This window comes from Humulus lupulus, chromosome X (genome assembly GCF_963169125.1).
Source record: "Humulus lupulus chromosome X, drHumLupu1.1, whole genome shotgun sequence".
In the NCBI taxonomy this organism is placed as follows: Eukaryota; Viridiplantae; Streptophyta; class Magnoliopsida; order Rosales; family Cannabaceae; genus Humulus; species Humulus lupulus.
The window spans coordinates 159909691-159981779 of record NC_084802.1 but is presented as its reverse complement, the minus strand read 5'-3'; the positions used below and the strand labels follow the sequence as shown (position 1 = coordinate 159981779).

At 39.2% G+C, this 72089-nt stretch overlaps 1 protein-coding gene and 1 long non-coding RNA gene across 6 annotated transcripts; one reads left to right on the top strand and one right to left on the bottom strand.

Moving 5' to 3' along the window:
- The first annotated feature begins 48549 nt into the window (after positions 1 to 48549).
- On the top strand, positions 48550 to 54736 carry LOC133805098 (uncharacterized). Of its 5 annotated transcripts, none has more exons than XR_009878837.1 (4): positions 48550 to 48789; positions 49120 to 49226; positions 49851 to 49963; positions 54321 to 54736. It is a non-coding gene; the product is annotated as an uncharacterized LOC133805098 (long non-coding RNA). The 5 variants fall into 5 exon arrangements; XR_009878835.1 differs by having other exon boundaries at positions 49900 to 49963; positions 54321 to 54734; XR_009878836.1 differs by lacking the exon at positions 54321 to 54736 and adding an exon at positions 50087 to 50483 and having other exon boundaries at positions 49900 to 49963.
- Positions 54737 to 65049: 10313 nt separating this feature from the next.
- LOC133806405 (uncharacterized) lies at positions 65050 to 68783 on the bottom strand. Its single transcript, XM_062244512.1, has 7 exons — positions 68469 to 68783; positions 67843 to 68302; positions 67345 to 67727; positions 66653 to 66903; positions 66452 to 66592; positions 65457 to 66195; positions 65050 to 65142 (listed from the first exon to the last, which is right to left on the bottom strand). The coding sequence occupies exons 1-7, from the start codon at positions 68781 to 68783 to the stop codon at positions 65050 to 65052; spliced, it is 2382 nt and encodes a 793-aa protein (XP_062100496.1).
- Positions 68784 to 72089: the final 3306 nt, after the last annotated feature.

Below are 72089 nucleotides of genomic sequence, written 5' to 3'. Positions count from 1 at the left end.
CAAAAAACAAGATATTCTTAGGGATTGGCACTCCCACTACTCTAACACATCCTATCCCCCGAAACCCCATTACAACTCATGCGTGCCAGTCACTGTCAATGAACAAAGGACACTTGGAGCATCCAACTAGACTTGATCCGGCCCAATGGGCTTTAGATTTAACATATTGGAATAGTATTTTATACCTGTATCAAGCTCCATTAGAGGGTTAATTGTAATTACTTCCCTATTGGGCCCGGATTAGTCCAACCCAAAGTACGCAGAAGGGATCTTAATTTTCCATGCATGCAAACACGCTAGTGAACTTGTTACTCAAACTCTCCATTGTTGAAACTTAAAATTTTAATAAAGCTGACTCGTGGACTAAGGCTCATTAACGCCCCTACAACATGAAAATCCTTGTCTCAGTAGTTTATTTCCTTTCTTGCTAGTTCTAATTCTTAATATATTTGTAGTTTCCCTAAAACTTGGTAAACATTTTGGTGGTTTTATTGAGAGCTAGAAGAAAGTTTGAACCACACATTGTCATCTACAAAGATGGTGAATACTAGAATTACTATTTTTGATCCCGCTTAGCAATAGTGGCAACAAGACAATGGAGAACCATTGCAAAACCCACAACTCTCTTCGGATCGACGGGACCCGACTCTTGAGGACCTATCTTATGACTAGCCCCTACTTGATGACCCCCTGAACTTCAAAGAGGGTGGCCACTATGAAGAGGAGTACTACGAAGAAGACAAAGAGGGATATGAGGATCGCAAGGCCAAAAATCCCATAGACCTTGATATAAATGATGGGGAAGATGATTGAGTGTCTCTGGAAGTAGTTCATCTGAGACAATAGGTGCCCGATCACGGAGAAAGATGGCGAAACAACAAGAAACCACTCGACAAATGCAAGAGACGCTTTTGGCTCTTCAAGCATGCATTGCCGCTCAGGGTTTCACCATTGTTCCCACAACAGTCCCTCCTGCGAGAGCCCATCCGGCTGTCCCACCTCTGAGGAACAATGCTCAAAACCATCCTGGAGCTGGCCATTCAAACCCTATTCAAGAGAAAGGGAAAAACAAAGCGGTCAATGATACGAACCACACCAACATTGTGATGAAACCCGACACCAAATATGGAACAGCCACCAAGAACATACGAGATTGGAATGGAACCGCGACCCAATGCTTAGCCAAGCACGAACCTTGGTATGAGGAAGACGCCACAAACGGGAATGGAATCCGTTTGATAAGTCAGGATGAACGCCACAAGGAATCTCCTTGATAAGTTCAAAAAGTTTCTTCAAGAACTCAAGAAGAAATAAACTCACAATTTCATTCAACATAATCTGATTTTTCCAAATGTTTTCAAGGCCTTATATATAGCCGAAAATTACATCAAGACAAGCCCCTTTGTCTTCCTAATAAAACCGAAAAATTAAGGACAGCCCCTTTGTCTTCCTAATGAAAACTGAAATTAAAGACAAGCCTTTTGTCTTCCTCATGAAAACCGAAATTAAAGACAAGCTTTTTGTCTTCCTAATGAAAACCGAAAATTAAAGACAAAAGGACTATTGGACTCACACAAGTCAAATGTTTGACTTATCACAAAATAAACAAAGACTAAATAAAAAACGTGATTAAAAATAAAAAGACTCATTACAGGAAGCTAAATATTGATCAAGCTCCTAAACTGGTGTCCTCATCATTCCTCCCCTCTTGACTTGGATCAACTGGAACTTGACTTGGATTTTTAGTCTTGGTGTCCTCATCAGTCAATCCCATAAATAAAACAAACCCGAAGAAGAATTTTCCTACGTCTCCTCTCGCTCCAAAGACCACGGTGGACCCAAAATGTTTCCCTAGGAAAGACTGGGTGAGTACTTGATGAGGACACCAAGACTAAAGATCCAAGTATAGTTCCAGTTGGTCCGGTGACGAGGGCGCGAGCCAAAAGACTCAGTTTAGGAGCTTGATCAATATTTAGCCTCTTGTAATGAGTCTTATTGTATTTTGTCATCTTGTCTTTTTATTTTTAATCACGTTTTTTATTTAGTCTTTGTTTATTTTGTGAAAAGTCAAACATTTGACTTGTGTGAGTCCAATAGTCCTTTTGTCTTTAATTTTCGGTTTTCATTAGGAAGACAAAGGGCTGTCTTTAATTTTCGGTTTTCATTAGGAAGACAAAGGGGTTGTCTTTAATTTTTGGTTTTCATTAGGAAGACAAAGGGGCTTGTTTGATGTAATTTTTCGGCTATATTAGGCCTTGTAAACATTTGGGGAATGGCAGATTATGATGAAATGAAATTTGTGAGTGTTTACAGAGTTTTTCGGAAACGAATACAAACAGAATAATAAAAAAGATAAGAACTGTAGAAGTGCTGAAATGTAACTAAACAAACAGTGTTTTTACGTGGTTCAGGCGTTAACAAGCCCTAGTCCACGAGTCGATGTTATTATACTTGGAAAGGACTACAGTAAGATGGCTGGTGTACAAGAACTTCACACACTCACAGTATTTCTCTCGGGTTCTCTTGAAGAAGATGAAGCTAGAGAGAGATTTTTATAGAGTTTTTGCTATGTGATCTGTTGGCCGTCCCCCTTCTTGTAAAATGAAGGGGTCTTTATAGCTAGGGTTTTGGATTAGGGTTTTTCTCTACGTACACGAGTCTTAATTACACCAGCCATAAATAGGGGATACAATTACTGTAGTAGAATGGCTACAAGACTCTATGTGGGTATATTTACATGAAAGTATGGGGAACACACAAAGTCAGCCGTCTTTTCCAAGTTGTCAGCGGAACAGTAGGCGAAAAGGTACCCTTAGGCGTGCTGGGATGTGTGCGGCTTTGACCTGTCGGGCGTGTCAGGCGGGATCCTGTGTCAGGTGGATATCATTCCAAATATGCCTCCTCCATGACTCGACCGTTTGGTTTTGTTCTGTGCAAGGCACGGAACTGTTTCCGCGAAGACTACTTGAAGAGCTTCTCCTGGAAGGAGCTTCCCCGAAGAATACCTCTTCGGGAGTCCGAGAGGGTTGATGAGCCTCCGCGTCGCGTTTGCTTGGAAGAGTAATCCGGACACTAAACGGGAGAGGCGAAGCCTTTCTGTCCATCCGCGAGCTCTGGTCACCTACCGTGAACGACATTGGTAATTCTGCTTCCCCGAGGGTATCAATCTAAACGCTATCCGGAAATCTGGATAACAGTGAGTTTTTCTTCTTGAGTTCTTGAAGAAACTATTAGAACTTATCTAGGGGTTCCTTATGGCGTTCAACCTGACTTATCAAACGGATTCCCATCCCCGTTTGTGGCGTCTTCCTCATACCAAGGTTCGTGCTTGGCTAAGCATTGGGTCGCGGTTCTTCATTCCCATTTCGTGTGTTCTTGGTGGCTGCCATATTTGGTGTCGGGTTTCACCACAATCGTTGGTGTGGTTCGTATCAGTTGGTATCAGAGCTTAGGATCATCCGGTTTGGCCTATCCTTTACTTTGTGTTTTTCTTTCAATTCGTGTTTCTATATTAGGGTTTCTGAAATAAATAAAAAAAAATCAATTCGTGTTCCAATTGTACAATCCGGTTTGGCATTGAGTTTTTCTCTTGTTCTTATTGTACAATCCGAATTTGGCCTTGAGTCTCTATTGTTCTTATTGTGAAATCTGATTTGACATCGAGTTTCTCTTGTTTTATTGTGAAATCTGAATTGACAGTGAGTTTCTCTTGTTTTTCATTGTGAAAATCCGAATTTGCATTGAGAGTCTCTTGCTCTTTTGTGAAATCCGAGTTGTTTTGTTTTCGAATCCAAGTCTGATTTTTTTTTCTTGTGTCTTGTACCTGCGTTTGAGGATCAAGAGGAAAGAAACGACAGAAAAGAAAGGAAAAGAAAAATCAAGAGGATCCGAACCAAAAAATAAAAAAAAGTCTGGAAACCTCTCTTAAAAAATTTTGTTCTAATCTTGTTCCTTATGGTCTAGAGGCCTTTTGGCCAAAACCCCACACAAGTGATCCAAAAATCATCATTTTTTCGTCATTTTTCATCAGTTTTTCTAGGTTCGTTTGGTTTGTTCTGGTTTGATTTGCTACTTGAATCCTCCATGATATTGTGTGATTAGTTTTGAAAGAACTTAAAGAAGAATACGAGTGGAAAAAGGCAGAGGTGTGAGCCTTTTTGAGGGTAAAAGCCATTGAAATTGAGTGAAACACGAGGGGATTTGAGTGAAAATATTGTTCGAGCGAAACACGTGAGGGAGTGTGGTGAGGTCTTTTCTCCATATTATTCTAACCCTATTTTGCAGATTTCCATCATGGCACAAAATCCAGAGAAAGATGCAAGCAATGATATTCCGCCACCTGAGGTTCTGAATCTACAAATGCAAGCATTAATTGGGGAGATGCGAAGGATGATGAGGGCGGAGTGTGAGCAGATACATGAGAGGTTGGATAGGGTAGAAGAGGGAACGCAATGGAGGGCACGGAGGAACAGGGTGCAACAACGGGATGTTGAGGGTGAAAGAGAGATTGATGGGGGCGATTTAGAGGAAGAATATGATAGGATGTCAGAGGGTAACCGTAGGAGGTATGGCCGAGATAGAGAAGCTAGGAACTGGGTAGAAATAATTTGGGGAATATCAAGATGAGAATCCCCGCATTTCAGGGGAAGAGTGATCCTGAAGCATACCTTGAGTGGGAGAAGAAGATGGAGTTGGTTTTTGATTGTCAATAATACTACTCTGAAATGAAGAAGGTAAAACTTGCTGCCATTGAATTTACTGATTATGCTATTGTTTGGTGGGATCAGTTGTGCATCAACAGGAGGCGAAATGGAGATCGTCCTATTGAGACTTGGGATGGTATAAAGAGGATGATGAGGCGACGTTTTGTACCAGCTCATTACTATAGGGATCTATACCTTAAGTTGCAGGGTCTTCGTCAAGGTTCCAAGAGTGTTGATGAGTATTACAAAGAGATGGAGATGGCTATGATTAGAGCCAATGTGGAAGAAGATCGAGAGGCGACAATGGCAAGGTTTTTGAATGGATTGAACCGAGAGATTGCTAATCCAATTGAGCTACACCATTATGTGGAGTTGGAAGATTTGGTGCATATGGCAATCAAAGTTGAGAGGCAGCTCAAGAGGGGTAGTACAAGTTCAAATCCGAGACAAATCCCACAAAATTCAAGTGCAACACCTTGGCGGTCGAACTATCCAAAGAAGGAAGAAAACCCTTTCACGCCCATGCCTAAAACTGAGCCAAAACCAGCCACCACAACCACAGCCCCTACTTCATCCCATTCTAGTGAGATAAAGTGTTTCAAATGTCAGGGGCGAGGACACATAGCTAGCCAATGTCCAAACAAGCGAGTTATGGTAATTCGGGATAATGGGGAGATAGTTTCCGAAGAGGAAGACGATCTTGATGACATGCCACCATTGGAGGACGCTTCTATGGGTGGTGAGGAGTTTGGGGCAGAATCTGGTGAGATGCTTGCACTAGTCACACGACGAGCCTTAAATTTGCAAGCAAAAGAAGAGGAAGAAGAGGTGCAGCGGGAGAACATCTTTCACACTCGTTGTCATGTGAAAGACAAGGTATGCAGTGTTATTATTGATGGTGGTAGTTGCACTAACGTTGCTAGTTCTTCCATGGTTGAAAAGCTAGGGCTCCCAACGCTTAAACATCCTTGTCCATACAAGTTGCAGTGGTTGAATGATAGTGGTGAAGTGAGGGTTACAAAACAAGTTCTGGTATCATTTCGAATTGGCAAGTATGAGGATGAGGTATTGTGCGATGTGGTTCCAATGCAAGCTGGACACCTCCTTCTGGGAAGGCCTTGGCTATTTGATCGACGAGTCCATCATGATGGCTTCACCAACAAGTACTCATTCACGTTCCATCAACGAACAATCACTCTAGCTCCATTGACGCCAAAACAAGTATATGAAGACCAAGTGAGGTTGCAAAAATTGAGAGATCAAAAAATATTGAGTGAGCAAAAGAAGGAGAGAGAAAAGACGAATGAGAGTGAGAAAAAAGAGAGACAAAGAGAGAAAAGGGTCGAATCAAGTGAGAGAGAAAAGAAAGAGAAGAGTTCGATCAATGAGGGAAGATTAGAGAGAAAACAAAATAATTTTTATGCAAAAAAAAGTGAGGTTAAGGAGGCTCTTTTAAACACTAACCAACTTGATGCTCACAAAGGTCGTCACAAGCAGGTTTTTGACCCCGGTGATTGGGTATGGGTACACATGAGGAAAGAGCGATTCCCAGCACAAAGACGTTCCAAATTGCTACCTCGAGGAGATGGTCTGTTTCAAGTGCTAGAAAGGATCAATGACAATGCCTACAGACTCGATTTACCAGGTGAGTATACTGTTAGTGCTACTTTTAATGTTTCTGATTTGAGTCCTTTTGATGCAGGTGAAGATTTGAGGACAAATCCTTCTCAAGAGGGGGGGAATGATGAGGACACCAAGACTGATCCAAGTCAAGTTCCAGTTGGTCTGGTGACGAGGGCGCGAGTCAAAGTTGACTGAGTTTAGGAGCTTCATGAGTCTTATTGTATTTGTCATTTTAATTTATTTACGTTATTGTTGTTATACTTGTGTGAGCTGAAGAGTTGTGTGAGCCGAAAGGTCTTGTTTATGGTGCTTTCATTAGGAAGACCAAGGGTCTTGTTTTCATGTAATTTTCGTCCTTATAAGGACTGCCAAAACAATGTGAAAGGGCAGATTATATTGAATGAAATTGTGAGTATATTTCTTCTTGAGTTCTTGAAGAAACTTTTGAACTTATCAAGGAGATTCCTTGTGGCGTTCATCCTGACTTATCAAACGGATTCCATCCCCGTTTGTGGCGTCTTCCTCATACCAAGGTTCGTGCTTGGCTAAGCATTGGGTCGCGGTTCCATTCCAACCTCGTATGTTCTTGGTGGCTGTTCCATATTTGGTGTCGGGTTTCATCACAATGTTGGTGTGGTTCGTATCAGAGTCCTTGAGAACAATGTCATTCCTAGGATTAATTCTTTTTCAAACACGATTTCTCGGTCTGGCGGAATTCCTAGAAGGTCTTCGGGAAATTTACACACCACTGGTACATCCATCTGTTGGATTTTCATTTCTCTTTCCTTACCAATGATTCTTGCTAAATATACCCGACACATTCATCATTCAACATTTTTCTTGCCTTCATTCCCGAGATCATTGGCCATTTCTTCTCTCTCGATGTGCCCTTCAACTAGAAAGGTTCCTTACCTGCTGCGCTAAGAACCACTTTTCTATGCTTGCATCTTATAACAACCCCATACTTAGTTAACCAATGCATGTTGAAAATAACATCATATTCCTGTAAATCGAAAAGCAACAGATCGATTGTCCATTCACAACCATCTATCCTAGCTGGTACGACTCTAGCCCAAAATCATACCACCTTATCCTCCCTCATACCCCACAGATGTTACACATAGGTTCGTGCATTCTATTTAACTTATCAACAAAAGAAGTAGCTATGAAAGAATATGATGCTCTACTATCCATTAATGCATATGTCGAGTTTAGCTCGAAAGGTTCCTCACCTGCTGCGCTGAGAACCACTTTTCTACGCTTGCAGCTTATGACAACTCCTGATACGAACCACACCAACATTGTGATGAAACCCGACACCAAATATGGAACAGCCACCAAGAACACACGAGATTGGAATGGAACCGCGACCCAATGCTTAGCCAAGCACGAACCTTGGTATGAGGAAGACGCCACAAACGGGGATGGAATCCGTTTGATAAGTCAGGATGAACGCCACAAGGAATCTCCTTGATAAGTTCAAAAGTTTCTTCAAGTACTCAAGAAGAAATAAACTCACAATTTCATTCAACATAATCTGATTTTTTCCAAATGTTTTCAAGGCCTTATATAGCCGAAAAATACATCAAGACAAGCCCCTTTGTCTTCCTAAAAACCGAAAAAAATAAAGACAACCTTTTGTCTTCCTCATGAAAACCGACAAATAAAGACAACCCTTTGTCTTCCTAATGAAAACTGAAATTTAAAGACAACCCTTTGTCTTCCTAATGAAAACCGAATATTAAGGACAAAAGGACTCTTGGACTCACACAAGTCAAGTGTTTGACTTTTACAAAATAAAGAAAGACCAAAAAACAAATAATGTAAATAAATTAAAATGGCAAATACAATAAGACTCATGAAGCTCCTAAACTCAGTCAACTTTGATGAGTAAGACAAGTCTTTGTTCTCCTTCAATGTTGACCACGGTCTCCTCTTGTTTTAGGACTTTGTGGACTAGGCTGTTAAGTTCTTCCTTGAATCTCTTGGCTCGTGCCCTCGTCACTGGACCAACAGGAACTTTACTGGATACTTGGGTCTTGGTGTCCTCATCATTCCCCCCCTCTTTAGAAGGATTTGACCTCAAATCGTCACCTGCATCAAAAGGACTCAAATCAGAAACATTAAAAGTAGCACTAACATTATACTCACCTGGTAAATCGAGTCTGTAGGCATTGTCATTGATCCTTTCAAGTACTTGAAATGGACCATCTCCTCGAGGTAGCAATTTTGAACGCCTTTGTGTTGGGAATCGCTCTTTCCTCATGTGTAACCATACCCAATCACCGGGCTCAAAAACCTGCTTATGACGACCCTTGTTAGCTTGCTTAATGTATTGTTCAGTCCTTCTCTCTATGTTGAGTCGCGCCCTCTCATGGATTTTCTTCACAAATTCTGCCTTCTTCTCGCCATCTAAATTCAAATGCTCAGAAACAGGTAAAGGTGATAAATCCAAAGGAGTTAGAGGATTAAAACCATAAACAATTTCAAATAGTGAAAATTCAGTAGCAGAATGCATTGAACGATTATAAGCAAACTCAACATGTGGCAAACAATCTTCCCAAGTCTTAATATTTTTACTTATGATAGCCCTCAACAAGGTGGATAGGGTCCTATTAACTACTTCTGTTTGACCATCGGTTTGAGGGTGACAAGTAGTAGAAAATAATAGTTTTGTCCCAAGTTTTCCCCACAATGTTTTCCAAAAATAGCTTAAGAACTTAGCATCCCTATCTGATACAATGGTTCTAGGCATACCATGTAATCTCACAATCTCCCTAAAGAACAAATCTGCAACGTTAGAGGCATCATCAGTTTTATGACAAGGAATAAAATGAGCCATCTTAGAAAATCTGTCTACAACCACAAAGATTGAATCCCTCCCACGCTTACTTCTAGGTAAACCCAACACAAAATCCATTGAAATGTCAACCCATGGTGAACTAGGGATAGGTAGGGGTGTGTAAAGGCCATTTGGCTGAACTCTTGATTTAGCTTGCCTACAAGTGACACACCTACCACAAATTCGCTCAACATCTCGTTTCATGTGGGGCCAAAAGAAGTGCTCTTGCAACATAGCTAGGGTCTTAGCAACTCCAAAATGTCCCATCAACCCTCCCCCGTGGGACTCTCTAACTAGCAAATCTCTCACAGAACAATTAGGTACACACAACCTATGCTCCCTAAACAAGAAACCCTCATGCCTATAAAATTTTCCGTCAGCAGACTTTTCACAAATAGCATAAGTTTCCCCAAAATCATGGTCAGCAGAATACAACTCCTTTATGTGTTCAAACCCAAGAAATTTAGCATCAAGAGTAGAGATTAGGGCATACCTGCGAGAAAGGGCATCAGCAACCACATTCTCCTTACCTTGTTTATAGCGAATGACATAAGGAAATGTCTCAATGAACTCAACCCATCTTGCATGTCTCTTGTTGAGCTTGTGTTGGCCTTTCAAATGTTTCAAGGATTCATGATCTGTGCGAATCACAAACTCCTTTGGCCACAAATAGTGCTGCCATGTTTCTAAAGCACGCACTAGTGCATACAATTCTTTGTCATAGGTGGGGTAATTGAGGGCAGCCCCACTTAGCTTTTCGCTAAAGTATGCAAGCGGTCTCCCATCCTGCATAAGAACAGCGCCAATACCTATTCCAGAAGCATCACATTCAACTTCAAAAGTGTTAGAAAAGTTAGGCAAAGCAAGTAAAGGAGCATGAGTAAGCTTGTATTTCAGTAGCTGAAATGCCTCCTCTTGAGCTTCACCCCATTTAAATATCACATTCTTTTTTATAACTTCTGTAAGTGGTGCGGCGATGGTGCTAAAATTTTTCACAAACCTCCTGTAGAAGCTAGCAAGTCCGTGAAAACTTCTAACATTACCTATAGTTGTAGGGGTCGGCCACTCTTGGATGGCTTTGACCTTTTCTTCATCCACCTGAATACCTGTAGCACTTACAACAAAGCCTAGGAAAACAAGCTTATCGGTGCAGAAAGTACACTTACTGAGGTTAGCATATAAACTCTGTTTCCTAAGAACATCCAAAACAGAATGCAAATGCAAAACATGGTCATGCAAATTCTTACTATAAATAAGAATATCATCAAAATACACAACCACAAATTTTCCAATGAAAGCACGCAATACATGATTCATTAAGCGCATGAAAGTGCTAGGTGCATTAGTTAGTCCAAAAGGCATGACTAACCACTCATACAATCCATGTTTAGTTTTAAAAGCAGTTTTCCACTCATCCCCTTCTTTCATACGTATCTGATGATACCCACTTTTAAGATCAATTTTGGAAAACACACAAGAACCATGCAATTCATCTAACATGTCATCTAAACGAGGAATGGGATGTCGATATTTTACCGTTATATTGTTGATGGCTCGACAGTCAACACACATCCTCCATGTTCCATCCTTCTTGGGAACTAGAATCACTGGAACAGCACAAGGGCTCATGCTTTCTCTCACATGCCCTTTCTCCATCAATTCTTCAATTTGCCTTTGTAATTCCTTTGTTTCATTAGGATTACTTCTGTAGGCTGGTCGGTTTGGGATGGAAGCACCTGGAACAAAATCAATTTGATGTTCTATTCCTCGAACAGGTGGCAAACCATGTGGTACTTTCTCAGGAAACACATCCTCAAATTCCTGCAAAATAGACACAACAACACTTGGCAGCGAAGAATCAAGTTGGTTAGTATTTAAAAGAGCCTCCTTATACATGAGTAAAATCATGGGCTGTTTGTACACAATGCTCTCTTAACCTCACTTTTTTTTGCATAAAAATTATTTTTTTTTCTCTCACTTGATTCCACACTTTTCTCTCTTTGTCTCTCTTTTTCCTCACTCTCATTCATCTTTTCACTCTCTTTTTGCTCACTCATTTTCTTTTTGTCACTCAATTTTTGCAACCTCACTTGATCTTCATATACTTGCTTTGGTGTCAAAGGCGCTAGAGTGATTGTTCGTTGACGGAATGTGAATGAATACTTGTTGGTGAAGCCGTCATGCTGCACCCGCCGATCAAATTGCCAAGGCCTTCCTAGAAGGAGGTGTCCAGCTTGCATGGGAACCACATCACACAACACCTCATCTTCATACTTGCCAATTCGAAATGAGACTAGCACCTGTTTTGTAACCCTCACTTCACCACTATCATTCAGCCATTGCAATTTGATGAGGACACCAAGACCCAAGTATCAAGTCAAGTTCCAGTTGGTCCAGTGACGAGGGCACGAGCCAAGAGATTCAAGGAAGAACTTAACAGCCTAGTCCACAAAGTCCTAAAACAAGAGGAGACCGTGGTCAACATTGAAGGAGAACAAAGACTTGTCTTACTCATCAAAGTTGACTGAGTTTAGGAGCTTAATGAGTCTTTTTATTTTTAGTCACGTTTTTTAGTCTTTGTTTATTTTGTGATAAGTCAAACATTTGACTTGTGTGAGTCCAATAGTCCTCTTGTCTTTAATTTTCGGTTTTTATTAGGAAGACAAAGGGTTGTCTTTAAATTTCGGTTTTCATTAGGAAGACAAAGGGTTGTCTTTATTTTTCGGTTTCATTAGGAAGACCAAGGGTCTTGTTTTCATGTAATTTTCGTCCTTATAAGGACTGCCAAAACAATGTGAAAAATCAGATTATGTTGAATGAAATTGTGAGTTTATTTCTTCTTGAGTTCTTGAAGAAACTTTTGAACTTATCAAGGAGATTCCTTGTGGCGTTCATCCTGACTTATCAAACGGATTCCATCCCCGTTTGTGGCGTCTTCCTCATACCAAGGTTCGTGCTTGGCTAAGCATTGGGTCGCGGTTCCATTCCAATCTCGTGTGCTCTTGGTGGCTGTTCCTTATTTGGTGTCGGGTTTCGTCACACTTGTTGGCGTGGTTCGTATCACCAAGTCTTAATATTTTTACTTATGATAGCCCTCAACAAGGTGGATAGGGTCCTATTAACTACTTCTGTTTGACCATCGGTTTGAGGGTGACAAGTAGTAGAAAATAATAGTTTTGTCCCAAGTTTTCCCCACAATGTTTTCCAAAAATAGCTTAAGAACTTGGCATCCCTATCTGATACAATTGTTCTAGGCATACCATGTAATCTCACAATCTCCCTAAAGAACAAATCTGCAACGTTAGAGGCATCATCAGTTTTATGACAAGGAATAAAATGAGCCATCTTAGAAAATCTGTCTACAACCACAAAGATTGAATCCCTCCCACGCTTACTTCTAGGTAAACCCAACACAAAATCCATTGAAATGTCAACCCATGGTGAACTAGGGATAGGTAGGGGTGTGTAAAGGCCATTTGGCTGAACTCTTGATTTAGCTTGCCTACAAGTGACACACCTACCACAAATTCGCTCAACATCTCGTTTCATGTGGGGCCAAAAGAAGTGCTCTTGCAACATAGCTAGGGTCTTAGCAACTCCAAAATGTCCCATCAACCCTCCCCCGTGGGACTCTCTAACTAGCAAATCTCTCACAGAACAATTAGGTACACACAACCTATGCTCCCTAAACAAGAAACCCTCATGCCTATAAAATTTTCCGTCAGCAGACTTTTCACAAACAGCATAAGTTTCCCCAAAATCATGGTGAGCAGAATACAACTCCTTTATGTGTTCAAACCCAAGAAATTTAGCATCAAGAGTAGAGATTAGGGCATACCTGCGAGAAAGGGCATCAGCAACCACATTCTCCTTACCTTGTTTATAGCGAATGACATAAGGAAATGTCTCAATGAACTCAACCCATCTTGCATGTCTCTTGTTGAGCTTGTGTTGGCCTTTCAAATGTTTCAAGGATTCATGATCTGTGCGAATCACAAACTCCTTTGGCCACAAATAGTGCTGCCATGTTTCTAAAGCACGCACTAGTGCATACAATTCTTTGTCATAGGTGGGGTAATTGAGGGCAGCCCCACTTAGCTTTTCGCTAAAGTATGCAAGTGGTCTCCCATCCTGCATAAGAACAGCGCCAATACCTATTCTAGAAGCATCACATTCAACTTCAAAAGTGTTAGAAAAGTTAGGCAAAGCAAGTAAAGGAGCATGAGTAAGCTTGTATTTCAGTAGCTGAAATGCCTCCTCTTGAGCTTCACCCCATTTAAATATCACATTCTTTTTGATAACTTCTGTAAGTGGTGAGGCGATGGTGCTAAAATTTTTCACAAACCTCCTGTAGAAGCTAGCAAGTCCATGAAAACTTCTAACATTACCTATAGTTGTAGGGGTCGGCCACTCTTGGATGGCTTTGATCTTTTCTTCATCCACCTGAATACCTGTAGCACTTACAACAAAGCCTAGGAAAACAAGCTTATCGGTGCAGAAAGTACACTTACTGAGGTTAGCATATAAACTCTGTTTCCTAAGAACATCCAAAACAGAATGCAAATGCAATACATGGTCATGCAAATTCTTACTATAAATAAGAATATCATCAAAATACACAACCACAAATTTTCCAATGAAAGCACGCAATACATGATTCATTAAGCGCATGAAAGTGCTAGGTGCATTAGTTAGTCCAAAAGGCATGACTAACCACTCATACAATCCATGTTTAGTTTTAAAAGCAGTTTTCCACTCATCCCCTTCTTTCATACGTATCTGATGATACCCACTTTTAAGATCAATTTTGGAAAACACACAAGAACCATGCAATTCATCTAACATGTCATCTAAACAAGGAATGGGATGTCGATATTTTACCGTTATATTGTTGATGGCTCGACAATCAACACACATCCTCCATGTTCCATCCTTCTTGGGAACTAGAATCACTGGAACAGCACAAGGGCTCATGCTTTCTCTCACATGCCCTTTCTCCATCAATTCTTCAATTTGCCTTTGCAATTCCTTTGTTTCATCAGGATTACTTCTGTAGGCTGGTCGGTTTGGGATGGAAGCACCTGGAACAAAATCAATTTGATGTTCTATTCCTCGAACAGGTGGCAATCCATGTGGTACTTTCTCAGGAAACACATCCTAAAATTCCTGCAAAATAGACACAACAACACTTGGCAGCGAAGAATCAAGTTGGTTAGTATTTAAAAGAGCCTCCTTATACATGAGTAAAATCATGGGCTGTTTTGTACACAAAGCTCTCTTATCCTCACTTTTTTTTGCATAAAAATTATTTTGTTTTCTCTCACTTGATTCCACACTTTTCTCTCTTTGTCTCTCTTTTTCCTCACTCTCATTCATCTTTTCACTCTCTTTTTGCGCACTCATTTTCTTTTTGTCACTCAATTTTTGCAACCTCACTTGATCTTCATACACTTGCTTTGGTGTCAAAGGCGCTAGAGTGATTGTTCGTTGACGGAATGTGAATGAATACTTGTTGGTGAAGCCGTCATGCTGCACCCGCCGATCAAATTGCCAAGGCCTTCCTAGAAGGAGGTGTCCAGCTTGCATGGGAACCACATCACACAACACCTCATCTTCATACTTGCCAATTCGAAATGAGACTAGCACCTATTTTGTAACCCTCACTTCACCACTATCATTCAGCCATTGCAATTTGTATGGACAAGGATGCCTAAGCATTGTAAGCCCCAGCTTGGCAACCATGGAAGCACTAGCAACATTAGTACAACTACCTCCATCAATAATGACACTACATACCTTGTCTCTCACATGACAACGAGTGTGAAAGATGTTCTCTCGCTGCACCTCTTCTTCCTCTTCTTTTGCTTGCAAATTCAGGACTCGCCTTGTGACTAGTGCAAGCATCTCACCAGATTCTGGTCCATACTCATTGTTAGAAGCATCTTCCAATGGTGGCATGTCAGCAAGATCATCTTCATCTTCAGAATCTATCTCTCCACTTTCTCGAATCACCATGACTCTCTTGTTTGGACACTGGCTAGCTATGTGTCCTCGCCCCTGACATTTGAAACACCTTATCTCACTAGAATGAGACTTAGTAGGAGTTGTTTTACCTTGAGGTGGTGTGGCTGTGGTGGCTGGTTTTGGTGTAGATGATGAAGTGGGTTGGTCTTCTTTCTTTGGATAGTTCGACCTCCAAGGTGTTGTACTGGGATTGTGTGGGCTCGGTCTTGACCTCGAACTTGAACTACCCTTCTTGAGCTGCCTCTCAACTTTGATTGCCATATGAACCAAATCCTCCAATTCCACATAATGGTGTAGCTCGATTGGGTCAGCAATCTCTCGGTTCAACCCATTCAAAAACCTTGCCATGGTTGCCTCCCGATCCTCTTCAACATTGGCTCTAATCATAGCCATCTCCATCTCCTTGTAATACTCATCAACACTTCTGTAGCCCTGACGAAGACCCTGCAACTTAAGGTAGAGATCTCGATAATAATGAGGTGGTACAAACCGTCGCCTCATCACCCTCTTCATGGCCTCCCATGTGTCAATAGGACGATCTCCACTCCGCCTCCTGTTGATGCACAACTGATCCCACCAAACAATAGCATAATCAGTAAACTCAATGGCAGCAAGTTTTACCTTCTTCATGTCGGAGTAGTTGTGACAATCAAAAACTAGCTCCATTTTCTTCTCCCACTCAAGGTATGCTTCAGGATCTCTCTTCCCCTGAAATGCTGGGATTCTCATTTTGATATTCCCCAAATAATTATCTACCTGGTTCCTATCTTCTCTATTCCCACCATACCTCCTATGGTTACCCGCCGACATCCTATCAAACTCATCATCAGAAACTACCCCTTCTAAATCCCCCTCATTCTCATCCTCCCTTTGGTGTACCCTACCCCTCCTTGGTCTCCGTTGTGCCCCCTCTTCTACCCTATCCAACCGCTCATGTATTTGCTCACACTCCTCCCTCAACATCCTCCTCATCTCCCCCATTAAAGCTTCAATTTGTAGATTTGGAACTGTAGGTGGTGGAGCGTCATTGTCTGCATTTCTTTCTGTATTTTGTGACATGATGGAGAATCTGCAAAACAATAAGGTTAGACAATTATAGAAAGGACCTCACTGCACTCTCTCACGTGTTTCACTCAAAGAAAATGGTCACTCAAGTACACTCGTGTTTGCACTCAATGATGGCTTTTACCCTCAAATAAGCTCACACCTCTGCCTTTTTCCACTCTATTTTCTTCTTTAAGCTCTTTGAAAACTAATGAAACGGTGATATGGAGTATTCAAGCAGCAAATCCAACCAAACAAATCAAACGAAAACCGATGAAAAAGTGGCGAAAAATGGTGATTTTTGGAACGCTTGTGTGGGGTTTTGGTAAAAAGGCCTCTAGACCATGGGGAACAAGAATAGAACAAAATTTTTTAAGAGAGGTTTCCAGACTTTTTTTTTTTTTTATTTTTTTTTTTAGGTTCGGATCCCTTTGAATTTTTCTTCTTCTTTCTTTTCTTTCCCTTTTTTTTTTTTTTAACCTCTCAAATTTGAGAAACCAGATACAAATTTCTGAAAAGGAGAGAAAAAAAATGAATACCAAAGAGCCAACCCGAAATCAAACAATCTGAGTTACTAACACAGATTCAAGAACAAACCAATCTGTGAAAACCAATACTCCCAATACAATCTGTGATTCAAGAACACTTCCCCAATAACATAAAAAACAATCGGTGATTCACCCAAAACAGAATACCAAAAACAATCCCAATTACAGAAAACCTAAATAGACTTGCATCACTATAACAATTTCGAATTTCTCCCAAATAAAAGGAAACAAAATTTCAATCAGTGGCACTATAACAATCGGTGGTACACTCCCAATAACAGAGAACAAATATTCCCAAAAATAACAACCCAAAATAGAAAAGGACCAATCAATCCGTGGCACTATCACAAAGTAAACAATTGACTCAATAACAATCTCAGATTTTCACAAAGGAAACAAGGATTTTCCCAAACTCAATAACAATTTCAGTTGATTAGTTTCGGATTTCAAGGGATTTCACAAAGAACTAATGTAAACAAGGAAATAAGATCACGATTTGAACAAAGAAACAATCTGGAATAAAGAGATTAACAAATGCAAGCACTAATTGGGGAGATGCGAAGGATGATGAGGGCGGAGTGTGAGCAAATACTTGAGAGGTTGGATAGGGTAGAAGAAGGAACACAACGGAGGCCACGGAGGAATAGGGTGTACCAAAGGGAGGATGAGAATGAAGGGGATTTGGAAGGGTTAGTTTCTGATGAAGAGTTTGATAGGATGTCGGCGGGTAACCATAGGAGGTATGGTCGGGATAGAGAAGCTAGGAACCAGGTAGATGATTATTTAGGAAATATCAAGATGAGAATTCCAGCATTTCAGGGGAAGAGCGATCCTGAGGCATACCTTGAGTGGGAAAAGAAGATGGAGTTGGTTTTCGATTGTCACAACTACTCTGACATGAAGAAGGTAAAACTAGCTGTCATTGAATTTACTGATTATGCTATTGTTTGGTGGGATCAGTTGTGCATCAATAGGAGGCGAAATGGAGATCGTGCCATTGACACTTGGGAGGCTATGAAGAGGGTGATGAGGCGACGGTTTGTACCATCTCATTATTATCGAGATCTATACCTTAAGTTGTAGGGTCTTCGTCAAGGTTCCAAGTGTGTTGATGAGTATTACAAGGAGATGGAGATGGCTATGATTAGAGCCAATGTGGAAGAGGATCGGGAGGCAATAATGGCAAGGTTTTTGAATGGGTTGAACCGAGAGATTGCTAATCCAATTGAGCTACACCATTGTGTGGAATTGGAAGATTTGGTGCATATGGCAATCAAAGTTGAGAGGCAGCTCAAGAGGGGTAGTACAAGTTCAAAGCCAAGACCGAGCCCACACCATTCAAGTGCAACACCTTGGCGGTCGAACTATCCAAAGAAGGAAGAAGACCAACCTACTTCATCCTTTACACCAAAACCAGCCACGACCCCTCAAGGTAAAACAACCCCTACTTCGTCCCATTCTAGTGAGATAAAATGTTTCAAATGTCAGGGGCGAGGACACATAGCTAGCCAATGTCCAAACAAGCAAGTTATGGTAATTCGGGATAATGGGGAGATAGATTCCGAAGAGGAAGATGATCTTGATGACATGCCACCATTGGAGGACGCTTCTATGGGTGATGAGGAGTTTGGGGCAGAATCTAGTGAGATGCTTGCACTAGTCACACGACGAGCCTTAAATTTGCAAGCAAAAGAAGAGGAAGAAGAGGTGCAGCGGGAGAACATCTTTCACACTCGTTGTCATGTGAAAGACAAGGTATGCAGTGTTATTATTGATGGTGGTAGTTGCACTAACGTTGCTAGTTCTTCCATGGTTGAAAAGCTAGGGCTTCCAACGCTTAAACATCCTTGTCCATACAAGTTGCAGTGGTTGAATAATAGTGGTGAAGTGAGGGTTACAAAACAGGTGCTGGTATCATTTCGAATTGGCAAGTATGAGGATGAGGTATTGTGCGATGTGGTTCCCATGCAAGCTGGACACCTCCTTCTAGGAAGGCCTTGGCTATTTGATCGGCGAGTCCAGCACGATGGCTTCACCAACAAGTACTCATTCACGTTCCGTCAACGAACAATCACTCTAGCTCCATTGACGCCAAAGCAAGTATATGAAGACCAAGTGAGGTTGCAAAAATTGAGTGATCAAAAAAAATTGAGTGAGCAAAAGAAGGAGAGTGAAAAGATGAATGAGAGTGAGAAAAAAGAGAGACAAAGAGAGAAAAGGGTCGAATCAAGTGAGAGAGAAAAGAAAGAGAAGAGTTCGATCAATGAGGGAAAATTAGAGAGAAAACAAAATAATTTTTATGCAAAAAAAAGTGAGGTTAAGGAAGCTCTTTTAAACACTAACCAACTTGATGCTAACAAGGGTCGTCACAAGCAGGTTTTTGACCCCGGTGATTGGGTATGGGTACACATGAGGAAAGAGCGATTCCCAGCACAACGACGTTCCAAATTGCTACCTCGAGGAGATGGTCCATTTCAAGTGTTAGAAAGGATCAATGACAATGCCTACAGACTCGATTTACCAGGTGAGTATACTGTTAGTGCTACTTTTAATGTTTCTGATTTGAGTCCTTTTGATGCAGGTGATGATTTGAGGACAAATCCTTCTCAAGAGGGGGGGAATGATGAGGACACCAAGACTAAAGATCCAAGTCTAGTTCCAGTTGGCCTGGTGACGAGGGCGCGAGCCAAAAGCCTCAGTTTAGGAGCTTGATGAGTCTTATTGTATTTTGTCATCTTATATTTTTATTTAGTCTTTGTTTATTTTTGAGAAAAGTCAAACATTTGACTTGTGTGATTCCAATAGTCCTTTTGTCTTTAAATTCGGTTTTCATTAGGAAGACAAAAGGCTTGTTTTTAATTTCGGTTTTCATTAGGAAGACAAAAGGTTGTCTTTTATTTTTCAGTTTTTAGGAAGACAAAGGGGCTTGTCTTGATGTAATTTTTCGGCTAGATAAGGCCTTGAAAACATTTGGAAAAATCAGATTATTTTGAATGAAAAATTGTGAGTTTATTTCTTCTTGAGTTCTTGAAGAAACTTTTGAACTTATCAAGGGGTTCCTTGTGGCGTTCATCCTGACTTATCAAACGGATTCCATCCCTGTTTGTGGCGTCTTCCTCATACCAAGGTTCATGCTTGGCTAAGCATTGGGTCGCGGTTCTTCATCCCCAAATTTCGTGTGTTCTTGGTGGTTGTGCCATATTTGGTGTCGGGTTTCATCACAATGTTGGTGTGGTTCGTATCACTTACTGACAATATGGCCCAGAAATGTAACTTCCGGTAACCAGAACTCACACTTGTTGAACTTAGCATATAACCTATGCTCCCTTAACCGCTGCAATACCAAACGTAGGTGCTGCTCATGCTCTGTCTCTGACTGAGAGTACACCGAATGTCATCGATAAACACAATCACAAACTTATCCAGATAATCCTTGAAAACCCTATTCATCATATCCATAAAAGTTGCTAGGGCATTGGTTAATCCAAAGGACATGACCAGGAATTCATAATGTCCATACCTCGTTCGGAAAGTGGTCTTTGGTATGTCCTCTTCTTTAATCCTTAACTTGTGGTAACCTGATCGGAGATCAATTTTGGAAAACAATGTTCTTCCCTGTAGCTAGTCAAATAAATCGTCGATCCTAGGCAGTGGATGCTAGTTCTTAATGGTCAACTTGTTTAGTTCCTTGTAGTCAATACACATCCTAAGAGATCCATCCTTCTTCTTGACGAACAACACTGGAGCAGCCCATGGTGAGAAACTCGGTCTGATGAACCCCAAATCTAGTAACTCCTACAACTGAATCTTCAACTCCTTCAACTCTACCGGAGCCATTCTATAAGGTGTCCTAGATACTGGCTCCGCCCTTGGCGCCAACTCTATAACAAACTCAATCTCCCGCTACGACGGCAACCTTGGTAGATCTGCTGGAAATAAATCTGGAAGCTCACATACCAATCTGGTCTCCCCCAGTCCAACCGACACAACCCTAGAGGTATCCACAACATTCGCTAGGAATCTTATGCAACCCTCCTGCATCAGGTCTCTAGCCTTCAGTACTGAAATCATAGGTACCCGTGGTCCATTAACTGTCCCCATAAATACAAAGGGAACATCCCCTTCTTGTTCAAAAGTCACCATCCTGCGCTTGCAGTCAATCGTTGCCCCATACTTCGATAACCAATCCATCCCTAGGATCATGTCAAAGTCATCAAAGCAAGCTCAATCAGATCAACAGACAATTCCCTACCATCAACCTCTACTGGCAAAGCTCTAGTCCATCTCCTAGAGACTACCAGTTCCCTAGTTGGCAACAAAGTCTGAAAACCCCTAGCATACAAAACACTAAGTCTACACAACTGATCTATCACTCTAGCAGAGACAAACGAATGAGTAGCTCCGAATCAATCAATGCAGTATAAGAAAACCCAGCACTAGAAATCTGACCTGTCACAACCGAGGGCTAACCTCCGCCTCAGTCTGAGTCAAAGTAAACACTCTGGCAGGAGTGAGACTGTCACCCTGCTTTGGCTCCTCTTTCCTGGCTTGTGGGCAGTCCTTCTTCAGGTGATTGGCACTCCCACAGACATAGCATGCCCTAATCCTGCACTCACCCTTGTGTCATCGTCTACACCGATGACATACTGGAAAACTCCTCCAGTTGTCACCTCCACCCTGACGTCCACTAAAAGTAGCCCGTGCCCTCCTATCCGAGCTAGGAGGAACAAAAGAATCTGGGGCCTTTCTCTTCTGCTCACTGGAGCCACTGCCCCGACTGGATCCAATAGAAGGAGGCATTGTCCTCCTGGCATCGCGCCTACTAGCGCTCTCTCTCCAAATTTGGTCCTCAGCCCCCTCAGCTGTAAGGGTCTACAACCTGAGCATAGGTAGTAGTCTCTGGATCCAATGTGATCTTTACATCATGGGCGATCATAACGTTCAATCCCCGCACAAATCTATCTCTTCTTGCTGCATCTTTCGGCACTAAATCCGCCGCAAACCTCGCCAACCGGTCAAATCTCAAAGCATACTCAGTAATTATCAACCGGTTCTGTGTCAAGTTGATGAACTCATCAACCTTTGCAGCTCGAACTACAACACTGTAATACTTCTCGTTGAAGATGTTTTTGAACTCTTCCCAGGTCATAACTGCCACATTCCTCCTCTAAACTACTACATTCCACCAGATGCGAGCATCCTCTCTGAACATGTAGCTAGCACAAGCTACCCTCTCGTTCCCCTCAACCCTCATAAAATCCAGGATAGAGGAAATCATATTCATCCACTGCTCTGCCCGCAGTGGGTCTGGTCCACCCTCAAAGGTGGGAGGATGTTGCTTCCTGAACCTCTCATATAAAGGTTCCCACCTGTTCTCCACAATAGGTTGAACTGGCACTGGCACCACAACCTGCTTAACTAGCAACCCAGTGACCTGTGGAGGGGCCTCCTGCCTCAACTGTCGAAGATCTTCCTCTGTTCGTTGCAATCTTGCTTCCATTTCAGCAAACATCTGTTGCCAATTCTTTGGGGCAGGTGGAGGGTCTTGACCCTAGTTGTCATCCTCGGCCCTACTGCCGCAGAGTCTCGATGATTGACGAGGCATCTCAATAATATGCCTGCAATCAATGACGTCGCTCATCGGGCATGATAACAACATCCAAAACCACCTCCCAAATCGTATCAGTCAACCATAAACAACAATCCACATAACATACAAATAGCATATAACACTCAACAGGCCATGCCCTGGCATCATGCATATGTTAACTCATTCATCATGCTCTATATGAAACAAGCAGGCAAACAGGGCATTTAAGCACATATTCAAGCATATATATTTGAGGTTAGGAAGCCTAGGTGGGAATATTGGGGAATTTTACCATTTTGCCCTCGGGGACGTTTTCGGCACCCCGAGCCTCGGGATTGATTTAATTAGCTAAGATTAGACTAAGTAAACAGAAAACCGTAGAACAAAAGAAGGAAACCGACCCATTTTTACGTCTCTCTTTCTTCTCTTTCCTCTCCCAAGAAAGCTATAGAAGCCTAAGGAGAATCGGCTGGAATTCTGTGTTTTGAGCTGAGTTTGTGAGGGATTAGCATAGTTCTAACTAAGGGATACTCAATCAGGACCAATGTAAGAACTGAATTTCATTCTTGAGCACTAGAGTTCTGAGTTTTGGCTGAGTATTAAAAGTGTTTATGGTTTTGATGTTTAAGGGCTGAATTGAAGCTAAGAAGCTTGGGTTTTAGCTCAGAAATTGTTAAGGAGGTGGTTCATCAAAGGAGGTAAGCTTCAATTCATAATTTAGAGTCTAAAATCTGAGTTTGCATGACTGGTTTTAGAGTTCTTGAGCTACTGGGTTTCAAAAATCAAAATGGGAATTTAATGAGTTTTTAAACTAGGTTTCTGTTGGATTTAGTTGCTGGAACCATGTTGGGAGTCTTGTGATCAATGGGTTTTGGAATTAGGGTGCTCTGGGGTGGTTTTTAGCAAGGTTAGGAGGCTAGAAATGGTGGTTTTTCTGGGCACGAAGGGTTGGGCCATGGCTCTGTTCTAGAGTGTCGCGGCCCTGCAAAGCAAAGAAGAGCCAAGGAGGCTCTATAGTTGGGAAGCGCCACGGCGCCACAGGGCAGGGCTGTGGTGCGTGTCTGTCTTCAGAGAGGCTTAGCCTCTGTTTCAGGGGCAGGCCCGACTAAGTTTTAAGGGCCGCAGCCCTTAAGGGCATTTTTTATCTTTTGGGGGTTTTAAGAGCGGGAACCTAACATAGGGTGCTTGGGATCAATTCCACCACCGTGATTGGTGGAATTCGATGTCCCGGAAGCTAGAACTCCACCCTGAAATATTAATGTGATTATTAATGGTACTTCCTATCTTGGTTGTGACTAGGTATTAAGCTAGGGCTCGGGAAGCAGATCGTGGTCGAGAGGCGTCGCTCGTAATCAGTGAACTTGGAAATTATAGGTATGAAAACTGCACCCGGTTGTGGAATTATAATGGGGCTAAGGGTTCCCTATTTTGAATGCTTTGTAAAGGATGGTATTATGCCATGTAAACAGTAAACCAACGGCCTAAGAGTGCCGAAGTTTACACTAGCGCATAGGGCGTGGCTCGGCCACTGGTAGCTGAGGACAACTTGTTATGCACTGAGCTCGGTTTAAGTGGGCCGGAGTCAGTGGGGTAAACAGAGGGTGCGACCTTAAATGTCGACCCTGACTATGATATGATTTGTTTGCTATTATTGTTTGGGTGGATTGTTATGCTGAATAGTTGGGTGATGATTAGCTGACTTTGTGGTTGATTCTCCATGCTTTGTGATTATTGTGGTATGTTAAGTGTAGGAACGTGCTTAAAGGGTTGTCCAAATATTATTATTGCTTGTTATGTAATATGATATGTTTTCTTGCTGGGCCTTGGCTCACGGGTGCTACGTGATGCAGGTAAAGACAAGGGCAAGCTTGATCAGCCCTGACTTGGAGAGCTCTGAGAGCAGAATGTACATGAACAACTGCTCAGCCGCCACGGTTGAGAGTGAGACAGGAACAGGAGAACCAGAAACGTTTGTTTTTCCTTAGAGTGGCTAACGATTGTTTAAACTTTGGAAATTTTGTAAATTGACTCTTGAACGCTGTTCCTTTTTGGGATCCCATGTGTAAAAGGTTTAATTTCATGAAATGTACCTGTTTGAGACCAAACCCTTTTTACCCCTAGCACATTAATGGTTTCAGTGACACGTTTTTAACTAAATGACTTGATTAGCAAGTCCTGCACCTTTATAAGTACACAGTGTAGCGGTCTTGCCTATCCAGGGCGTTACATGGTTGGTCGACTTTCCCCTTGCCCTTACCTGCACCACAGAGCACCCGTGAGCCGAGGCCCAGCAAGAAAACCCTCACAAGCAGATAACATAAGCACATTTCACATTCAACATATAATCAAGCCATCATCAGGCTAAACACGTACGGCCATGCCGTCTCAGGTGCTTTACCAGGCCCTGGGTTCGCGGTCCACACAGTGAGGATATCCCAGGTATCCTTTAGGGTCTCGCCTTGGCAACTTGCACTCCGCGTGCTGAACGCTGCTCCCGGCCCCTTGCCGTTCTCGGCCCTCACCATTCCTGGCCCTCGCCCTTCCCGGCCCTCGCCATTCCCGGTTCTTGCCGTTCATTTACATATATGCACACAGAGCATAATTAAGCAGATACTTAAACACGTATAAACTCAATCAAAGGGGCTACGCCCTGCAACACAATCATATAGGGTCGTGCCCTGCAACACAAGCTCTACGGGTACAGTACTTTTCCTACCTGTGTCCCGAGCTTTCCAAGCACCAATGTCCCGAACACAATCCCCTAGTCCAAGCCTCGCTGAAACCCTAGTCACAACGCACCAACAATATCCATCCTTCAAGTTCTAATCCATTAAATAACTTTGGGTCATAATTCTAGTCTCCGGGACCTTGAATTCTATCAATCCGGGTGATAAAATCCATCCTGAGCCTTAACTTTTGGATTCCCAAGCCTGAAACCTCTTTAAAGCCCAAAAATGCACTAAGCGTCGTGGCCCCATGAGGCCATGATGCGGCCTGCCCCCAACCAGAGACCTCCAACCCCAAAACAGGGCAGGCGCGCCGCGGCCCAAGCAAGGGCATGCCGCAGCCCGCCCTTCTTCCTGGCCACCAAAATGCTCTAGAGGGCCGCAGCTTAGCAAGAACAAGGCCGCGGCCCGACCCTTCAAACCCAAAAAAATCCTCCATTTTTACCACGAAAACCCAGCCAATTTACCCCAAAATCAACCTATCAATCCCAGTCAATCATCACAACATTTCTAGAGCAATCCCAGCAGCAAAACCCAACTGAAACTAACCCAAAAACTCACCCAAATAATCAAGAGCAATTCCCGACTTAGCTTACATGCAACACTCTAAAATACCAGCAGCAATTCAACACAACTCAACACATTTAAAAGCTTACCTTGAGCAGAAATGAATCCCTGGATTAGGTCCTTAAGCTCCAAGCTTCTATCTCCCAAAATCCAAGCTCAAAATCCTTAATCTTTGGTTAGTTTCCACCAAAACTCACTAAGCTTCCAAGAGAGAAAAGGAAACCGAGAAATAGAGAGAGAAAGGGTCGGTTTAGAGAATTCTCAATGTTTCTTATGTTTTATTTTATTTAACTTAGTCTCTAAGGTTACCTCAAGGCTCGGGGTACCAAAAACGTCCCCGAGGGGAAAATGGTAAATTTCCCCAATATTCCCTCCTAAACACTCTATCTTGAAATATATCTCTAAATAATTATTTCCATAACCCGATAACCCCAAAAAATGTCTAATATCCGAAATACCCCTCGACTCGCCCCGAGTCGGGTTTTTGACCCCTTGTGACTTTCTAGCCAACAACACCCTAGGACTGTCTCAAATCATGCAACGCAGATATATCACAAATATATCACAATTATTACAATTATCACATTTCTGCCCTCAACGGGCTAAAATTACAAACATGCCCCTAACAACCAAACGGGGCCACATGCATATTTAATTCACCTAAACATGCATCTCTAATCACATATTCATAAAAATTCACATATTATAATATTAAATCACTTATTGCCCTCCAGGCACACTAATCGAGGCCCTAAGCCTAATTAGCAAATTTGGGACGCTACATAGTGTGTGTTATTAGTTTGGAAACTAGGCTCAAGGGTCGTGTGGAAGCATGGTGACTTGAGGATTGGGACACTATCGAATGGGACATGATGAGAGGTGTTGGCACATCATCTTGGTGTTGGCTTTTGGCCACACATGCTATCTTGGTTTGGGAATGTCTGGGTAAACATCGGTGTTGGAATTTTCCTTGCCATAGTGAGAGCCTATGGGCAGTGTGAGTATCTTGGCTAGAGATTCGTGATGCACGGATGCACTCGTAGTTGCTTGAGAGCGTGCCTTGAAGGGAGTTGTTCTAGAGACAGAAGTGTGCAGAGGCACACAGTCGCGCAAAACATGTGTCCATTAGTACCTGAATGGTTGGAAGGCTGACTTTGGCTCAGAGGAATCAAGGTGCCGCACGGGCGCTTCACTGCCTAATAGGGTGAGCCCATGACATTTGGCACACTTGGCATCGAGACGGGCACTAGGCCTCCAAAATCCCTTATTTTTGCTCCTCAAGTTAATGAACTCTTGGGCCTAAAGAATAAAATCACCTAATCCGTGGCATCCCTTCCTTTGCAAGTCATCCCTCAGCAAAGAACCTGGTCGAATGCCCACTAGCAACGCCATGAGTCTTTGGCCATCATCCACTATTTTAGTCCTTGCAGCTTCCTGTTTGAAGCACTTTATGTAGGCGTTAAGGGTCTCGAAGGGCCCTTTCTTGATATTAGTCAAATCGTTAACTTGAAAGTTAATCTTTCTTGCTGCGATGAACTGTCTCTGAAACTCGGTTTGTGCTTCTTAAATCATTTGTTTGTTGCCCTAATCAGGGTTAATGGGAAGCAATGGCATTGAGCGTTGTTGGAGATTTAGTGAACTGATATGTGGTGGTTGAACTAAAAGAGGTGGTGGGATGGATCTGTTATCCCGTTGTATGGAGTTATGTTGGACATTTTAAATCCTTTGGGGTGTGGGGCCTCCACAATGTGTCTAGCGCACGACTCCCCATCCGTATCTAGAAGTCTGATTCGTTCCATTGCCTCTATGGGGTTGTTGTTTACACTATGAGCCGGATTAGGCAAATGTTTAGGCATTGCTTCCTTCCTATGAGCATTGAGATTGTCTCGGAGGTCAAGTTGCTTTTTTCGGCCCCATCGGTTGGCATCATTAGGGGCGACCCTATTTTTGCGAGCATTAAGGTTGTCTAGCAAATCAGGTTACGCACATCCACGACCACCAATCCGGGTGGTTCCACCTCCGTCTCCCCATTCGACTCGTCTATGAAGTCGTTGTTCACTGAGATGTTGATGTTGTGCTCCCTGTAATGAGACATGCCTCCTACGTGCTCTTAGCCCTGGATTTTCTCAAGGTTGCTGGGGAATAAAGAGTTGTTTCTTCAAGCTCTCAGTGAAAGCACCAAAATTCTGACTAGTTTTTTTGTCAACTACAAATAAATGGAAAAAGCTCAAAGAAAATAAATATCACGCAGAGGTTTTTACGTGGTTTAGGCTATTTAAAGATCACGCAGCGGTTTTTACATTGTTCAGGCAATTAATTAGCCCTAGTCCACTAGTTAATTGTATTGAGGAAGAACTCGCAAAGCTCAAGTTCTCTAGAAATTTAGGCAACGTCTTTGCATGCACTAAATTTGGGATCCTTTTACAAGTGATACCCTCGCCCTATTTATAGGCGGCTGAGGGAGTTAAGCTCATTAATTGGAGCTGATTACCATAATATTCCACTAATGGGATTGGATTACAGATAAATTAAGTCCCTTTTTCACGGGTTTGGCTCGTGGGCCCTAATTTCTTGTCAATGATTCCACTCTAAGGTTTACAAGCCCATGGCCTTATTGGAAAAGGCACATTCTGATACTGTCAAGTGGTAGTTGCCGTATCCCCACACTTAGATGGTGTCATAAGATGCCCCATTTTTCGGTGGTACATAACTGACAACAAAGATCTCTGCAACCTCTAGTGGTATCAGGCATATTCCTATGGTTGTGAATGGTTCTCTAATTGACACCTGGCGGAGGAGTTTCCTCTCGTGATGGGAGATCCTCAGGGCTTATTGGGCCAATCACATCCTGGGGACCTCTATTGAATCAATAAACCCACCACCAGGATTGTTTCCCGTCCGGGGTATTCGAGAATTGGCTTTAGAAATGAACCCCCTAGCAAACTCTCAAGTTGTGATGAAACTACTTTTCAACCTATCGGGTTTTAGGTCTCGATGAAGACTAAACGACACTGGCAATTGAGACCACGTTGTCATATCGAGAAAACACGTATAATAAATATCAAAAAATTCCTAACTTTAGTAATGTGACTACAATCTTTTATGTGTACAAGGGTATTAAGATTGTAAGGAATTAAACAAAATAAAGTTGATAAGTTTTCTTTAAATTTATTACTGTTAGTACAGTTCACTAGTATTATGAATAAATATAATCTATACTCGGATTACTGATGTAGTAAGACATCTTAAATGTGTTATGTATAATTTGATTGTATAGAACTGGACTCGATATGTTATTAATATTTTATCAAATATTATTCATCATAAAGAATTAATTAAACACAATAAATGATGGTCGTATACAAATCAATCTGGACCTGAAGTTAATCTAAACTCTTATTTACACCATTTACGTCATTTAACTCACTCCTTAGAATTTGTCGAAATGATGACGCTAAAAACTTTTGTTTTATGGGCCCATTGGTGTAGATGTGTGGGGACATAATGTACAAATATGCCTTCTTCTTTAGAATTGAATAATAGTTCCCTTTAGGATTAAGTTTTGGGACTGAACGGTTACTAAGCTCAAATTCATAAATCGGTTCATGAATTAATTGTTCAATAGTAAAATTAATGGTACTTAAGGAATTAAAGGATTGAATTGTATGATATAATCATGATTATATCAATGGACACATATTATAAGCACTAATATATTGTCTATAATTGTAATAGTGCAATCTCATATTTTTAGTGGAATAATATTGAGATTAATAAATAAGACTGATTACTTTAAAGATTGTGATTAATAATTTAAATTTATTGGAGATTGAAATTATAGGTTCATAGGTCCCTAACCGACTCTATAAACAATGTTCAATGAATAGTACAAACAAGACAAAATTGTGTGTGGGATATATTTGAAAAGAAAATTATTCATTGGGTAAATATGTAATTATGAGATAATTGAAATTAATAAGAAAATAAATAATTAATTATTTTTTATAATTTTTCAAAATTTATAAATAAAAATAAAATTTTGAATTAATTATGTTTTTTTATTTAAAATATAGCATATTAGACTGATGGTTCAAATTGGATTTAGATTTAAATTTGTATTTATTCAAATAATTAATTATTCAGAAAATTAATTAAATAAAAGATAATTCTAATTGGAGTTGGATCATCATTTATTCAGAGATATTTGTTTCAAATAAAACTACCATTAGAAACATTGCTCCTCATCATCGAGCTTTCTTGTTCTTCAAACTTTTGTATTCTTCCTCCAACAAAAGCCCTTTCATGTTTTTCAACTTTCAAACTCCTTTAGTTTAGATATTTTGGTTTTGTTTTCGTTCTTGTCAAATCTATTTAATTTTATTATATTTTTATTTTTCAGATGAATTGATTTAAGTTATTAATTATTTGTTTTTATTATATTTTATAATTTCAAAAGAAATAAACTAACCCTACGTTTAATAGAAAGGAAAGACAAATAATGAAAAGTAATGAGAGATAGAAAAGAAATTTTGTTTCTCTTAAGTTGTTTGGTAGAGAGGGGGAAGGAAAAAACTGATAAAAATAAGAGTACAATTTACCCTTAATTATATAAATTATTTTGAATTAAAAATAAGAGCAAATGGGTAATTTTAATTATTTGGTATATGATGAGGACACCAAGACTAAAAATCCAAGTCAAGCTCCAGTTGATCCAAGTCAAGAGGGGAGGAATGATGAGGACACCAGTTTAGGAGCTTGATCAATATTTAGCTTCCTGTAATGAGTCTTTTTATTTTTAATCACGTTTTTTATTTAGTCTTTGTTTATTTTGTGATAAGTCAAACATTTGACTTGTGTGAGTCCAATAGTCCTTTTGTCTTTAATTTTCGGTTTTCATTAGGAAGACAAAAAGCTTGTCTTTAATTTCGGTTTTCATAAGGAAGACAAAAGGCTTGTCTTTAATTTCAGTTTTCATTAGGAAGACAAAGGGGCTGTCCTTAATTTTTCGGTTTCATTAGGAAGACAAAGGGGCTTGTCTTGATGTAATTTTCGGCTATATAAGGCCTTGAAAACATTTGGAAAAATCAGATTATGTTGAATGAAATTGTGAGTTTATTTCTTCTTGAGTTCTTGAAGAAACTTTTGAGCTTATCAAGGAGATTCCTTGTGGCGTTCATCCTGACTTATCAAACGGATTCCATCCCCGTTTGTGGCGTCTTCCTCATACCAAGGTTCGTGCTTGGCTAAGCATTGGGTCGCGGTTCCATTCCAATCTCGTGTGTTCTTGGTGGCTGTTCCATATTTGGTGTCGGGTTTCATCACAATATTGGTGTGGTTCGTATCAGTATATAATAAAGTTATTCAAAATTTTCTCGACAAGTTTAGGAGGAAAGATTTTGGTGGAGTCCATCTACTTTTTTTCCAACTATTTTCTCTTCCACCACCTTTCTTTCCAACCAAACATACTTTTTTTCATCTTCTCTCCACTTTTCTCTCTAAATTTTTCTTTCCCTCCACTTTTTTCCTCTACCAAACAAAGGATCATTGTATAAAAGTGGATTTTTTTCAATTATATATATATATATGGGAGAAATCAATTTGGACAATACATGTATCAATTTTTATCACTCATGGAAATAGCATCACTATTCTATTAACATTTGGTGATATTACCATAATTAAAAAAAATGGGTATAAAAATGTAACAATGCAATAACTACAAATATCTATACTGAAAATATCTCAATTTTTAATATACTCATATTACACATATTAATATAATATTTAATTTTAAAAATAATATCTTTTTCGTAAAATATTTTAAAATTTTCAAAGTTAATGTATAATATTTAAAAATAGATGTAAAATAATTATAAAATTACATATATGTAAACGGGTAATGTAGACCTATATCCGTACCCTACCTTATACTCATATCAAGTACATGGTTTCATACCCTAACCCTATTAGAAACGCTCATTCAACGAGTAATATCCTACCTGCCAGGGTAAGGTACCCACAAATAAACAGAATTCTAGATAAAATTGATATCCCTACTTTTCTAATAAAACTTACCATGAAAAATGTAATGCCTATGCGTAATGATTTAAAAAGATAATAATATATCAATATTAAATAATTTTTCAATTATATATATGTTTATTTTTTTTAATACCAAAAAGTTGGGCTTGAAGTGGGTTTTATAGGTCTAGGACCACTGTGGGCTCATTTGGATGCTTATTGTTTCGAATCAAACTCTAGCCTATCGTACTATGTAAACCCCACCAAGTCTTATACAAATCTAACCTACAGGTTCGTGGCCTCAAGCAACATCTTGTGTGGCTTGAGGGTTTTGTGGACTACTTCCTACCTCAGGGTAACTTCCTTGACCCCAGGTTTGTCTATGTTGACCTATTGGTCCACCTAGACAATCCTAAGAGGTAATTGCACATCATTACTTTGTTAGGCAACTTGTCCATGCATGTAAAGATGCCTCATGCTTGTCAAATCTAAGTATGATAGTTTACGCAAAGTCTCCATTCTTCCTCCCTAGGCTACAATCCTTGTAGGCCTATAAACAGCCTACTATCAACTTGATCCATTTTGCGAGAACATTCTTTTCTTGAATATCATTCAAAAAAAAATATTCCACCACTTATTAACCTCTTTGAGTCGTATGTCTAAATTTCAAGTATGACTTGTAATAATCTATCTTTCAAGAATAATTGACAAATAAGTTACCTTTGCTACCACTCTACAGAACTTGTAAATTATTGTTCTCATTGGACTATTTGTATCTATATGCATTAAGATCTTGTTTCATGGATCTCTCAATTCAAGAAATAAAAATAAGGTGTTGCATACTGATACGAACCACGCTAACAATTGTGACGAAACCCGAACCAAATCTGAAAAAAAAAAACAACCCAAGAACACTCGAATTTGGAATGGAAACTGCGACCCAATGCTTAGCAAAGCACGAACCTTGGTATGAGGAAGACGCCACAAACGGGAATGGATTATCCGTTTGATAAGTCAGATTTGAACACCACAAGGAATCCCCTTGATAAGTTCGAAAGTTTCTTCAAGAACTCAAGAAGAAAACTCACAATGTTTTTCATTAACCAAAACTATCTGAATTCCAAGTTGTCCACAAGGCCTAATATAGTAGAAAAATACAAAGAGGGTTTTTAGAAATATAAAAACCCTAAAATACCCATAATGAAAAAGCCCAAAACGACATGTCTTTTGACTCCAACAAAGACTAATAAAACATGAAAATATAGTTCAAACTAAAACAAATAATTAAAGGAATCAAGCTCCTAAACTGAATCAACTTTGATGAGTAGCACAAGCCTTTGTTCACCCTCAGTAGTGAACTCGACCTCTTCCTGTTGTAGAATTCTCCGGACTAAGTTGTTAAGCTCTTCTTTGAATCTCCTAGCTCGCGCCCTCATCACCGGACCAACTGGAACTTGAATTGGATCCTTAGTCTTAATGTCGTCATTCCCCCCCCCCCCCCCCCCCCCCCCCTTGAGAAAGATTTGTCCTCAAATCGTCACCTACGTCAAAAGGACTCAGGTCAGTAACATTGAAAGTAGCACCAACATTGTACTCACCTGGTAAATCTAGTCGGTAGGCATTGTCATTGATTCGTTCTAGCACTTGAAACAGACCATCTCCTCAAGGTAGCAACTTGGAACGTCTTTGTGCCGGAAATCTTTCTTTCCTCATGTGCAACCACACCCAATCACCGGGCTCAAAAACCTGCTTGTGACGTCCCTTATTAGCTTGCTTGATGTATTGCTCTGTCCTCCTCTCTATGTGGAGCCGTGCCCTCTCATGGAATTGCTTCACAAATTCTGCCTTCTTCTTGCCATCTAAATTCACATGCTCAGAAACAGGTAAAGGTGATAAATCCAAAGGAGTTAAAGGGTTAAAACCATAAACAATTTCAAATGGTGAAAACTTAGTAGAAGAATGCATGGAACGATTATAAGCAAACTCAACATGTGGTAAACAATCCTCCCAAGTCTTAATGTTCTTACTAATGATAGCCCTCAACAAAGTGGATAAAGTTCTATTAACTACTTCTGTTTGACCATCAGTTTGAGGATGACAAGTAGTAGAAAACAACAGTTTCGTTCCAAGTTTACCCCACAACGTCTTCCAAAAGTAACTCAAGAACTTAGCATCCCGATCTGACACAATTGTCCTAGGCATACCATGTAATCTCACAATCTCCCTAAAGAACAAATCTGCAACATTAGAAGCATCATCAGTTTTATGACAAGGTATAAAGTGAGCCATCTTAGAAAACCGGTCTACAACCACAAAGATTGAATCCCTCCCACGCTTACTCCTAGGTAAACCCAAAACAAAATCCATCAAATATCAACTCAGGGTGAACTAGGAATAGGTAGTGGCGTGTAAAGACCATTTGGCTGGACTCTCGATTTAGCCTGCCTACAAGTGACACACCTACCACAAATTCGCTCAACATCTCGTTTCATGTGTGGCCAATAGAAGTGCTCCTGTAACATAGCTAGAGTCTTAGCGACTCTAAAATGTCCCATCAACCCTCCACCGTGGGACTCCCGAACTAACAAATCTCTCAACGAACAATTAGGTACACACAACCGATGCTCCCTAAACAAGAAACCCTCATGCCTATAAAACTTTCCCTCAGCAGATTTTTCACAAGCACCATAAATCTCCCCAAAGTCGTGGTCAACATGATAAAGTTCCTTAATGTGCTCAAAACCAAGTAATTTAGCATCAAGAGTAGAGATTAAGGCATACCTGCGTGAAAGTGCATCAGCAACCACATTCTCCTTACCTTGTTTATATCGAATGACATAGGGAAACATCTCAATGTACTCAACCCATCATGCATGTCTCTTGTTCAGCTTATGTTGTCCTTTCAAATGTTTCAAAGATTCATGATCCGTACGAATCACAAACTCCTTCGGCCACAAATAGTGCTGCCATGTCTCTAAAGCTCGAACCAATGCGTACAACTCTTTGTCATAAGTGGGGTAGTTAAGTGCAGCCCCACTTAGTTTCTCGCTAAAGTATGCAAGTGGTCTCCCATCCTGCATAAGAACAGTGCCAATACCTACACCAGAAGCATCACATTCAACTTCAAACGTGTTAGAAAAGTTAGGTAAAGCAAGTAAAGGAGCGTGAGTAAGCTTGTGTTTAATAAGCTGAAATGCCTCCTCTTGTGCATCACCCCATTTGAATGCCATGTTCTTCTTGATAACTTCGGTAAGTGGTGCAGCGATGGTGCTAAAATCCTTTACAAACCTCCTGTAAAAGCTAGCAAGTCCATGAAAACTTCTAACATTACCTACACTGGAGGGGGTCGGCCACTCTTGGATGGCTTTGATCTTCTCTTCATCAACCTCAATACCTGTAGCACTCACAACAAAACCTAGGAAAACAAGCTTATCGGTGTAGAAAGTACATTTCTTGAGGTTAGCATATAATTTCTCTTTCCTAAGCACATCCAAAACCGAATGCTAATGTGAGGCATAATCATGCAAACTCTTGCTATAAATAAGAATATCATCAAAATACACAACAACGAATTTTCCAATGAAAGCACGCAAAACATAATTCATCAAGCGCATGAAAGTGCTAGGTGCATTAGTTAATCCAAAAGGCATGACTAACCACTCATACAATCCATGTTTAGTTTTAAATGCGGTCTACCATTCATCACCTTCTTTCATTCGTATTTGATGATACCAACTCTTAAGATCAATCTTAGAAAATACACAAGAACCATGCAACTCATCCAACATATTATCTAAACGAGGAATGGGGTGTCGATATTTTACCGTTATGTTGTTGATGGCTCGGTAGTCAACACAAATTCTCCATGTCCCATCCTTCTTGGGAACTAGAATCACTGGAACAACACAAGGACTCATGCTTTCTCTCACATGCCCTTTCTCCATCAATTCTTCAACTTGCCTTTGAAGTTCCTTCGTCTCCTCCGAATTGCTCCTGTATGCTGGTCGGTTTGGGATTGAAGCACCGGGAACAAAATCAATTTGATGTTCAATCCCTCGGATAGGTGGTAAACCATGTGGTACATCCTTGAACTCCTGCAAAACAGAAACAACAACACTAGGCAGCGACGAATCAAGTTGGTTAATGTTTAAAAGAGTCTCCTTGTACATGAGTACAATCATCGGCCGTTTTGCAATCAATGCTCGCTTAACCTCACTTGTTTTTGCATAAAAATTTCTTTATTTTCTCTCCGATTTTCCCTCCTTAGCCGAACTCTTCTCTCTCTTTTCTCTCTCACTTGATTCGACCTTGCTCTTTGTTTGTCTCTCTTTTCCCTTACTCTCATTCATCTTTTCACTCTCTTTCTTTTGCTCACTCAATTTTTGCAACCTCACTTGATCTTCATATACTTGTTTTGGTGTCAACGGAGCTAGAGTGATTGTCCGTTGACGGAACGTGAATGAGTACTTGTTGGTGAAACCATCATGCTGCACCCGCCGATCAAATTGCCAAGGTCTTCCTAGAAGGAGATGTCCAGCATGCATTGGAACCACATAGCACAATACTTCATCCTCGTATTTGCCAATTCGAAATGATACAACAACCTGCTTTGTAACCCTTACTTCACCACTATCATTCAACCATTGCAACTTGTATGGCCAAGGATGTCTAAGTGTTGTGAGCCCCAGCTTCTCAACCATGGAAGAACTAGCAACATTAGTGCAACTACCACCATCAATAATAACACTACATACCTTGTCTTTCACATGACAACGAGTGTGAAAGATGTTCTCCCGCTGCACCTCTTCTTTTGCTTGCAAATTTAAGGCTCGTCGTGTGACTACTGCAAGCATCTCACCATATTCTGCCCCAAACTCCTCATCAACCATAGAAGCATCCTCCAATGGTGGCATGTCATCAAGATCACCTTCATCTTCAGAATCTATCTCGCCATTATCCCGAATTACCATAACTCGCTTGTTTGGGCACTGGCTAGCTATGTGTCCTCTCCCCTGACATTTGAAACACTTAATCTCTCTCAAAACGAGACGAAGTAGGGGCTGTTTTACCTTGAGAGGCTGTGGTTGTGGTGGCTGGTTTTGGCTCGGTTTTTGGCTTGTGGGTAAAAGGGTTTTCCTCTTTCTTTGGATAGTTCAACCGCCAAGGTGCTGCACTTGGATTTTGTGGGATTTGTCTCAGATTTGAACTTGTACTACCCCTCTTGAGCTGCCTCTCAACTTTCATTGCCATATGCACCAAATCTTCCAATTCCACATAATGGTGTAGCTCAATTGTATTAGCAATCTCTTGGTTCAACCCATTCAAAAACCTTGCCAATGTCGCCTCCCGATCTTCTTCCACATTGGCTTTAATCATAGCCATCTCCATCTCTTTGTAATACTCTCAACACTCTTGTAACCTTGACGAAGACCCACAACTTAAGGTATAGATCCCGATAGTAATGAGCTGGTACAAAACGTCGCCTCATCACCCTCTTCATATCATCCCAAGTCTCAATTGGACGATCTCCATTTCGCCTCCTGTTGATGCACAACTGATCCCACCAAACAATAGCATAATCAGTAAATTCAATAGCTGCAAGTTTTACCTTCTTCACTTCGAAGTAGTTGTGACAATCAAAAACCAACTCCATCTTCTTTTCCCATTCAAGGTATGCTTCGGGATCACTCTTCCCTTGAAATGCGGGGATTCTCATCTTGATATTTCCCAAATTATTATCTACCCAGTTCCTAGCTTCTCTATCTCGGCCATACCTCCTATGGTTACCCTCTGACATCCTATCAAACTCTTCATCTAAATCTTCCCCTTCAATCTCTCTTTCACTCTCAACATCCCATTGTTGCACCCTGTTCCTCCGAGCCCTCTGTTGCGTTCCCTCTTCTACCCTATCCAACCTCTCATATATTTGTTCTGATGAGGACACCAAGACTAAAGATCCAAGTCTAGTTCCAATTGGTCTGGTGACGAGGGCGCGAGCCAAAAGACTTAGTTTAGGAGCTTGATGAGTCTTATTGTATTTTGTCATCTTGTATTTTTTATTTAGTCTTTGTTTATTTTTGTGAAAAGTCAAACACTTGACTTGTGTGAGTCCAAGAGTCCTTTTTCTTTATTTTTCGGTTTTCATTAGGAAGACAAAAAGGCTTGTCTTTATTTTTTCGGTTTTCATTAGGAAGACAAAAGGCTTGTCTTTATTTGTCGGTTTTCATTAGGAAGACAAAAGGTTGTCTTTAATTTTCGGTTTTTAGGAAGACAAAGGGGCTTGTCTTGATGTAATTTTCGGCTATATAAGGCCTTGAAAACATTTGGAAAAATCAGATTATTATGAAATGAAAATTGAGAGGTTTTCTTCTTGAGTTCTTGAAGAGACTATTCAAACTTATCAAGGGTATTCCTTGTGGCGTTCAATCCGACTTATCAAACGGATTCCCATCCTCGTTTGTGGCGTCTTCCTCATACCAAGGTTCGTGCTTGGCTAAGCATTGGGTCGCGGTTCTTCATACCAAATTTCGTGTGTTCTTGGTGGCTGCCATATTTGGTGTCGGGTTTCACCACCATCGTTGGTGTGGTTCGTATCAGTTGGTATCAGAGTTTAGGATCATCCGGTTTGGCCTATCCTTTTTCATTTGTGTTTTCTATTCAATTCGTTTTTTTTCAATTCTGAAATAAAAAAAATAAATAAATTATTCATCATCTAGTCGTGTTTTTTTTGTTTTTGTATTCGTTTTTGTCCTTGTTTTTTTTTTGTTTTCTTGTGAAATCTGAAACTACTATTGTTAATTTCCCTATTTCAATTGTTTCCTTGTTCAATCATTCCCTTATTTCCAAAGTTTCCATTATTTTTTTTGTGAAATCCCTTGAAATCCGAAACTAGTCTACACAAAGTTTCAATTCCTTTGTAATCCCCTATTTTGTTTTCTTTTCGTTTCTGAAATCATGAATTAGGGTTCTTAACGTGAATTAGGGCTTTGAGTTTTATCTTGTTCTAATTGTGGAATCTGAATTTGCATTGGTTTTCTCTAGTTCTTATTGTGAAATCCGAATTTTCATTGAGTTTCTCTTGCTTTGCTTTTGAAATCCGAATTTTACCTTGGGTTTCTCTTGTTCTTATTGTGAAATCTGAATTGGGGTTGAGTTTCTCTTGTTCTTATTGTGCAATCCGAATTGGCATTGAGTTTTTTTCTCTTGTTCTTATTGTACAATCCGAATTTGTTTTATTGTGAAATCTGATTTGGCATCGAGTTTCTCTTGTTTTATTGTGAAATCTGAATTGACAGTGAGTTTCTCTAGTTTTTCATTGTGAAAATCCGAATTTGCATTGAGAATCTCTTGCTCTTTTGTGAAATCCGAGTTGTTTTGTTTTCGAATCCAAGTCTGATTTTTTTTCTTGTGTCTTGTACCTGCGTTTGAGGATCAAGAGGAAAGAAAAGACAGAAAGAAAGAAGAAGAAAAGAAAACCAAGAGGATCCGAAACCAAAAAAAAAAAAAAAAAAGTCTGGAAACCTCTCTTAAAAAATTTTGTTCTATTCTTGTTCCCTATGGTCTAGGGGCCCTTTTGCCAAAACCCCACACAAGTGTTCCAAAAATCATCAGTTTTCGCCAATTTTTCATCGGTGTTCGTTTGGTTTGTTTGGTAGGATTTGCTGCTTGAACCTCCATATTACTGTTTGATTAGTTTTGAAAGAACTTAAAGAAGCATACGAGTGGAAAAGGGCAGAGGTGTGAGCTTATTTGAGGGTAAAAGCCATCAAAGTTGAGTGAAACACGAGTGGACTTGAGTGACAATTTTTGAGTGAAAACACGTGAGGGAGTGTGGTGAGGTCTTTTCTCCATATTATTCTAACCCTATTTTGCAGATTTCCATCATGGCACAAAATCCAGAGAAAAATGCAAGCAATGATATTCCGCCACCTGAGGTTCCGAATTTACAAATGCAAGCATTAATTGGGGAGATGCGAAGGATGATGAGGGCGGAGTGTGAGCAGATACATGAGAGGTTGGATAGGTTAGAAGAGGGAACGCAATGGAGGGCACGGAGGAACAGGGTGCAACAACGGGATGTTGAGGGTGAAAGACAGTTTGATGGGGGCGATTTAGAGGAAGAATATGATAGGATGTCAGAGGGTAACCATAGGAGGTACGGCTGAGATAGGGAAGCTAGGAACTGGGTAGACAATAATTTGGGAAATATCAAGAAGAGAATCCCCGCCTTTCAAGGCAAGAGTGATCCTGAGGCATACCTTGAGTGGGAAAAGAAGATGGAGTTGGTTTTCGATTGTCACAACTACTCTGACATGAAGAAGGTAAAACTAGCTGTCATTGAATTTACTGATTATGCTATTGTTTGGTGGGATCAGTTGTGCATCAATCGGAGGTGAAATGGAGATCGTGCCATTGACACTTGGGAGGCTATGAAGAGGGTGATGAGGCGACGGTTTGTACCATCTCATTATTATCGGGATCTATACCTTAAGTTGCAGGGTCTTCGTCAAGGTTCCAAGAGTGTTGATGAGTATTACAAGGAGATGGAGATGGCTATGATTAGAGCCAATGTGGAAGAGGATCGGGAGGCAACAATGGCAAGGTTTTTGAATGGGTTGAACCGAGAGATTGCTAATCCAATTGAGCTACACCATTATGTGGAATTGGAAGATTTGGTGCATATGGCAATCAAAGTTGAGAGGCAGCTCAAGAGGGGTAGTACAAGTTCAAAGCCAAGACCGAGCCCACACAATTCAAGTGCAACACCTTGGCGGTCAAACTATCCAAAGAAGGAAGAAGACCAACCTACTTCATCCTTTACACCAAAACCAGCCACGACCCCTCAAGGTAAAACAGCCCCTACTTCGTCCCATTCTAGTGAGATAAAATGTTTCAAATGTCAGGGGCGAGGACACATAGCTAGCCAATGTCCAAACAAGAGAGTTATGGTGATTCGAGAAAGTGGCGAGCTCGATTCTGAAGATGAAGATGATCTTTATGACATGCCACCATTGGAGGACGCTTCTACGGGTGGTGAGGAGTTTGGGGCAGAATCTGGTGAGATGCTTGCACTAGTCACACGACGAGCCTTAAATTTGCAAGCAAAAGAAGAGGAAGAAGAGGTGCAGCGGGAGAACATCTTTCACACTCGTTGTCATGTGAAAGACAAGGTATGCAGTGTTATTATTGATGGTGGTAGTTGCACTAACGTTGCTAGTTCTTCCATGGTTGAAAAGCTGGGGCTCCCAACGCTTAAACATCCTCGTCCATACAAGTTGCAGTGGTTGAATGATAGTGGTGAAGTGAGGGTTACAAAACAAGTTCTGGTATCATTTCGAATTGGCAAATATGAGGATGAGGTATTGTACGATGTGGTTCCAATGCAAGCTGGACACCTCCTTCTAGGAAGGTCTTGGCTATTTGATCGTCGAGTCCAGCAGGATGGCTTCACCAACAAGTACTCATTCACGTTCCGTCAACGAACAATCACTCTAGCTCCATTGATGCCAAAGCAAGTATATGAAGACCAAGTGAGGTTGCAAAAATTGAGTGATCAAAAAAATTGAGTGAGCAAAAGAAGGAGAGTGAAAAGATGAATGAGAGTGAGAAAAAAGAGAGACAAAGAGAGAAAAGGGTCGAATCAAGTGAGAGAGAAAAGAAAGAGAAGAGTTCGATCAATGAGGGAAAATTAGAGAGAAAACAAAATAATTTTTATGCAAAAAAAAGTGAGGTTAGGAGGCTCTTTTAAACACTAACCAACTTGATGCTAACAAAGGTCGTCACAAGCAGGTTTTTGACCCCGGTGATTGGGTATGGGTACACATGAGGAAAGAGCGATTCCCAGCACATAGACGTTCCAAATTGCTACCTCGAGGAGATGGTCCGTTTCAAGTGCTAGAAAGGATCAATGACAATGCCTATAGACTCGATTTACCAGGTGAGTATACTGTTAGTGCTACTTTTAATGTTTCTGATTTGAGTCCTTTTGATGCAGGTGATGATTTGAGGACAAATCCTTCTCAAGAGGGGGGGAATGATGAGGACACCAAGACTAAAGATCCAAGTCTAGTTCCAGTTGGTCTGATGACGAGGGCGCGAGCTAAAAGACTCAGTTTAGGAGCTTGATGAGTGTTATTGTATTTTGTCATCTTGTATTTTTTATTTAGTCTTTGTTTATTTTGTGAAAAGTCAAACACTTGACTTGTGTGAGTCCAAGAGTCCTTTTGTCTTTAATTTTCGGTTTTCATTAGGAAGACAAAAGGCTTGTTTTTAAATTTTGGTTTTCTTTAGGAAGACAAAGGGGCTTGTCTTGATGTAATTTTCGCCTATATTAGGCCTTTGTAAACGTTTGGGAATGGCAGATTATTATGAAATGAAAATTGAGAGGTTTTCTTCTTGAGTTCTTGAAGAGACTATTCGAACTTATCAAGGGTATTCCTTGTGGCATTCAATCCGACTTATCAAACGGATTCCCATCCCCATTTGTGGCGTCTTCCTTATACCAAGGTTAGTGCTTGGCTAAGCATTGGGTCGCGGTTCTTCATTCCCATTTCGTGTGTTCTTGGTGGCTGCCATATTTGGTATCGGGTTTCATCACAATCGTTGGTATGGTTCGTATCATGTTCACACTCCGCCCTCATCATCCTTCGCATCTCCCCCATTAATGCTTGAAGTTGTAGATTCGAAACCTCATTTGGTTTCATTTTTATCTGGATTTTGTGCCATGATGGAAATCTGCAAAATAAGGTTAGAACAATATGGAAAAGATACCTCACCACACTCCCTCACGTGTTTCACTCAAACAATATTTTCACTCAAATCCACTCGTGTTTCACTCAATTTCAATGGCTTTTACCCTCAAATAAGGTCGCACCTCTGCCTTTTTTTCCACTCGTATTCTTCTTTAAGTTCTTTCAAAACTAATCAAACGATATGATGGAGGATTCTAGTAGCAAATCAAACCACAACAAACCAAACGAATATAGCAAAAACTGATGATTTTTTATACACTTGCGTGAGGATTTGGCATAAGAGCCTCTAGGACATAAGGAGCAAGATTAGAACAAAAAATTTTAGGAGAGGTTTCCAGACTCTTTTTTTTTCGGATCCTCTTGATTTTTCTTCTTCATTCTTTCTTTCTTTCTTCTTTTTTTTTTTTTTTTGATTTCTCAAACGCAGGTACAAGACACAAGAAAAATCAAAATTGGTGGAACTAGAACGATTCGAAAACAAAACAACACGGATTTCACAAAAGAACAAGAGAAACTCAATGCAAATTCAGATTTTCACAATAAAAACAAGAGAAACTCAATGCCAATTCAGATTTCACAATAAGAACAAGAGAAACTCAATGGCAATTTGGATTTCACAATAAGAACAAGAGAAACCTAAAGCAAATTCAGATTTCACAATAATAGCAAGAGAAACTCAATGAAAATTTGGATTTCACAATAAGAACAAGAGAAACTCAATGAAAATTCAGATTTCACAATAAGAACCCTAATTCATGATTTCAGGAAAAAAAAATTATAGGGATTTTCAGAAACCCTAATTCAAATGTATGAATTGAACAAAAGAAACGAAAAGAAAAAAACAAGGAAAAGGATAGGCCAAACCGTATGAATCTAGGCTCTGATACCAACTGATACGAACCACGCCAACAATTGTGACGAAACCCGAACCAAATCTGAAAAAAAACAACCCAAGAACACTCGAATTTGGAATGGAAACCACGACCCAATGCTTAGCAAAGCACGAACCTTGGTATGAGGAAGACGCCACAAACGGGAATGGATTATCCGTTTGATAAGTCAGATTTGAACGCCACAAGGAATCCCTTTGATAAGTTCAAAAGTTTCTTCAAGAACTCAAGAAGAAAACTCACAATGTTTTTCATTAACCAAAACTATCTGAATTCCAAGTTGTCCACAAGGCCTAATATAGCCGAAAAATACAAAGAGGGTTTTTAGAAATATAAAAAACCTAAAATACCCATAATGAAAAAGCCCAAAATGACATGTCTTTTGACTCCAACAAAGACTCTAATAAAATATGAAAATATAGTTCAAACTAAAACAAATAATTAAAGGAATTAAGCTCCTAAACTGAATCAACTTTGATGAGCAGCACAAGCCTTTATTCACCCTCAGTAGTGAACTCGACCTCTTCCTGTTGTAGAATTCTCCGGACTAAGTTGTTAAGCTCTTCTTTGAATCTCCTAGCTCACGCCCTCGTCACCGGACCAACCGAAACTTGAATTGGATCGTTAGTCTTGATGTCCTCATCACATACCTTGATCTACTACTATATAAGTAGCATTTCCAGCTATAGTTTGAATGGCAAATGGTGCCCCTCTTCTTGTACCCCCTTGTATTTTGCTCCAAATTGTAATCTCTAATAAAAAAATATAACTCTGTGAAAAAATCTCCTGTCAGTGGGATTTGAAAAAGGAACTAAACACTTGTACTTTGATAAAAATAAGCAAAAATAAATTGGAGTCTGATCACCCGAGCATTCGATTTGATAACCTGATACTAATTATTCTTATACCTACATCCATTCTATATTTTCTCCTTGATTAATCATAGTCAGGAAATTTAAATCATCCCACACTAGCACTTCCGTGCAATAACTCTATAAACTTCACTCTTGGGATCTGGGTAGTTTAGGAGAAACCACCACGACTTCTCTCTTCTTGGGAAAACATCATTGGATGGGTTGGTGTTTTGATGATCCCTACCTTATTGATCACAACTTTTGTATTTATTATCACTTTCATTATTGTCCCTCCAATGGATATTGATGGTATTCGTGGACCTGCTTTTGGATATGTACTCTATGGAAACAATATTACTCACATTGGTTGTTTGTGGTTCCATTATCAATCAAGAAGGCTATCCACAACTTCTTGTAAACTTCCATTTGTCCATATTTCAAGAAAAAATATTTCTCACTTTTCATTTTCATTTATATAAGAATGAATATTATGATTTGCATTTCGAGCATGTAGGAATAGAGCATCTATAGGATAACTTCTGTGACAGTCAAAATCCTTTGATCCGCAGGGGGAAAGACCGCGTAAAAGTTGTGCAATCCCACATCGCATGGGAAAGGTCAAGTGTGATGATTCTGAGATTGTGTAGGTATGGGACTACACAGTTGAAGAGGGCAATGGATTGATGGGTAATACCTATGCCAACAAGATGCATCTTCTTTTCGATAGCCCATCACTTGAGAACTCCAAAGTTAAGTGTGCTTGACCTGAAGTAGTCTCATGATAGGTGACCTCCTAGGAAGTTTTCCCAGGAAGCGTGCAAGTGAGGACAAAGCATGTTGGAAAGACTCGTGTTGGTTTGCAAGGCCATTCGTCATTCCAAGAAGCAACCATAGTGGCGTGGGGCCATTACAAATGGTATCATATCCTTGACCCAGCCGGAAGTGTGGCCGACAAGTACTTCGGACCCCTAAGTGGGGTGATTGTGACAATAAGAATCCTGTGATCCACTAGGGGAAGATCAGGTAAAAGCTGTGCAATCCCACATCACCTGAGGAAGGTCAAGTGTGATGATTCTAAGACTGTGTAGGTATGGTATTACACAGTTGAAGAGAGCTTAAGTGGATTGATGGGTACTACCTATGCCAACAAGATGCATCTTCTTTTCGGTAGGCCATCTCTTGAGAACTCCAAATTTAAGCGTGCTTGATCTGGAATAGTTTCATGATGGGTGACCTCTTGGGAAGTTTTCCCAGGAAGCGTGCGAGTGAGGACAAAGCACGCTGGAAAGACTCGTGTTGGTTTGTAGGGCTAGTCGTCATTCCAGGAAGCAGCCATAGTGACGTGGGGCATTACAACTTCTCTTAGCGACTCATACGCTATGGCTTGGTTAACGAAACCCACTAAAGTCTTTGAGCGAATCTTCATAGGGAAATTGTCTTTGAGCTATTTTTATGTAGGACTTCCCCTACAATATTTCCACTGCAGTAGAGTTTGACCACTAAATTCAAGATGAATTGGTTAGGTTCCTTATTGCGTAAAATAAAGCTAAGTGAAAGTGTACATTGTCAACAACAAGTAATACAGTAGCAAATACCAAATATCGTCTCCACTGGGACTATTTTTAAGTTTTTGATTGTGAAAATAAATTCTAACAAAATGGTTCAAGAACACGGAAATTAATTAAAAATGTTGTGGTTTAAGAATTGAGCAAATGAGAATTAATTAAATGCAGAAAAATAAAATAAACAACTTCGAAAAATAGTAGAAAATAGTGACAAATAGTAAGATGGCAACGATAATAATTATCCCCCTAATATGTAACTCTGACAGTGATGTTGGATTGATGTTGTAGCAACCGGTTGTCTATTACTCAAGAATTCCAATTAATTTCATAGGCTTTCGTCAAAGTACTATGGTTTTAATTCTGTAATTAAACCACATATATCTATGCTAATTTAATTTCAAAGATTCAATTCAAGCATCAATTCCATAAGACTATGCATGGTTATAATATATGCCTACACCACTACAATATTGAAATCAAAGACTTCTAGCATGCACCATTCAAATTGTGTGTCAATTAATTCCAAACTTTTCATATTTCAACATTAACACAATTACATACTAAAGGTGATCAATCATTAGCAAGTATTAATCATGAGAAATATTTGTATGAATAAACCTCAAGTGGCATTTAGCATCAAAATCAAAATATCATAACTCACATATTAGGGTTCAAATTATCCTAGCTAATTAGAGTTTAGCTCATGGTTACAAACTCAAAAACACCCAAATAATAATCATCCATATTCAAAAAATTGATGAGAAAAATTAAAGAAACTAAGAGTAAAAAAAAAAGAAAGGTGTAGCATCTCGGAATTTTACTTAGCTAGATAGTAGTAGTAGTAGTAGCTTGTAGTATTGTAGTTTTCATGATTATTGGTTCAAGCTGGGATTTAGTTGGAACTCGTAGAAATAGTTATGGATTTTATAAGTTTAACCTATAGTTTCGAAATATTAATTTTAATATAAGGTTTGATTAATATAGCTGGTCCTGGAAATGATATTTATTATAACCTAAGGTTTAAATAGAATAATTAAGAATGTGACACTTGTCACATGCATGTTTATTAAGGATATAAGGATTTTATATGAATAAATTAATAAAGGGTAGATCTAGAAGGTCTAGAACCTTCCAGCAGCTGTTAAGATTACGTTTTACTCAGTCAAAGTTGTTTAACCAAACTTCAAGCATGCAAAAACATGTTTAAAATATCAGCGTATGTCGATATATCGCAGCTATAGGGCTCGATATATTGCCTAAGGTTGATACGAAAAACACGTCGACTTCGTACGAAGAAAACCACGAAGGCTCAGGACATAAGGGTAGGTGATATATTGCCCATTGGGTGCGATATATCGGCCCTTTATGGTATTTTTGAAACTTTGTCAACTGAATTAGAAATAGCCCTTAACAACTTAGAATTGCTCCTGAACGTTTTTGACTGAGTTCTGGGCACCTATTGAACAGAAAATTTTAATTTATTCAATTATTATTCATTTATTTATTCTTTTTCAAAGGGGTTAGTTTCACTCCTTGAACTCTATAAATAGGACCTTGCACTCAGTCATTTCATTCATCATTCAAGCATTCTTCAGAGCCTCCAAGCTGCTAAGTTTATTCTCACTACTACAAAATTGTACTTAGACGACATGCATGAGATGGTGTTTGTAGTAGAACTGTCGTGTCATGTTAAAAATATACATGACATAACAGTCGCTCACAAACTGTTGTGCCATGAAAATTAAAACTCACACGAAACGACAGTTCTAATGAGACTGTTGTAACATGCCTATTTTTAACATGAGACAACATTTCTACTTAAACTGTTGTCTAATGCAATACAAATTTTCAATAAATACTAATTTAATTTATATTTTTTTAATATAATTTAATATATTTTATGTAAATGTATTAATAAAAAAATATTAATTAATAATTTGCAACACACAATAGCTACTAGTTAAAAATGAGTTTTGTTTTTAAATAAGTTATTCAAAAAATTGTTTAAATTTTTAATACTTTTTTGTAATATTAATTACTAATTGAATTACTTATTATATATTTAATAAAAGAATATTTCTTTTATTAAAAATTCATGAATGATGGTGTTGTTTGGTAACACGTAAAAAAATAGTTTTTCATTTAATTAATTAAAAATTTGTGAATTAAACATAGCACGAATGTCGTAGTGTGCCACTTCAAAACTAATTGTCGAGCCTCTAAATGCTAGATCAATGGTGTGATCTTGCTCTTGGTGATCAAGATCCCTTACTGTACCTACAGAAATTAACGGCTCTGTTAAAGTAGGTACCTACAGAAACTGCTGGAATTTGATATTGAGTACTTTTCTTGCTAAAAAAATTATTGGGTACTAAATCGCAAGAAATAAAAAATATTGGGTACTTTTGCCACCAATTTCCCTTATACTAGTTTTGAGACTAAAGAAATATTTCCCTCTTAATTTATATTATCATTTATTGGAATAAATAAGAATATATATCCAATTGGATGAAAGGTTTATCCAAAAATTTGTGAGATTTAAAATAAATTATGATTTAATTATAATATTTGGGATTAAAAGAAAGAATTTTGATTAGTCAAGATTATTGGATTAAAATGTTATTTAATTAAAATTGGGATTTTTAAAAAATAAAATGAATTTAGTAAAGGACTTAATAGAGATGATTTTTGAAATTTGGGGCCAAAAAGAAATTAAAGAAATTTATTTTATAATAAGATTTTATTTAATAAAAGTAAAAAACTAAAGATATTATTTTCTTTTTCCCTCTGACCTTGTTTCTTTTTCCCCCGATTTCTTCTTCTTCTTTATTCCCCGATTTCTTCAGCTGGTGCTCTGTCCTATTCGCTCCATCTTCTTCCCTCCTCCATCTGCATCACCGTCCCTGTCAACGAAGCACCAAACGAGACAAACATTGTTGTCCCTGCATCCGAGCATATCATTAATTTTCTAGGCGCGACAAAGGCGTAACGCTTGGGAAAATTTGGGGAAGTAAGAACTTCCGGTGTCTGGGCCGATCTGGGTAAGCATCTCTTTCAAACGACATTCTTTCAGATTGGTGCTTTTTCCGGCATTAGCATATTTGGTTGTTCTTGGTTGTTCTTTGTGGTGAATTTATTATATGTGGGAAATAGTTAAGTTCTGTTATGGGTTTGGTTATTTGGGGCTTCTGCTCTGTAAATGTGAATTTGTAAGGGTATTGAGTTGTATTGTACCATTGTATGTCTTTGTATTGTAAAGGAAGAAGAGGAAGAAATTAGGGTAAAGCTATCGGCAGAAATCAAGATCGTTATATGGGCATGTTTCATTGGTTTGTTTAACACAGTTTGGTTTTTTTCTTTTGTTCAACCAGGGGAAAGAATTTGAAAACTTAGGTGATTGGGTGTCCAAAAACCATTGATGGTGACTTTGAAATGCAAAGAATTCCCAACAAGTTTTGGGTTTGATACTGCTTTCAAGGTGACTGCAACTAAAAGAAATTTTTTACAACTTGAACCCTTAAATTTCTTTATGGTTCTTTCCATATATCGTGTAGGAAATTTTGGAACAACAATCTTTATTTTTTAGCAGATACGAACTTGAACCCCACTAGCTTGAAAATTGTATCCATGTACCTGATGATAATTTTATTTGTTGAAGCAATTTTTTTTTCACTGCCACTGTGTTATATTTATATTCCTAGAATCATCTTATTTACTTGCTAATTCATTATGGTCATGAACTTATGAATTTGCTTTAAAGCATCAACCTTTACATGTTAAGAGAAGGAACTTCTCATAGAAAATTGTTTACAGATAAGTTGGTTAATTGTTGTGTGGGCCATCAACTATATAACTTGCAAGAAAATTTGGTGATGCTGTGTTTTGATGAAATAAAGTATAATATTCAATGTACCTTGTCCTTCTTAAAATACTAATTAGGTGTTAAAGTTATTATTCTAACAGGTTTATTTCCTGAGAAATTTAAAAAAAAAAACTTCATTGGATCATGTATATAATACTGACTTGATTAGCCTAAGTCTGGTTCTGCCTGATTTTCCTTGGCATGAATAGCGTGACACTTTCTATGATATGGAACTAACAGATACACTGAAGGAAGCTAATAATAATGTGATGCACTTCATTTTATTCAGATATATGCATAAAGGATTGGAAATGTCATGATAGATGCCAGATCAACTGGAAAATATTATCATTGTAAGTATGCTGGTTTAAAGTCATGGAACATGTAGTGATTTAGCTTGTAGATTACAGTTTAACTCATCTTATCTTTTGATTTGCACTCTAGTGAGCTTAACAAAATTTAATTGTCAACTACAGTTGTGCGACTTATGGGGCGTGCAGCTTCGCACATAACACTTGAATGTGTATTGCTCTTATGTCTTTATTTTCACAATCAATGTTTATCATTATATGTGTGTCTGTTTTTTCAAAGAATGCTAAGGATTAAGATTGTGCCATACTTGAGATTTTTTATTTTTTAAAAAAAATATCTAGTGTTGGAAGATTTTCCATTGATATTAGATCAGCCATGTACATTTATATCAGCCACAACTATGATATCCTTGTTTCTGTTTTAGTTATAGTTTCCTTATTTTCTGTTTTAATTCTATTTTCCTTATTTCGTTTATTGTGTATTATAATTTGATAGGATGATGTTTTATTTTGTTTCCAATCTTATGAAAAGTAAGATCAATTTTGATTTCAGAGAATTGAATACCTGATAGTCACCTAGGCTATTTATACGCCTCTCTTGACTTGGGAATATTCAGTAGTTTTCTGGTATTATGATACGAACCACACCAACGATTGTGGTGAAACCCGACACCAAATATGGCAGCCACCAAGAACACACGAAATGGGAATGAAGAACCGCAACTCAATGCTTAGCCAAGCACGAACCTTGGTATAAGGAAGACGCCACAAACGGGGATGGGAATCCGTTTGATAAGTTGGATTGAATTCCACAAGGAATACCCTTGATAAGTTCGAATAGTCTCTTCAAGAACTCAAGAAGAAAACCTCTCAATTTTCATTTTATCAAAAAATCTGCTTTTCCCAAACGTTTACAAGGCCTAATATAGCCAAAAATTACATCAAGACAAGCCCCTTTGTCTTCCTAAAGAAAACCGAAAATTAAAGACAAGCCCTTTGTCTTCCTAATGAAAACCGAAAAATTAAAGACAAGCCTTTTGTCTTCCTAATGAAAACCGAAAAATAAAGACAAGCCCTTTGTCTTCCTAATGAAAACCGAAAATTAAAGACAAAAGGACTCTTGGACTCACACAAGTCAAGTGTTTGACTTTTCACAAAATAAACAAAGACTAAATAAAAAATACAAGATGACAAAATACAATAAGACTCATCAAGCTCCTAAACTAAGTCTACTTTGATGAGTAGGACAAGTCTTCGTTCTCCTTCAGTGTTGACCACTGTGTCCTCTTGTTATAGGACTCTGTGGACTAGGCTGTTAAGTTCTTCTTTGAATCTCTTGGCTCGTGCCCTCATCACCGGACCAACTGGAACTTGACTTGGATCTTTAGTCTTGGTGTCCTCATCATTCCCCCCCTCTTGAGAAGGATTTGACCTCAAATCGTCACCTGCATCAAAAGGACTCAAATCAGAAACATTAAAAGTAGCACTAACAGTATACTCACCAGGTAAATCGAGTCGGTAGGCATTGTCATTGATCCTTTCAAGTACTTGAAATGGACCATCTCCTCGAGGGAGCAATTTGGAACGTCTTTGTGCTGGGAATCGTTCTTTCCTCATGTGTAACCATACCCAATCACCGGTCTCAAAAACCTGCTTATGACGACCCTTGTTAGCTTGCTTAATGTACTGTTCAGTCCTTCTCTCTATGTTGAGTCGTGCCCTCTCATGGATTTGCTTCACAAATTCTGCCTTCTTCTTTCCATCTAAATTCAAATGCTCAGAAATAGGTAAAGGTGATAAATCCAAAGGAGTTAGAGGATTAAAACCATAAACAATTTCAAATGGTGAAAATTTAGTAGCAGAATGCATGGAACGATTATGAGCAAACTCAACATGTGGTAAACAATCTTCCCAAGTCTTAATATTTTTACTTATGATAGCCCTCAACAAGGTGGATAGAGTCTTATTAACTACTTATGTTTGACCATCGGTTTGGGGATGACAAGTAGTAGAAAACAATAGTTTTGTCCCAAGTTTACCCCACAATGTTTTCCAAAAGTAGCTTAAGAATTTAGCATCCCTATCTGATACAATTGTCCTAGGCATACCATGTAATCTCACAATCTCCCTGAAGAACAAATCTGCAACGTTAGAAGCATCATCAGTTTTATGACAAGGGATAAAATGAGCCATCTTAGAAAACCGGTCTACCACCACAAAGATTGAATCCCTAATATAAGAACACGAATTGAATAGAAAAACAAATGAAAAAGGATAGGCCAAACCGGATGATCCTAATCTCTGATTCCAACTGATACGAACCACACCAACGATTGTGGTGAAACCCGACACCAAATATGGCAGCCACCAAGAACACACGAAATGGGAATGAAGAACCGCGACCCAATGCTTAGCCAAGCACGAACCTTGGTATGAGGAAGACGCCACAAATGGGGATGGGAATCCATTTGATAAGTCGGATTGAACGCCACAAGGAATACCCTTGATAAGTTCGAATATTCTCTTCAAGAACTCAAGAAGAAAACCTCTCAATTTTCATTTTATCAAAAAAATATGCTTTTCCCAAACGTTTACAAGGCCTAATATAGCCAAAAAATTACATCAAGACAAGCCCCTTTGTCGTCCTAAAGAAAACCGAAAATTAAAGACAAAAGGACTCTTGGACTCACACAAGTCAAGTGTTTGACTTTTCACAAAATAAACAAAGACTAAATAAAAAATACAAGATGAAAAATACAATAAGACTCATCAAGCTCCTAAACTAAGTCTACTTTGATGAGTAGGACAAGTCTTCGTTCTCCTTCAATGTTGACCACGGTGTCCTCTTGTTTTAGGACTCTGTGGACTAGGCTGTTAAGTTCTTCTTTGAATCTCTTGGCTCGTGCCCTCGTCACCGAACCAACTGGAACTTGACTTGGATCTTTAGTCTTGGTGTCCTCATCATATTAGATATTTGGTTTCTTGACGTTTTATCACACATATCAAGAAAGTGAGGATTGTTTATTGTATAAAATTGGATATTGGCATTTTTTTTCCTATTTGAAGAAAGGTTTTGAGGGTGTTTTGTTTTCTGATTTTGCGAGGGATTTTCTGTTGTAACGTTATTTTTGTTTCAAGTATGGCTTTTCCACACTATTCTTGTATGATTTTTTTCGTTAATACAAGTTTCTTTCTTTTTTAATTTTCATATAAAAAAGAAAATTATATTGTGATGTTTCAGAGATTATCTGTTATTCCAGAAAACTTGGATGGTGAAGTAAATATAGGAGCACATTTGTTTATTTATTTTTTTATGGTAGTATTACTTTCTATCCTTTTTATTTTTATTTTTCATGAAGTAAAAAGGCTGTTCTGTAGAATATATTTAAATAGAAGAAACATGATTTTGAGTAGGCAAATGCAGAGCCTGCAAATGATGAAGATGTTGGCAGCATATATGAGGTCTGTAAAAGTCAAATACTCTTGCAAATTGCATGCTGATTCAACAGCATTTTAAATAAATTCTCAAGGCTTATTTTTGCATGTACATTTAAAATGTACAATTAAATGAAAAAAACAGATGCATAAAAATAGACCAGCATACCGATGTTAGACATATTTTTTACTCGGGAAGGGTGAGAAAATGAGTATCATTATTAACGCACCTTAAAAAAGTAAGGCATATAAATGTTGAAAAGTTTTATTCTCTTTTGCACTAATGTGGGAGTGTTCTGTTTTCTGGATTTTGGGATTTCTCACCACTCTTGTAGACTATAGCCTTACATTGCTTTGCTGAAGTCTTGTGTGTGTTAGACTTAAGAGCCTGGATCTACTTTAGTTTCATTAGATAAATTGTTATTATTGAAATACGAGTAGACTTTTACTTAAAAGAGATGAGCGCAGGTACTGCTATATATATCTTTCTTTAGGCCTGATGGTAGCCCGGTAACCACAAGGACTGATCCCAAGTTGTTGGAAAATTGTGGTGGTGGATAGAGGTTGGGCTTATTGTCATGTTGTAGATTTGGAGTTTTAATAACGTAAGTTTGGGAGAACTTTAATTTTATCATTTGTGATTGTGACATTTTCTTGTGATGGCCATCAGTGGGAAACAAATAGAAACCTCTGTTTCTTGACTGTTACAAGTTGATAAAGTATCTACTAATCTATCTGTATGGCTTGATGAATATGCTCTTGAAAAAATTTGACAATTTCTCCATTTCATTAGTTTGAAATGGAGTCTAGTATATAGTCACATTAACTTTGCATGTACATGACTACTGCTTCAATGAGACACCCATGCGATGACTAACTAGTAATGTAAGTGTATTTATAATTATTGAACTACAATTCTATTGAATTTAATTTCTAACTTAGTTTTTTATTTTGTGTTTTGTAGTGTGGTGGGAAAAATACATATACACTTGGCGAAATTAATGAAACTCAAAATGAATGGGCAGCCAAGCTTCTTGAGCGGATGAGTCATAGCTAGAGTAACTTTTGAAATCAGAATTAAAAAATATACTAATTGTAGTTTTTAGTTAGCACTTGCATAGTTATTGCAAGTATATTTTGATATTGTAATTTTTAGATTTGGAACATACTGAGTTCTATTGATTTGTCTATCTGTTGATTTTGTATGAACTATGTTGTAATTACACAGGAAATTATGAATGAATATAGTGGTTGAAAATAGAAAAATAAAAAAATTCTGATATTCTACATGGGACGTCGGTCTCCACAAAACTGTCGTCTTATGTATTACAGGGGACGATGCTTGCACATAAATTGTCATCTCATGTACTGCAGGAGGATGATGCTTGAGTAGGAATTGTCGTCTCATGTACTACAAGAGACAACGTTTGTATAAGAGCCATCGTCTCATGTATGACAAGGGATGACGCTTTTATTTAAACCGCCGTATCTTGCTTTACATGGCATGACATTGCATGGGACGACGGTATTAGAACCGACGTACGAGAGTCCATACGACGGTTTAAAACCATCGTCCCATGTCAATTTTGTAGTAGTGTCTAGAGAGAAAACACTAGGGTTTTGGGATTAAAAGCTTTCCAATCTAAGCTTTTCTAAACATTTGGGAAGTAAGATAAAGTGACATTTCGGTATTGGGTTGTAGATCAAAGTTCTAGTCTATCAAAGGTATTCTTATCCTCGAGTTTAGTTCATTATAGTTCTTTTTATTCTTTCACTTTTTTCTTCAAAATCCTAACTTGTTATTATGGCTTTTGGTTAGGTGTTTGAGTTTCTTGAAACTTAAGGTTTTTGGTAAATTACTATCTTGATGATTTAGATCTTCCTTTCATCTCCATTTCTTTAGAAAACTTATGGATCTTACTGTTTGGTTTTAGGAGTTTTCAATCTCGCTCTTGTCTCCAATATCCCAATTTTTGGTAAGGAAAATAGGTTAGATTGTATGTGTTATGATATATTTATATGCTATGTTATGTTTATGTGTTATATGTATGTATATGTTTTATGTTGTAGTCACTTGGGAAATAAATCCCAAGATTTTTATCATTATCGTAGATTAGAGTTATGATTTAACCTACCTCGGATAGTAGCAAGAGGACCTAGATGGTTTATCATATACTATATTGTGTTTAAACCTACCTCGAATAGTAGTAAGATGACCTAGTTGCTTTCTAGCACATACTACGGTAATGAGTTAATGGCCATTAATATTGATACGAACCACACCAACGATTGTGATGAAACCCGACACCAAATATGGCAGCCACCAAGAACACACGAAATTGGAATGAAGAACCGCGACCCAATGCTTAGCCAAGAACGAACCTTGGTATGAGGAAGACGCCACAAACGGGGATGGGAATCCGTTTGATAAGTCAGGTTGAACGCCACAAGAAACCCCTTGATAAGTTCTAATAGTTTCTTCAAGAACTCAAGAAGAAAAACTCACAAATTTCATTTCATCATAATCTGCCTTTCCCAAACGTTTACAAGGCCTAATATAGCCGAAAATTACATCAAAGACAAGCCCCTTTGTCTTCCTAATGAAAAACCGAAAATTACATCAAGACAAGCCCCTTTGTCTTCCTAATGAAAACCGAAAATTACATCAAAGACAAGCCCCTTTGTCTTCCTAATGAAAACCGAAAATTACATAAAAAAAAAGACTATTGGACTCACACAAGTCAAGTGTTTGAATTTTCACAAAAATAAACAAAGACTAAATAAAAAACGTGATTAAAATAAAAAATACAAGATGACAAAATGTAATAAGACTCATTACAAGAAGCTAAATATTGATCAAGCTCCTAAACTGGTGTCCTCATCATTCCTCCCCTCTTGACTTGGATCAACTGGAACTTGACTTGGATCTTTAGTCTTGGTGTCCTCATCAAATATTGTAGTCCTATGTTTTATGAGTTACATTTTTACGTCATATGTTTTATGATTTATGTTTTAGTCTTATGTTTTAGTAGATTTTCCTTGCTGGACATTAGACTCATTCCTTTTATTTTAGATGGTGCAGGAAAATGAGCATGGAAGGCGGGGCAGATTCATGGCAGCTTTGGCATGTGTATTGGGAGAAGACTGAATGAATGGACTATTGGAAAAGATCGAGGATGAAGTTTATATTTTTTAGTCTCTTTAGTTTATGTATTTATTTTTCCGTATTTAGTATTCGAACAATTAATTAAAAGTTTTGTTTTCTTATGATTTTAACAATGGGATCCTTTATTTTGAATTTTTTTATATTAAAGTTTTATTATTTTGTGCCTGTATTACAAAATAGTAGTTATGATTTGAAGTTTTAATGGTCCGAGGTCTTAGAGTTAGTCGGGGCATTACAGTTAGTATTAGAGCCCACGGTTCATATGCATGAAGTTCTCCTTGATACACACGCAAAAGCTCAGGATCTAACCGCCAATGTAAGTGTTTATGTTGTGAATGTTATGTTTATGTTAATAGATAACGTTTTAGTCCTTATGTTTTCAGTTAAAAATGAATGGAGCTTTGACTTATCATGATATCAGAGCCATTAAGGCATTGAAAAGGGTTAGAGGGCCAAGGGATACAATAGGAGTGCTAGAAAGAATCACTCAAAGATTTGTCAAATTTCACAAGGAGATATTTCACCTTCAAATCGCTAGGAAAATCATGATGAGAGCCATGGAACAATATGTCTTATTAATTAGGCTTTTTACGGATTTTCCTACCGTAGTTTCAAAATTAGAAGAATTATGGGAGACTATGGATGATGAAGATGATTTATCGGTAGCCATGAGATATTATTTTCTTATATTGAGGTTTACCTCTAAGTTTGAGTTCCAATTCACTAATGAACAAAAGCATAATATCTTAATGAATATTCCCCGAGGAAGTTTCGAGGCTCATAGTAATGATGATTATGAGGAAATAAATGATGATATGTTAGATAAAAGGTCAGATATAGAAGATCCTCATTTTTAGAAATTTTACCCTAGATTATTATTAGTATAGTGTATTTATTTATTTTGAATTTATGATTGCAATAAGTGAAAATATTTTTCCAAATGAATAAAGTTGTTATTTTTTAATGGCATGTATGAGTTTGATTTTTTTTTTCCTACAATCATAATAAATTTAGAATAAATTCAATAAATAATGATTGAGTTCAATGAGGGTGGATACAAATCAATGGACCGGGTTCTGTATTGAGAGTTTAGGGGGCCATAGTAGTGGGAACGATTTTATTGATCCTAGCCCTCCCTCAATATGGTTAACTTTGGAACAGCGATGAGTTTCGAGCCTAAGAATTATGTCATATAGGGTGGTTAGAAATAGACATAGAAAATAATAAAGATGGCTTATTGTTCTAAGTATAGAAACATACCCTAATTTATAAAAGATGTGTTACATACTTTTTCATAAGAAATCATAACTGATAGGTCCGAGTTATGTTTGGTTAGACTAAGTTTTGCCTTAGAAACTATTAGGGTAAGTTCTAACGTGTTTTCTCAACTATTAGAACTTTACTAAAGATGTCGCTCCGAAGATCTGCACGCACGAATGGCAATGCCCCCAGCACTGCCAACGAGACTCATGATGCCCCTCTAGTCCAAAGAAGGGAAACACGTGCTACCAATGCTGCTACTAATAGAAATGCACCACCACCAGTTGACAACACTGCTGAGATTATCCGGTTACGACAACAAGTGCAAGAACTGCTACAGCAAAATGACAACAGCCTCAGCCATAGCCTCAACCGCAACTTCAACCACCATCTCAGCCGCAACCTCAGCCAGCGGCTCCAGCACCCCAACAAGGGCAGAATGTAGGACATCTGTATGGGGGATTGCCGGTGGCAAACTACACGCCTTATCCAGCTCAGTACATAAAGCCAATCTACGAGCATTTCCAAAAGTAGCACGCTCCAAAATTTGAAGGGACAACCGACCCCTTTGAGGCGGAAGAATGTCTCAGGAATGTAGAGCACACATGAACCTCGGCAATGCAGATCGCATATCCTGCGTTTCCTCTCTACTACAAAAGGATGCTAGAATCTGGTGGGATTTGGTACAACAGACTCATGATGTCACCACCATGACTTGGACCAGATTTGCGGAGCTGTTTCACAAAAAGTTTTATAACTCGGTTGTTATCACTACAAGGGTGGAAGAGTTTGCCAGTCTAAAGCAAGGCAATTTGACGGTAGTCGGGTACGCTCAACAATTTGATCATTTAGCCAAGTTTGCACCAGAGTTAGTTCCAACTGATTTCTTGAGGGTTACCAAGTTCACTAGGGGGCTCAGACCCAAGATTGAGTTAGGTGTCAAGCTGGAAAATCCTAGAATCACTTCTTACGCTGATGTTTTGGGAACAGCTATAGAGGTGGAAAGGCTCCAAGAATATGTAAGGAAAAGGCCAGCAAGTCTGAACCCAAGCTGCAGAGTTAGACTCAGAATGGTAGAAACAACAACAACCATCAGCACAACATTAATGGGCAGAAAAGAAAGCATCTTGATAATAAGCAAGCCGATGGTGACAAAAGAGCATGGACTAACAATGGAAATAATAGGTCGATTTATGTGGAGTACCCTCAGTGCTCCAAATGCCAGAAAAGACATCCTGGGGAGTGTCGTGCAAACACCAAGGGTTGTTTCAATTGTGGCCAGGAAGGTCATCGGAAAAAGGAGTGTCTACAGCTCAAAACAGAAGAAAAGAAGGACAATAAGATGGTTCCAGCAAGAGTCTTTGCCTTGACCCAGGGAGAAGCCGAAGCTACTAACAAGGTGGTCACATGTTAGCTTTCTATCCTGGATAATATATGTTCAGTATTGTTTGATTCGGGAGCAACAAACTCATATATCTCGTTAGGAATGATAGAAAAATTAGACAAACCTTGTGAAATAATTAGAACTAGGTTTGTTACGGAATTGATTTTAGGCGAAGTAGTTCGATCATCACGAATAGTACGAGAAGTACAGATCAAAGTTGAGGGCACGGAACTAGAAGGAACTAGAGATCAAGGACTTCGACATAATATTGAGCATGGACTAGTAAGCAAGGCATGGCGCAACCATCGATTGTAGACGCAATCAAGTGACGTTCGAAACTCCTGACGGTCAGAAACTATGTTTTACGAGAAAGGTTTCAAGACTACGAACACCGCTTATCTCATCTCTCAAAGCTCAGAAGATGATAGAGAAAGGATGTCATGCATTCTTAGCAAGTGTCATGGATGTGGCACAAGAAACACCATTAAAGGTTGGAGACGTCCACATTATAAAGGAAGTTCCAGAGATATTTCCTAACGACTTACCAGGGTTACCCCCTACTCGGGAAATTAACTTCACAATCAAACTTGTACTGAGAACTAAGCCTATCTGAAAGGCACCATATCAGATGGCACCTGCCAAACTCATGGAGTTGAAAATGCAGTTGCAAGAACTCTTAGACTTGGGTTTCATCAGACCGAGCCATTCGCCATGGGGAGCACCGGTTCTATTTGTGAAGAAGAAGGATGGAAGCATGTGGATGTGTATCGATTACCACAAGCTGAACAAAGCGACAATTAAGAATAAGTACCCGCTACCCCGGATCAACGACTTATTTGATCAACTCCAAGGAGCGACTGTATTTTCAAAAATTGATCTACGGTCTAGTTATCACCAGCTCAAGGTAAGGGAAGAGGATATACCAAAGACAACTTTTAGGACTCGATACGGACATTACAAGTTCCTAGTCATGTCTTTTGGTCTTACCAACGCTCCAGCCGCATTTATGGACTTAAAGAATAGGGTCTTCAAGGATTACTTGGACAAATTCGTCGTAGTGTTCATTGATGATATTTTGGTGTGCTCCAAGGACGAATTCGAGGACGAGGAACATTTAAGACTGACCATACTGTGACTAAAGGAGCATCAGCTTTATGCCAAGTTCAAGAAGTGCGAATTTTGGCTATCACAAGTAGCGTTCCTCGGCCATATAGTATCCAAGGATGGAGTCGTAGTAGACCCAACTAAAGTAGAGGATGCGAAGGATTGGCCAAGACCTAAGAATGCGTCAAAAGTTAGAAGTTTTCTCGGGCTAGCAGGCTATTATTGGAGATTTGTAGAAGGCTTTCTAAGATAGTCACTCTGCTTACCAACCTGACCTGGAAACAGCAAAAGTTCAACTGGATGAATAAATGTCAAGAAAGCTACCAGTTGTTCAAGGATAAATTATGCTCAGCACCAGTACTTTGTGTACCAGCACCCAACGACAAGTTTGTAGTATATTGTGATGCGTCGAAGCAAGGGTTAGGTTGTGTGCTGATGCAAAATGACAAAGTGATAGCCTACACCTCAAGGCAGCTGAAGCAATACGAGCAACACTATCCAACACATGATATGGAGTTGGCAGCAGTGGTCTTCACATTGAAAATCTGGCGCCACTATCTTTATGGAGAGCGGTGTGAGATTTATACAGACCAAAAGAGTTTAAAATATTTCTTCACGCAGAAGGAGGTCAACATGAGGCAGCGCAGGTGGTTAGAACTAGTACATGATTATGACTGCAAAATACTATACCACCCAGGAAAAGTGAATGTAGTTGTAGATGCGTTAAGCCGAAAGAGTTACAGAAATCTGGCAGCATTATATGGAATAGAAAAGTCGCTTCAGCAAGAGTTGATTAATGTCGGAATAGAACTATTCAGGGGTCAACTGGCTAACTTGTCCATCCAGTCGAGTTTACTAGAGGATATACGGATCAGGCAAGGGCATGATGACACGTTAGTATCGCATATGGCTACAGTCAAAGAAGGCAAGACTATAGATTTCTCTATATCAGGACAGGGGTTCTTGATAAGGGCCGGGTGTGCGTGTCGAATGATTATGGAATTAAGATGAATATTTTAGAAGAGGCACACACTACCCCATACTCAGTTCACCCGGGGTCGACCAAGATGACTCACGACCTTAAGGCACTATATTGGTGGCTGGGAATGAAGAAAGACGTAGCAGAATATGTGTCCAAATGCCTTATATGCAAGCAAGTAAAGGCGGAACATTAGCGACCTGCAGGCTTATTGCAACCGCTTAGTATTCCGGAATGGAAGTAGGAATACATAGCCATGGAATTCGTGACATGATTACCATGAACAATTAAGCAACACGACTCGACTTGGGTTGTGGTAAATAGACTCACCAAGTCAGCTCACTTCCTACCTGTCAAGACTACGTACACTGCAGACCAGTACGCAAACATTTATGTTTGAGAAGTTGTACGGCTGCATGGAATCCCTAAAACCATAGTATCCAATAGAGGATCGATGTTTACATCGAGATTTTGGGGAAGCATGCAGCAAGCCATGGGTACCAAGCTAAGTTTCAGTACGACATTTCATCCTCAGACCAACGGTCAGTTCGAGCGTACCATACAGATTTTAGAAGATATGTTGTGTGCTTGTGTACTGGACTTCAGAGGATCATGGAGTAAGTATTTGCCACTTATAGAGTTCTCATACAATAATATTAGGCAACTATCGGTATTGTTGACCAAGTTTTTGGCCAACGACGTGAGAACGTCAAAAATGACAAACCTTCAAGAGAATTTAAACGACACAGACGGTTTAATAAAGAAAATAAAGAACACACAAGATTTTTATAGTGTTTCAACCCCAATATGTTGGTAATAGCCTAATCCACTTAGAGTTGTGATTATAGATCTGAACTCAAGATCAGATGGACTGAGCCAACTGAGTTTCTTCAGTACAGATTGCAAAAATACAAGAATTCTTTATGATACCAGCACTTTCTCTCTCTAGAAAACTCAGACCCAAAATTTCCCAAAAGTCTCAAAAGAAGCAGAAGAAGCCCCTTTCTGATCCCATAAGCCATATATTTATAGGCTTAGGATCATACATCTAATATCCCCTAGAATCGGGATATTTCATTATATTTATTATATTTAAATTACAAAAAACATTCAAAATGTAACAAAACCCCCAATTTGTGGGAAGAATGAGAGATTCCCACGTGTGCCAAGACCGGTTCTTGTTGAAGCCGTTTCTGGGAATCTTGACTTAGTCCTCCTCTATCTGGTCGACCCATATCTCCTACTGACTATTCATGCAAGTGCTGGTCGGACACATGCATGCTGGACATATGCAAGTGCTGGTAGGACATGCACTTGCTGGTAGGACATGCATTTGTTGGTAGGACATGCACTTGCTGGTAGGACATGCATTTGCTGGTCGGATATGTGCATGGTGGTAGGACATGCACTCCTCTCGTCTAACATGGCACTCTCCTCTAGCATGCCATGTCTCTCCTCTAACATGGCACTCTCCTCTAGCATGCCATGTCTCTCGTCTAACATGGCACTCTCCTTTAGCATGCCATTTCTCTCTTTGGACAACCATGCACTTGCTGGACATATGCATAAGGACCAGACCTTTTGGACTCTCCTCGGACCAAATTCTTGGGGTCTCCTTGAACCACACCCTTGGGGTCTCCTCGGACCAAATTCTTGGGGTCTCCTCGGACCAAGGTCCGACCACACCTCTTGGCTCTCCTCGGACCAAGGTCCGATCACACCTTAGCCCAAGTACTCTCCTCAGGTGCACTTGTGCACTTGCTTGGACATGACACCTCTCAAGCAGTCAAAACTCTTCATCAGTCTACCGGGTCACTTTATCACAACTTCTGAGGAGTCAATGTATTTATTGACTATTTAATGTGTCTTTTATGGACCATGTACTGCCACTTGTCACCTCTATTGCCACGTCATCGATATCCAATTTGTGGGGATAACAGGTATGGCACCCTATGAGTTACTTTATGGAAGGAAGTGTCGATCACCGTTACATTGGGACAAGGTAGGAGGAAGACAACTTCTTGGACCCAAAGCTGTTAGAGAGACTCAAGACGCAGTGGAGATGATTAGAAAGTGTATGCTCGTTGCTCAGAGTCGACAAAAAAGTTATGCTGATGCCAAGCAGTGAGACGTGGAATTCAAAGTTGGAGATCAATTCTTTTTAAGAATATCTCCTATGAAATGAATGAAGCGTTTGGGAAGAAAGGAAAAGTTAGTCCTCGGTTTATAGGTGATACGAACCTCATCAACAATTGTGATGAAACCCGATAACAATGAAGGTTTGGAACCCCAAGATCGTGTAGACAAGATTTGTTGAGCCTTGACCCGTCACCTAATTAGATGAAAACCAAGACTACAAAGGATAGAAAACGCCACACCAGGAAACCTAAGAATATCTCAAGGATCAAGGTGATAAGTTTGGTTGTTTGAACGCCACAAGATTAACTTGATAAGTTCAAGAGTTCTTTCAAGAACTAAGAGGAACACACCTCACAATAATAATAATATTTCTCAAAACATAATGTCTTACAATGTCATAAAACCCCTATATATACTTGGAACAATCCTCCAAGAATAGGAAAATTCATAATTCAGCCTTAAAAGCAACACAAACATAAAAATAATAACTCCCCACGTTTTTAGGCATTTTGGACTTCAAAAGGCAGCCAAAAATTACTTAAATGACTAAATTCAATGCATTAACATAACCAGCCAATTCCATTGGCATTCCCCTATTTAATATCCTTGAAACTCATCAAATTCATGCCCTTTAATGACTAAACCATGCTGATTACGTTTTTGGATGTTAATTAGCCTCTTTAATCGCTTTGATGACATGGACTAAGCCTTGATTATTATTTGAGTCCATCTTGGTCTTTTTATAATCAGCCCAATTCTCTTGGATTAGCCCATTTAGTGCTTCCTTGAAACGCTTGGCTCTAAGTCTTGTAATTGGGCCACTAGGAAGTGACAAAGGGTCTAGTGTAAATCCAGCTCCATTCCCACATGTATGATCAGCATGTCCAGCTCCTTGGTTTGCATCATTCTCCCCCTCTTGAGAAGGATTTGTCCTCAAATCATCACCTACATCAAAAGGAGACAAATCAGCAACATTAAAACTTGCACTAACACCATACTCACCTGGTAGGTCAAGCTTGTAGGCATTATCATTGATGCGTGCCACTACTTGAAATGGTCTGTCACCCAGTGGTAGGAGTTTTGAACGTCGTTTCTCCGGAAAACGATCCTTCCTTATGTGCAACCAAACCCAATCTCCTGGTTCAAACACTACCTTCTTGCGTCCCTTGTTGGCTTGATGGACATATTGTTTAGTCCTCCTTTCAATGTTCAACCGTGCCTTTTCATGAATCATCTTTACAAATTCTGCCTTCTTTTTGCCATCTAAGTTCACACGTTCACTCAAAGGTAAAGGAGTTAAATCCAAAGGTGACAATGGGTTAAAGCCATAAACAATTTCAAATGGTGAAAACTTAGTTGCAGAATGTGTACTTCTATTGTAAGCAAATTCAACATGCGGCAAACAATCTTCCCATGTTTTCAAGTTCTTTTTAATGATAGCACACAACAAAGAAGACAAAGTTCTATTCACTACTTCAGTTTGACCATCCATTTGTGGATGACAAGTAGTAGAAAATAACAACTTGGTTCCCAACTTTCCCCACAAAGTCTTCCAAAAGTAACTCAAAAACGTTGCATCCCGATCAGAAACAATGGTCCTAGGCATGCCATGTAACCTAACAATTTCTTTGAAGAACAAATCAGCTATATGTGATGCATCATCAGTTTTGATGACATGCAATGAAGTGTGCCATCTTGGAAAATCGATCTACCACCACAAAAACTGAATCTCTCCCCCTCAATCCTAGGTAAACCTAAAACAAAGTCCATAGAAATATCAGTCCAAGGTTCATGAGGTATTGGCAAAGGGGTGCGTGCAAACCATGGGGTTTCAATTTAGACTTAGCATATTTACACGTGATACACTTCTCACAGATTCTTTCCACATCACCTTTCATATGAGGCCAAAAAAAATGATCATGCAAAATTCCTAAAGTCTTAGCTACACCAAAATGACCCATCAAACCACCACCATGAGCTTCTCTCACAAGCAATTCACGCAAAGAACACATAGGCACACACAGTTTATTTTCTCGAAACAAAAATCCATCATGCCCATAAAACTTACCAAACGCCACTTTTCACATGCATTGAACACATCACCAAAATCAGAATCTTGTGCATACAAATCCTTAATGTATTCAATGCCAAGCAATTTTGTATCTAGAATGGAAAGTAAAGCATACCTGCGGGACAATGCATCAGCCACCACATTTTCCTTACCTTGCTTGTATCTGATCACGTAAGGAAATATTTCAATGAATTCCACCCACTTGGCATGGCATTTGTTCAACCTTTGCTGTCCTTTCAAATGCTTCAAAGATTCATGATCTGTGTGAATCACGAATTCCTTTGGCCATAGATAGTGCTGCCAATTTTCCAAAGCCCTTACCAAGGCATACATCTCCTTATCATAAGTGGGATAATTTAGGGCTGCCCCATTCAACTTTTCACTGAAATAAGCAATTGGACGCCCTTCTTGCATCAAAACAGCTCCAATACCTATTCCTGAAGCATCACACTCAATTTCAAAAGTTTTAGCAAAGTTAGGTAAAACAAGCAAAGGTGCATTAGTTAACTTTTCTTTGATCAGATTAAATGCCTTTTCTTGTTCTTTCCCCCACTTAAACTGCACATTTTTCTTGATGACTTCAATAAGAGGGGCGACTAAGCTACTAAAATCACGCACAAACCATCTATAGAAGCTAGCTAAGCCATGGAAACTCCTCACTTGGCTGATTGTTGTAGGCATTGGCCACTCTTGAATTGCCTTCACCTTTTCCTCGTCCACCTCAATTTCGATCTTACTAACAACAAAACCAAGAAACACAAGCTTATCCGTGCAAAAGGTGCACTTCTTGAGGGTTAGCAAACAACCTTTCTTTTCTTAGAATTTCCAAAACAGAGTTCAAATGCATTACATGTTCTTCCAAGTTTTTGCTATAAATTAGGATATCATCAAAATACACAACTACAAATCTACCAATAAATGCACGCAAAACATGGTTCATCAAACGCATGAATGTGCTCGGAGCATTAGTTAAACCGAAAGGCATTACTAACCACTCATACAAACCATATTTAGTCTTAAAAGTAGTTTTCCACTCATCACCTTCCTTCATCCTAATTTGATGATATCCACTCTTAAGATCAATTTTTGTAAAGACACAAGAACCATGCAATTCATCCAACATATCATCTAATCTAGGAATGGGATTACGATACTTTACTGTTATGTTGTTGATGGCTGGGCAGTCAACACACATCCTCCATGTTCCATCCTTCTTAGGAACTAATAGCACCGGAACAGCACAAGGACTCATGCTTTCACGCACATACCCCTTCTCCAATAATTCATCTACTTGCCTCTGAAGCTCCTTGGTCTCCTCAGGATTGCTCCTATAAGCAGGTCGGTTTGGAATGGATGCACCGAGTATAAAATCAATTTGATGTTCAATCCCTCGAATTGGAGGTAAGCCATAAGGTACCTCTTCGGGAAGGACATCTTCAAACTCCTACAAAAGAGAAACAATATCGCTCGGCAAAGTACCGACGAGATCATTAGTGCATAAAAGAGCCTCCTTGTACATGAGTACAATAAGGTGCTGGTGTGAAAATAATGCTCTCTTGATCTCACTTTTTTTTGCAATATAACTGAATTTTTCCTCTCTTGCTCTCACTATGGCTGAAATCATCTGATCAATGTTTTTCTCCCTTTCTTTATTTTTAAACTCTTTTCTTTTTTCTATTTCAGCCTTCCTTTCTTTATTTTTTTTCATTTGATCTTTGTAACTTTAGTTGATCCTCCATGACCTGTTTTCGAGTTAATGGATCAAGAGTAAAAGGTTTCCTTTTAAGAGTGAAAGAATACCTATTCGTGAATCCATCATGCGTAACCCTTAAATCATACTGCCACGGTCTTGGCATGCATGCATAGGAACCACATCACAAAGCACCTCATCCTCATATTTGCCAATGGATAACGCCACCAACGCTTGCCTTGTCACCTTGATTTCGCCACAATCATTCAGCCACTGAAGCCGGTAAGGGTGAGGATGTTTCAAAGTGGTTAAGGCCAATTTCTCCACCAAATAAGTGCTGGCTACATTTGTACAATTCCCTCCATCGATAATGACACTACAAACTTTGTTATTTACAAAGCACCAAGTATGAAATAAGTTCTCCCTTTGGTTACTTTCTTCCTCCTTAATCTGCACATTGAGAACTCGCCTTGCTGCCAATAAATCTCCAACCACAGCATTTTGCTCATCATCAGCATCCTCCAAAGGTGGCATGGCATCATCATCTACTTCTTCCTCATTCTCTGACTCAAGCTCTCCTTGGGCATTAATCACCATCACCCTTTTGTTTACACAGGCTAGTTATGTGTCCCCGCCCCTGACATTTAAAACACATAATATCACATGTTTTAGAAGTAGAAGAACCAGTGTTACCTAAAGTAGTGGCGGTCGTTGGCTTGGCATTCGAGAGTTCAAATTTTGGATTATTTTGTAGCAGCTCGTCCCTTTTTGGAGTTGTCTTCCATAGGCTGGTGGTAGCCATAGGTTGTCCCCTCCTAGCCAATCCCTTCCGTTTGAGTTGTTCCTCCACCTTTATGGCTTGAAGCACCATATCCGTCAGCTCAACATAGTGCTGCAACTCAACTATATTTGCAATCTCTCGATTTAAACCATGCAAAAGCCTAGCCATGGTGGCTTCCCTGTCCTCTTCTACATTAGCCCGGATCATAGCTACCTCCATCTCCTTGTAATACTCATCCACACTCTTGGAACCTTGATTTAACCTCTGCAACTTTTGATACAATCTCCTATAATAGTGGCTGGGTACAAAACGCTTCCTCATAAGAATTTTCATCTCCTCCCAAGTGTCCACGGGTGGCTCTCTATTCCTCCTCTTATTAATCAGTAATTGATCCCCCAAACAATGGCATAATCGGTGAATTCAATTGCTGCCAACTTAACCTTCTTTATCTCCGAGTAGTTGTGACAATCAAACACCATCTCCATTTTAGTTTGCCACTCCAAATAAGCTTCAGGATCATTATCCCTCCTCGACCTACCCATCCTAGCTTCTCTATTCCCATACGTGACTCAAACCTGCCCTGGTTCAAATATGGCTCATCAAACTCCTCTGACTCAGCCTCTTCCTCAACATTCCGCCACGGAACACGCCCACCTTGTTGCCTATTGGGGTTGTCCTGTTGCTGTTCCCTAGGAGTTCCCGCTTCTACCCTGTCCAACCTCTCATGAATAGGTTCCAATTCAGCCCTCATCATACGCCTCATCTCCCCTAACAATGCTTGCATTTGGAGGTTCAGACCTGTGGGTTGTCGAAAATCTCCGGCTATGTCTTCTTCTTGATTATTATTGGACATGTTTAGAATATGCAAAACAAAGTTAGAATCCTCACAAGCACTCCCTCACGTGTTTCACTCAACAATTGATACACTTGCACTCGTGTTTTCACTCTAAACGACTTTCACCCTCTTATGGCCTCACACACTCTGGCCTTTTTCCACTCTTTTGTGTCTTCTTTAGTTCGTAATTGAGCTTCAAGAAACTAATCCAAAATAATCTAGCAACCATTCAAAAAGGAGAAGCAACCAAACTCATCAAAAGATCAAGATGGGAAAAAGGACTCATCAAAAGATCAAAGATCAAAGATCAAGAACTTGAATACGGTGAGAAACAAGATTGAAAGGAATAAATTTTTCTTAATGGAATCGTGTACTTTTTTTTTCTTCTTTTTTTTTTGCTGTTGTTCTTCTTTTTTTTCCAAGTACAGTAGGGAATATGAAAACGAAAATAAAAGATAGTCAAACTTGCCTTAGAACCAAAGCTCTGATACCAAATGATATGAACCTCACCAACAATTGTGATGAAACCTGATAACAATGAAGGTTTGGAACCCCAAGATCGCGTAGACAAGATTTGTTGAGCCTTGACCATCACCTAATTAGATGAAAACCAAGACTACAAAGGATAGAAAATGCCTCACTAGGAAACCTACGAATATCTCAAGGATCAAGGTGATAAGTTTGGTTGTTTGAACGCCACAAGATTAACTTGATAAGTTCAAGAGTTCTTTCAAGAACTAAGAGGAACACACCTCACAATAATAATAATATTTCTCAAAACATAATGTCTTACAATGTTCATAAAACCCCTATATATACTTGGAACAATCCTCCAAGAATAGGAAAAGTCATAATTCAGCCTTAAAAGCAACACAAACATAAAAATAATAACTCCCCACGTTTTTAGGCATTTTGGACTTCAAAAGGCAGCCAAAAATTACTTAAATGACTAAATTCAATGCATTAACATAACCAGCCAAGACCATTGGCATTCCCCTATTTAATATCCTTGAAACTCATCAAATTCATGCCCTTTAATGACTAAACCATGCTGATTACGTTTTTGGATGTTAATTAGCCTCTTCACTTGCTTTGATGACATGGACTAAGCCTTGATTATTATTTGAGTTCATCTTGGTCTTTTTATAATCAGCCCAATTCTCTTGGATTAGCCCATTTAGTGCTTCCTTGAAACGCTTGGCTCTAAGTCTTGTAATTGGGCCACTAGGAAGTGACAAAGGGTCCGGTGTAAATCCAACTCCATTCCCACATGTATGATCAACATGTCCAGCTCCTTGGTTTGCATCAATAGGTCCTTTTGAGATATTGGACAAGGTGGGACCAGTAGCATATAGAGTAGCCCTACCGCCAGCTCTAGCAGATAGCCACAATGTGTTTTACATCTTGATGCTGCGTAGATATGTGTGAGACTCATCCCATGTTCTCAAGTATGATACGTTAGCACTTCAGAAAGACCTGAGTTACAAGGAACGACTGGTTAGCATTCTAGAGAAGGGGATGAAGGAATTATGGTCTAAGAGTATTCTGATAGTCAAGGTCTTATGGATTAATAGTACAGAACAGGAGGCAACGTGGGAGTTGGAGGGAGACATCCGAGCACGGTATCTGGAATTGTTTGGTAAGTAAATTTCGGGGATGAAATTCTTTTAAGTAGGGGAGAATTCTAGCATCTCAGAATTTCACTTAGCTAGATAGTAATAGTAGTAGCTTGTAGTATTGTAGTTTTCATAATTATTGGTTCAAGCCGGGTTTAGTTGGAACTCATAGAAATAGTTATGGATTTTATAAGTTTAACCTGTAGTTTAAAAATATTACTTTTAACATAAGGTTTGATTAATATAGCTAGTCCTAGAAATGATATTTATTATAACCTAAGGTTTAAATAGAATAATTAAGAATGTGACACTTGTCACATGCATGTTTATTAAGGATATAAGGATTTTAGATGAATAAATTAATAAAGGATAGATCTAGAAGGTCTAGAACCTTCCAGCAGCTGTTAGGATTATGTTTTACTCAGTCTAAGTTGTTTAAACAAACTTCAAGTGTGTTGAAAGTGTGCAAAAACGTGTTTAAAATATCAGCGTATGCCGATATATCGCAGCTATAGGGGCCGATATATCGCCTAAGGTTGATACGGAATACACGTCGACTTCGCACGAACAAAACCACGAAGGCTCGGGACATAGGGGTAGGCGGTATATCGCCCATAGGGGGCAATATATCGACCTTTTATGGTATTTTTGAAACTTTGTGGAAACCAAATTAGAAATAGCCCTCAACAACTTAGAATTGCTTCTGAACGTTTTTGACCAACTTCTGGGCATCTGTTGAACAGAAAATTCAAATGTATTCAATTATTATTCATTTATTTATTCTTTTTAAGAGGGGTTAGTTTCACTCCTTGAACTCTATAAATAGGACCTTGCACTCAAGTATTTCATTCACCATTCAAGCATTCTTCAGAGCCTCCAAGCTGCTAAGTTTATTCTAGAGAGAAAACACTAAGGTTTTAGGATTAAAGTCTTTCCAATCTAAGGTTTTCTAAACATTTGGGAAGTAAGATAGAGTGACATTTCGGTATTGAGGTGTAAATCAAAGTTCTATTCTATCCAAGGTATTCTTATCCTCAGGTTTAGTTCATTATAGTTCTTTTTATTCTTTCATTTTTTTCTTCAAAATCCTAACTTGTTATTATGGCTTTTGGTTAGGTATTTGAGTTTCTTGAAACTTAAGGTTTTCGGTAAGTTACTATCTTGATGGTTTAGATCTTCTTTTCATCTCCATTTCTTTAGAAAACTTATGGATCTTACTGTTTGGTTTTAGAAGTTTTCAATCCTGCTCTTGTCTCCAATATCCCGATTATTGGTATGTTATGTTTATGCTATGTTATGTTTATGTGTTATAAACATAGGTTAGATATGTTTATATGCTATGTTATGTTTATGTGTTATAATATGTATGTATATGTTTTATGTTGTAGTCACTTGGGAAATAAATCCCAAGATTTTTATCATTATCGTAGATTAGAGTTATGATTTAACCTGCCTCGAATAGTAGCAAGAGGACCTAGATGATTTATCATATACTATATTGTGTTTAAACCTACCTTGAATAGTAGCCAGAGGACCTAGATGCTTTCTATCACATACTACGGTAATGAGTTAATGGCCATTAATATTGTAGTCATATGTTTTATGTTTTACATTTTTACGTCTTATGTTTTATGATTTATGTTTTATCATATGTTTTAGTAGATTTTCCTTGCTGCGCATTAGGCTCATTCTTTTTATTTTAGATGGT

Excerpts from the sequence above, each read along its gene's own strand:
- LOC133806405 (XM_062244512.1), bottom strand. The coding sequence starts at position 68,783 with ATGTCCAATAATAATCAAGAAGAAGACATAGCCGGAGATTTTCGACAA. Across the intron at positions 66,904-67,344 it reads TTGGCAAATATGAGGATGAG|GAGTTTGAAGATGTCCTTCC; the intron begins GTGCTTTGTGAT and ends TCTCTTTTGTAG. Across the intron at positions 65,143-65,456 it reads CATGTGAAAAGTGGCGTTTG|GTTTACCTAGGATTGAGGGG; the intron begins GTAAGTTTTATG and ends ACTTTGTTTTAG.